This window comes from Bubalus bubalis, chromosome 2 (genome assembly GCF_019923935.1).
Source record: "Bubalus bubalis isolate 160015118507 breed Murrah chromosome 2, NDDB_SH_1, whole genome shotgun sequence".
In the NCBI taxonomy this organism is placed as follows: Eukaryota; Metazoa; Chordata; class Mammalia; order Artiodactyla; family Bovidae; genus Bubalus; species Bubalus bubalis.
In genome coordinates, this window is record NC_059158.1 from 152,991,540 (window position 1) to 153,063,628 (window position 72,089).

General features: G+C 38.5%; 1 long non-coding RNA gene across 1 annotated transcript; it reads left to right on the forward strand.

Moving 5' to 3' along the window:
* The first annotated feature begins 13,525 nt into the window (after positions 1-13,525).
* On the forward strand, positions 13,526-49,990 carry LOC123328572. The gene is made up of 2 exons (XR_006543490.1): positions 13,526-13,681; positions 49,757-49,990. It is a non-coding gene; the product is annotated as an uncharacterized LOC123328572 (long non-coding RNA).
* Positions 49,991-72,089: the final 22,099 nt, after the last annotated feature.

Below are 72,089 nucleotides of genomic sequence, written 5' to 3' on the forward strand. Positions count from 1 at the left end.
ATTTGTGAGCATGTCTATCAACAGAATACGTTGAAATCTTTATGATTTCCAAGACTGGGTCATAAGTATGCCATTCACGTTCACTTTGGCTTTTTGCTTGTTTTATTTGGATGTTTAACAATGTTCTTTCTTCAAAGCCTGCTGACCACACTGTGAGGAAATGCAATCTAACCCATGTGGAGATACCACACGTCGATGTCTCATTAAGATATTCTGGCCAATGGCCAGTTAAGATCCCCCCAAATAGTCAACATCGACTACCAGATATTTGAATAAAGACGCCTAGAGATGAACCTATCTTCCAGCTGTCAAATAATTTTTCTTTGAATTTTCCCAGTTAAGGCCCCAATCAGTTCACTTTCTGAACTCTTGATCAATAAAATGGTTATTGCTTTGCACCTAAGAACAGGGTGGTTTGTTTTACATCAATAAATATTAGAAACATATGTCTTTTTCAAGAAAGAGTCACTTGCTTCCCACTAAAAGAGAAGAAATGAGAAATTAATAAGGCATTCAAATCTTCAAATGCTTGAGAACAAATTAAACATTTCCAAATATCACTATGAGCTAATAAAAAATAAAACTGATATGCTTAAAAAAATCAAACCATCTTGCTTTAAATGCTTAGAATCAAAATTGAATTTTCAGAAAATACTTGAGTACTTTGTGAATAAAAAGAAAAGTAAGAAAAGTCAAAAGGTAAAAGAAAAGTCAACAAACTTCTAAATGTTGGCAACCTTGATTTCAGCCTCAGTGAACCATAACAAAGACTAACTATAAAAATGGGAGAAAAGAAAATGCTACATTTTCCCTTTGATTGAAAATATGTACAGTAGTACATATGAAAATGCTACAATGAAATAAAATGTAAGGGTTCTTCAGGATGAAATCTACTTTAAAAAATCTTTTAAATATAATCTTAAACTACATTCTGTAAGATACCAGAGTCACAAGATGAATAAAATGCAAAATTTTTAGTACTACCATAATGAGGAATTACTGTAGCTAATAATCCAGCATCCATCAGATTAATGTGGAGCAAGGGGTATTAATTGCCATGAGTGCATCATTTGACACTGTAATACAATCTGAGTATAATTTACTTGTTCCTTTGGGTTAGTGATTGTTGTCCCATCTGGACACATAAATGTCAAAAGAAGCAGATGAGGCTTATTAAATAGCTCTATGTTATAATAGAGTTGTAAGCTAAAAGGTCATTAAATCACTCATTCAAATAGTAAGATACATATTTAATAAGTAAGTTCAAGGTATTAAAAGACATCTAACAAAGTCTTAGGTTATAACTAGGACGGAAAGCTCCAGGTTGGTTTCTTAAAACAGGTGAAGTCTAAATAGACACCCGAACAGCAAATAAAGCTGCACTGAATAAAGAGACAAGTGGTAAAACATCCCAAGAAAAATTAGAGCATATATAATAAAAGTCCAAAGGAAAATAAAAAGTATGGTATATTGAAGAAACTCTAAGAAATTCAGTTTACCTGGAGCTTAAACTCTGAGAAGAAGAGTGGCAGTAGATGAGACTGAATAGGAATGTGGGGCTAGAATATGATATACCCTGCACATCATTCTGTATTTGGTTTTATGCTGTGACTTTGAAGTGTTTTAGGTACGGAAGTGACACAATCAGACTATTCTCTATTAAGAGCTCTCAGGATAGAAGCAAAAAGATCGATTAGAAGGTAGTTTGCATTGATCCAGGGAAAACCCAATAGTGGCTTCAAATAAAACAGGGACAGTGGAAATGCAGAGAAATGGCTGGACAAATTTCAATGATGTTAAGGTAGAACTATCAATGAGATTTGTTGTAGATTTATTGACTGTGGGACTGAGGAAGAGATTAGGTACTGAGATGGTATCACAGTTTCTGGCTTGAACTCCTGAGGAGATTGTGGTGACAACCTTTGAAACAAGAAACACAAATGGAATACTTGGGTGGTGTGGGGTTATGAAGAGGCGTTGATTTTTTGATGTGCTGACTTTGCGATGCCTATGGAACATCCAGGAAGAGATATTAAGGACTCTTGGATCTGGTGCTCAGGCGAATGGTTCACTCTAGAGCTAGTGAGTTGGAGACCAATGGTTTACAGATGATATTTGAAACATCATGAGAGGGGAATCATTTGAGAGAATATATCAGGCAAGAGATGTAGAAAATTAATCGAATTTATTAATAACATTAATTGAAAACAAATGTTATTTATAGAAAAAGGAGAACATTTAGAAGAAGAATAAAAGGAATAATTATACAGGTAAGAGAATATCCTAAAGAGAGTAGGGTCATAGAAGTAAAGAAAATAGAACTGATTATTAAAAAAGGATTTGTAAAGAGTTCAAATGCTATAATCAGCAAAATAAATTCTGGAAAACATTCACTGACTTCAGCCTTCCTTTTTGCTAGTCCCAAACATACAATATGGTTTGCCCAATCTATATCTGTAGTTTCTACTAATTTCAGAAGAAAAACTGTTTAATCATACAATCAGAGATATTTGAGATAAATGGAGTTCTTTTTTTACTATTGTGATATCATTCAAAATATACTGTATTGGGAAAAATTATATAACAAACTTTTTTCCCTAAATTCCCTTTGTAGTTATTTCCATAATAAATTTAATCTAATCATTATTAATTTGCTAAAAATGTCTACTTTGAAAATAGGTGAGCTGAGGCACAAAGACACTTGGTGATCTCCTGAGGTTTTCTTAAGTATAGGAAATGCTCTTTGGACAGAGACTCATATATTCTGATACAGAGTCCTATATACAAGACTCTAAAAAAAGTCAGGCAAAGCAAATAATCTTGTTAATTTCCTGTAGAACATTTTTTATAATATCCCATTATTCAGCCTTTATCATTTTCAAGTCGGCATAAACAACTTTAGAGCTTCATATAATTAAAAGTTTTACACATTGTGTGAGAGTCTTTAAAGCTTTCATCAGTTTGTCAATTAACAAACAAAGGGAAAAACCTCATTTATTCTAGTTATGCCTGGAAGCTGAAGTTCCTAATAAAAAGTCTTCTTCCATAAATAAAATAAAATGCCTTAAAGAACTGACTTTCCTTAACTTTCAGAATAATAAACCAATTATCGCTCTTCCTAAGTACATTCAAGACTTTCTAAGTGCAAAACAGGGAGGGAATTTGTTAATCCCTTTTGCACTATAATATCTCTGTGTTTAACCACACTGATCTATGTACTGTTTCAGCAAGTGGATAGCAATGGTAGACTTTCAAGCCAAATTGACTCTCACAACTGCTGCGGATACCTGCTACAAATTTATCAAAGTTCACTTACCACATCCAGAGGAAGATAAATCCAGGAACAAAATGCACCCATACACCATATTTAGGCCTGAGCAACTAGAAAAAACAGGTGATGAAAGGGAAGAGAATTTTCACTGCTTAAAAGTCCAGTATCTTTCATTCAAATGAAATACATACATAAAATAAATTTATCATCCAAATATTACTTTATGAGAGTAGTTGGCTATATCAAACAAGGTCATACTTAATGATAACTCTTGAAGTCAGCAGGCATGACAACAAAAATGCCAAGATAGAATGATTAAGGAATTATTAACTGTTTGCTATCTCTATGGACATTTACTGTGTTTCTAACCTTATTTAGAACCTTAGTGCTAAGCACCAAGGATAAATATGTACAGAAAGATCAAGATCGCATCCTTGATGGGTTTACAAGAATTCCAAGTGGAAGAATCGAATAACAAAAGGAGAAAACAGGAAGGGATTTTAGCATAATATAGCATGTCAGGAGATACTATTAGCCTATCCAACAGTCATGGCCTTTCCAACCTTTCCTTCCCTTCATTTCCCAGATATCCACCCTCCCATCTCCAGCCATGACTTCAAGGGAGATAAGCCTCAGATCCAGTTCAAAAGAGTGAATCATAATCAGTAAAGACAATCATTCTATACTGATTCCCCTGGCCAATGACTGGTTTCCGCATAAGCACATGATACATGTTTATTCAATGAGATAGTAAAACCCTGATGAGGTTTTCTGGAAAATGTTTCCTTAATAATAATGAGAATAAAGGAATTCCCTCACAGAAGAACTTCCCTTTCACAGAAGAACTATACAAAAAAGATCTCAATGATCCAGATAACCATGATGGTGTGAACAGTCACCTAGAGCCAGACATCCTGGAGTGGGAAATAAAGTGGGCCTTAGTAAGCATCTCTACAAACAAAGCTAGTGGAGGTGATGGAATTCCAGATGAGCTATTTCAAATCCTAAGAGATGATGCTGTGAAAGTGCTGCATGTAATATGCCAACAAATATGGAAAAATCAGCAGTGGCCACAGGACTGGAAAAGGTCAGTTTTCATTCCAATCCCAAAGAAAGGCAATGCCAAAGAATGTTCAAACTACTGCATAATTGTACTCATCTCACACACTGGCTAAGTAATGCTCAAAATTCTCCAAGCCAGGCTTCAACAGTACATGAACTAAGAAATTCCAGATGTTCAAGCTGGATTTAGAAAAGACAGAGGAACCAGAGATCAAATTGCCAATATCTGCTGGATCATCAAAAAAGCAAGAGAGTTTCAGAAAAACATCTGCTTAATTGACTATGCCAAACCCTTTGACTGTGTGGATCACAACAAACTGTGGAAAATCTTAAAAACATGGGAATAATGAGAGAGTCATTTCCTAGGCAGATTGATAAGAAGTCTAGGGGTCTCCAAGGAGAGAGGGGTCTGGAATTCTCAAGGAGGAAGAAAAGACAAACTTTATTTTTTTTTTTCCTCTATACTCCTTAGGATTATATAACAATAATGTACCCTGCCTGAGGACAATTTTAGGATTAAACCTTCTGGCTAATCCTGTTACCTTAAAATGTAAATTATGGGAGTAGGTCTGGTGAGGTCTTTACAAGGATTATAGAGCAATAATGTATTCTGCTATACAATCCTGCTAAGAGCAACCCCACATCCAAGGAGCAGTGGCTGCGCGGGCGCAGCAAGGCCAAGAGGAGCTACTCCACGTTCAAGGTCAGGATGGGCAGCTGTGAGGAGATAGCCCTCGTCCAAGGTAAGGAGCAGCAGCTGCACTCTGCTGGAGCAGCTGTGAAGAGATACCCCATGTCCAAGGTAAGAGAAAGTCAAGTAAGACAGTAGGTGTTGTGAGAGGCATCAGAGGGCAGACAAACAAACCATAATCACAGAAAACTAGTCAATCTAATCACACTAGGACCACAGCCTTGTCTAACTCAATGAAACTAAGCCACACCATGTGGGGCCACCCAAGATGGGTGGGTCATGGTGGAGAGGTCTGACAGAATGTGGCCCACTAGAGAAGGGAATGGCAAACCACTTCAGTATTCTTGCCTTGAGAACCCCATGAATGGTATGGAAAGGCCAAATGATAGGATACCGAAAGAGGAACTCCCCAGGTCAGTAGGTGCCCAATATGCTACTAGAGATCAGTGGAGAAATAATTCCAGAAAAATGAAGGGGTGGAGCCAAAGCAAAAACAATACCCAGTTGTGGATGTGACTGGTAATAGAAGCAAGGACTGATGCTGTAAAGAGCAATATTGCATAGGAACCTGGAATGTTAGGTCCATGAATCAAAGCAAATTGGAAGTAGTCAAACAGGAGATGGCAAGAGTGAACGTCAACATTCTAGGAATCAGCGAACTAAAATGGACTGGAATGAGTGAATTTAACTCAGATGACCATTATATCTACTACTGCAGGCAGGTATCCCTTAGAAGAAATGGAGTAGCCATCATGGTCAACAAGTGTTGGAAATGCAGTACTTGGATGCAATCTCAAAAACGACAGAATGATCTCTGTTCATTTCCAAGGCAAACCATTAAATATCACAGTAATCCAAGCCTATGCCCCAACCAGTAACTCTGAAGAAGCTGAAGTTGAACGGTTCTATGAAGACCTACAAGATCTTTTAGAACTAATACCCAAAAAAGATGTCCTTTTCATTATAGGGGACTGGAATACAAAAGTAGGAAGTCAAGAAACACCTGGGGTAACAGGCAAATTTGGCCTTGGAATATGGAATGAAGCAGGGGGAAGGCTAATAGAGTTTTGCCAAGAGAACGCACTGGTTATAGCATACACCCTCTTCCAACAACACAAGAGAAGACTCTATACATGGACATCATCAGATGGTCAACACTGAAATCAGATTGATTATATTCTTTGCAGCCAAAGATGCAGAAGCTCTATACAGTCAGCAAAAACAAGACCAGGAGCTGACTGTGGCTCAGACCATGAACTCCTTATTGCCAAATTCAGACTCAAATTGAAGAAAGTAGGGAAAACCACTAGACCATTCAGGTATGACCTAAATCAAATCCTTTATGATTATACAGTGGAAGTGAGAAATAGATTTAAGGGACTAGATCTGATAGACAGAGTGCCTGATGAACTATGGACAGAGGTTCGTGACATTGTATAGGAGACAGGGATCAGAACAACCCCATGGAAAAGAAATGCAAAAAAGCAAAATGGCTGTCTGGGGAGGCCTTACAAAGAGCTGTGAAAAGAAGAGAAGCGAAAAGCAAAGGAAAAAAGGAAAGATATAAGCATCTGAATGCAGAGTTCCAAAGAATAGCAAGAAGAAAGAAGAAAGCCTTCCTTAGCGATCAATGCAAAGAAATAGAGGAAAACAACAGAATGGGAAAGACTAGAGATCTCTTCAAGAAAATTAGAGATACCAAGGGAACATTTCATGCTAAGATGGGCTCGATAAAGGACAGAAATGGTATGGACCTAACAGAAGCAGAAGATATTAAGAAGAGATGGCAAGAATACACAGATGAACTGTACAAAAACGATCTTCATGACCAAGATAATCACGATGGTATTATCACTCACCTAGAGCCAGACATCCTAGAATGTGAAGTCAAGTGGGCCTTAGAAAGCGTCACTATGAACAAAGCTGGTAGAGGTGATGGAATTCCAGTTGAGCTATTTCAAATCCTGAAAGATGATGCTGTGAAAGTGCTGCACTCAATATGCCAGCAGATCTGGAAAACTCAGCAGTGGCCACAGGACTGGAAAAGGTCCGTTTTCATTCCAATCCCAAAGAAAGGCAATGCCAAAGAATGCTCAAACTACCGCACAATTGCACTCATCTCACATGCTAGTAAAGTAATGCTCAAAATTCTCCAAGCCAGGCTTCAGCAACACATGAACCGTGAACTTCCAGATGTTCAAGCTGGTTTTAGAAAAGGCAGAGGAACCAGAGATCAAATTGCCAACATCCGCTGGATCATCAAAAAAGCAAGAGAGTTCCAGAAAAACATCTATTTCTGCTTTATTGACTATGCCAAAGCATTTGACTGTGTGGATCACAATCAACTGTGGAAAATTCTGAAAGAGATGGGAATACCAGACCACCTGACCTGCCTCTTGAGAAACCTGTATGCAGGTCAGGAAGCAGCAGTTAGAACTGGACATGGAACAACAGACTGGTTCCAAATAGGAAAAGGAGTACGTCAAGGCTGTATATTGTCACCCTGGCTTATTTAACCTATATGCAGAGTACATCATGAGAAATGCTGGACTGGAAGAAGCACAAGCTGGAATCAAGATTGCCAGGAGAAATATCAACAACCTCAGATATGCAGATGATACCACCCTTATGGCAGAAAGTGAAGAGGAACTAAAGAGCCTCTTGATGAAAGTGAAAAAGGAGAATGAAAAAGTTGGCTTAAAGCTCAACATTCACAAAACTAAGATCATGGCATCTAGTCCCATCACTTCATGGGAAATAGATGGGGAAACAGTGGAAACAGTTTCAGACTTTATCTTTTTGGGCTCCACAATCACTGCAGATGGTGACTGCAGCCATGAAATTAAAAGACTCTTACTCCTTGGAAGGAAGGTTATGACCAACCTAGATAGCATATTCAAAAGCGGAGACATTACTTTGCCAACAAAGGTTTGTCTAGTGAAGGCTATTGTTTTTCCATTGGTCACATATGGATGTGAGAGTTGGACTGTGAAGAAGGCTGAGCACCGAAGAATTGATGGTTTTGAACTGTGGTGTTGGAGAAGACTCTTGAGAGTCCCTTGGACTGCAAGGAGATCCAACCAGTCCATTCTGAAGGAGATCAGCCCTGGGATTTCTTTGGAAGGAATGATGCTAAAGCTGAAACTCCAGTACTTTGGCCACCTCATGTGAAGAGTTTATTCATTGGAAAAGAGTCTGATGCTGGGAGGGATTGGTGGCAGGAGGAGAAGGGGACGACAGAGGATGAGATGGCTGGATGGCATCACTGACTCGATGAACATGAGTCTGGGTGAACTCCGGGAGTTCGTGATGGACAGGGAGGCCTGGCGTGCTGTGATTCATAGGGTCGCAAAGAGTCGGACATGACTGAGCGACTGAACTGAACTGAACTGAGATAGCATATTAAAAAGCAGAAACATTACTTTGCCAACAAAGGTCTGTCTCGTCAAAGCTATGGTTTTTCCAGTAGTCATGTATGAATGCGAGAATTGGACTATAAAGAAAGTTGAGTGCCAAAGAATTAATGCTTTTGAACTTTGGTTTGGAGAAAACTCTTGAGAGTCTCTTGGACTGCAAGGAAATCCAATCAGTCCATCCATCAGTTCTGAATATTCGTTGGAAGGACTGATGCTGAAGCTGAAACTTCAATACTTTGGCCATTGATTGGAAGAACTGAGTCAATGGAAAGGACCCTGATGCTGGGAAAGATTGAAGGCAGGAAGAGAAGGGTACGACAGAGGATGAGATGGTTGAATGACATCACCGACTCAATGGACATGAGTTTGAGAAAGCTCTGGGAGTTGGTGATGGACAGGGAAGCTTGGCATGCTGTGGTCTATGAGGTTGCAATGATCAGGCACAACTGAGCGACTGAACTGACTGAAAGGGGACTTCCCTGACGGTCCAATGGTTAAGGTGCTTCTCTGGTGGCTCTGTGGTAATGAATCTGCCTGCAATACAAAAGAAGCAAGTTTGATCCCTAGGTCTGGAAAATCCTCTAGAGTAGGAAATGGCAATCCACTCTAGTATTCTTGCCTGGGAAATCTTATGAACAGAGAAGCCTGGCAGGCTGCAGTCTATGGATTTGCAAAAGAGTTGCACACAACTAAACAACAACAACCACCAGCAGTTAAGACTCAGATCTTCCAGTGCAGGAGGCATGGTTTCGACCCCTGTTCAGGGAACTAAGATCCCACATGCCGTGTGGCATGGCCCCCCAATATAATAATAATAATGAGAATTACAGAGGAAGAAGAAGTCCCTCTTATTCCATTGGATGTTGTCTTGTCATGATTGAATACTTAGTTCTACTGTTGTCATTTTGTGGCCATGAAGGCTGCCAGTCCAAAGACTAGAAAACTTACTGAAAATAGTAGGGAAAGAAAAACAAACACACACACACATATATACACACAGCACATCCTAACGATGTCTCCAAACCATTAACTTTGTGTTATAGCAGATGATTAATTTTCAGTGTTGCTTAAACGATATGAATCATTTCTGTTTATTGCTGCCAAAAGCATTGTGAGCAATATGGTGGCAGTTTGGTCGCTAAGTCATGTCCAACTCTTGTGACCACATGGACTGTAGCCCGCCAGGCTCCTCTGCCCATGGGATTCTCCAGGCAAGAGTACTGGAGTGGGTTGCCATTTCCTTCTTCAGGGGATCTTCCCGACCCAGAAATCAAACCCAGGTCTCCTGCATTGTAGGCAGATTCTTTACCAAGTGACCTACAAGGGAAACCCAAACACTTAATTCACAAGACAAGGTTAACAGAGACCCCAAGAGTTAAAAAGATTTGCCAGTCATCAGGCAACTCATTATATCTAGTATTCTTAGTAGCCAATCTCCTTTTAACTCAATGCCCATCACATTTGATGGTACTCCACCACAGTTAACCTGACCATGCTAAATTAAGCAAATGTCCCTATTTCTGATCTATTACCTTGGTTTGTAAAGCACCATCCTATTTCATGACTGTCTATCATAAGACTTAAACCAGAAACAGGTATGCTCATTATGTACAAAATCCAAAATATAAGTTTGCATAAAATAAGTTCTGATTCATATTACATGTAACCATATATAGCTGTGTGGTGATTCTTACCATTTCTACTGGCAAATATAATACCTTGAACCTTTAATAATTTGCAAGTTTAAAAGCAAGTTTTATTGAAATTCCAATATATTATAAGGCTCATTCTAGAACCTGCTAATGTATTATCAGAATTTAAGAAGATCATGTTTTCATTTATTTCTGCTATGATGTGATATACATTAACTAATGCTGAAAGGAACATTGTCAAAATTCAGTAGGGTTTTCTCAGTGAATTTAATTTTCTAATAGGTGTAAATCCTAAAATAAAAGTTACTACCTGGATGGTTTGGCATTTGGTGTCAATGTTGGAGGTAATGCATCTTCAGAAATTATAGATCAAATATGGTGAGAAAAGCAAGCATGTGGGGGATGCGGCATCAGCGGCCATGGGAGACTTAATCATATATATAGGAAAATTGATCAAATAAGTAAATATACTAAGGATAATGGGAACATGTTTCTATCAAGAGGAAAAGAGAGTTACAAATATGAAGGGGAAAGAACTAGAATAAACTGCCAGTGGTGTTGGATTGGAATTGGAAATTACGGTTTAAAATGATGGTTTTCAGTATATGTACATAGAAATAAAAACAGATGGATATATAAATATATTTTTGCACATATATGGGTGTGTATATCACCGACACAGTGCACATGAACCTGAGCAAGCTTTGGGAGACAGTGGAGGACAGGGAAGCATGGCATGCTGCAGCGCATGGGTTTGCGAAGAGTCAGACAGGACTGAGTGACTGAACACCTAGTAAAGACTCTGAATTGGTTAGTTTGCATATGAAAGACATGCCCTCAGGGAGAACTGCTTGCTCTCTCTACCCTGGGAGCGGCAGTCTCCTCCCAGTCAGGTAGGTCCCAGTGCCAGAGCATCAAAAACATACAAAGGGAGCAAATATAGTTAATAAAGAGAGATAAACTCATATTGAGGGGCATTTTAAAAAATTGTAATCTTCTAAAGTGTCAAAATCATTAAAGTCAAAGGAAGACTTAAGAACTCTTCCAGAATTAAGAAAACTAGAGATCTGACCACTACATGCAACGTGTGAAGTGAATCCTTTTGCTATAAAGGACACCACCAGAACAAATTTGAACAGGGTGTGAGGATTATATTATCAGTTTCTGATTTTAATGATAATATTATGGTTAGATAGGAGAATGTTCTTGTTTTTAGGAAATCACATTGTTCAGCAGAAAGCTCTTAGCATTATATTTGCAACTTTTTTGCAATATATAAAATTTGTTATAATTAAATATATTTAAGAAAATATATAAGTATGACAATATGTATAAATATGAAAATATAATATGAAAGAGTAGAAAATATGAAATCAGTGTATTTTAAATTCAGAAAGTATTCTTAGAAATTATATCCTGAATCTTGAATTTTTCTTACAAACTACAACTGCCTCAAACGCATTATCACATTTGTTTCACAGCCTGACTGTAGGTACTTCAATTTCCAGTGTGGAACTATAGGAAAACCAGTTAAAGGAGTGTGGACAGGGTAGATCTCAGCCAAGTAAAATGCTAACCAAGGCTTAGGCTCCTTCATGTCAACACCTCAGGAGTTAGTAGCCTATTCTAGGATAAAGTATCTTGATCTCATCCAAAAATAGATACAAAGAAAGGGACAAAGAAGGAACAGCTGTGGACATCAAGAAGGTTTAGAAATAAAGGTAAGACCTTACCTTTGTTGATCCTTCCCTTCTTATGTGGACAGATCTAAACTCTCTTTGGTCATTCCAGCACCATATTTTTCTTTCAAGGTTGCTGATTGCCTGTGACTACATTCTGGCTATTTTATCTCAGTCTTCCCACTGCTTCTCCTCAGTTGGAACATAAAAGAACTGTTAGAAGAGTTGCCAGCAGGCTGATTTTTGCTGATCCCTAGGCATAACAGGCGGATGAGGCAATGGCACCCCACTCCACTACTCTTGCCTGGAAAATCCCATGGAGGGAGGAGCCTGGTAGGCTGCAGTCCAGGGAGGGGGTCGCTAAGAGTCAGACACGACTGAGCGACTTCACTTTCACTTTTCACTTTATGCATTGGAGAAGGAAATGGCAACCCACTCCAGTGTTGTTGCCTGGAGAATCCCAGGGACAGGGGAGCCTGGTGGGCTGCCGTCTATGAGGTCGCGCAGAGTCGGACACGACTGAAGCGACTTAGCAATAGCAGGCATAACAGGGGCTTCCCAGGTGGCGCTAGTGGTACAGAACCTGCACAAGAGACACAGGTTTGATCCCTAGGTGGTGAAGATCCCCTGGAGGGCTACCCATTCTAGTGTTCCTGTTTGGGAAATCCCATGGACAGAGGAGCCTGGCAGGTTACAGTCTATGGTGTCGCAGAGTCAGACATGACAGAGCAACTGAGCATGAGCAATGAGCAGGCATAACAGAAGACTTGGCTTCCCTCTGGGCTTTGATCTTTAATATCAGTCTATGTTGGCTTATTTTGCTCTTGGTTTTTATCTGAGCAAGGTTATGAGCCCCTGTATAACTCTTCCAGGTTGTGTTTCTCTATTAATAGATTACCATCCTTCCCTATACTTTGTATTCTCAGTTCAGTTCAGTTCAGTTCAGTTGCTCAGTCGTGTCTGACTCTGCAACTCCATGGACTGCAGCACACCAGGCCTCCCTGTCCATCACCAACTCCTGGAGTTTACTCAAACTCATGTCCATTGAGTTGTTATTTTGTATTTTGTACTCTGGAGGTCAGCAAAAACTTTAACTCCTTCCAGAGATATCACAGAGTAGGCCATATATTCTATTTCAAAAATTTGGGTGGAATTATCAGAGCAGATACAACTGATTAGGATAAAGGACTCTTCTGTATGTCAATTAATATTATGTATTATTAATAGCTGTGGCCTCTTCCTTCACTTGCATCTACTTCCTGCAATATAGCACATCAGCACATCCCACACCAAGACCAGAACAGAACATTCATTTATTCAGCAACAATTTCCTGAGCATCTACACTACAAGCCAGGCCCTGTAATAAGCATTTAGGGCATATCAGTGAGCAAAACAGAAACAATCACTGCTCATTTGGGGTTTATGTCTAGCAGAAAAGAAAATGAATAAGCAGTGAGCACAATTAACAATTAAATTATAGCATATGCTAGAAGGTGATAAATGCCATAGCAAAAAGAAAAAATGTAGAGAAGGGTAATGACAATTGAAATTACTGTGTTTGGGACATGCAAACTGCAATTTAAAAAACCAAACTAATAACAGATGAGCATTTGGTTTTTGGTCAGGAAAAAAATTGAGACAGATTTTTTAAAATTATAAAAATACTTGAGACAGCAATAAGAAGTAGTTAATGTTAACGATAGAAAGGATTGTTTGTATTGTCAATGTTCTGTCCTGAAGTCTCTATACCCAGGTTTGGGGAGGGGAAGATGGAAGGAACCAAGCCAGAGGAAAAGCAGAAGTATCAACAGAACTTTGATTCTATTGAGGGCAGAGACTGAGGAGATTGAAGAAGAGGAACAGATGGAGAAGAAGACCCTGGAGGAAGAATTTCATTATGCCATCCAAGGTGAATTCCGAATTCCCTAATGTGTGGTAAGTGGAGGGAGAAAGCACAGACATCTTTTGCACATTTCCCTAGATTCTACCAGTCTTCTTGATTGGCTATTAGACAGATTTTTCTGGAAAAGAACCATGTCTTCTTTTCCTACCTAACTTATCACGGCAACTAATGACTTCCATGTTACCATAGTTAATGGAATATTTTCAGTCTTTATCTTTACTTCTCAGCTGACTCCTCCCTCTCACTAAATACCTTCTAATTTCTTAGCTTCTGAGTCTCTACACTCTTGCCCTTCATTCAGATTCTCTGTTCTCAGTCTCCTTTATTGATTCCATCATACATTCTAAACTTCTAAATAATAGAGTGACCCAGTCTTTGGTATATATGACTCACCTGTAAAGAAACCATACCTATGCTCATGGTGTTAAACATCATCTCAGTGACAAATCCATACCTCAATCCAAGAATCTGGCCTGCTATTGAATATTTCCACTTGGATGTCCAATGGCCATGTCAAATTTAACATATCCCAAAGTAAACTCTTGATTTTCCCCATATACCAGCTCTCCTTTAGACTTTCCCATCTTAGTAGGCAACTTCATTCACCTGGTTGCACAGTATGAAAAACTTGGGCATCTGTTTACTATGAACATTCACTTCTCAGAGACTTGGCATCTGTTGATCCCTGTACTCAGAATTCCCTTCCCTCTTTATCTTCAAAACTCACTCCCTCATTTCCTTCAGGTCTCAAACGCTGTCTCCTCAGAACTCTTTTATGATAACCGTTCTAAAAGTAGGATCCTCTGCAACTCTTTAGCCCCTTGCTTTATCTTTCTTCACAAAACTTTCACTACTTGGTGTATGTTTATTTTTTGCCTATATCTCTTTTTAGAAAAAGGTCCATGACAACAGGGATTTGAAATTTGTGTATCTCTATGATCAAGAATAGTGCCTGTTGTATAGTAGATAGGCAATAAAAATTTTGGAATGAATAGGCAAGAGAAATAGGCTACATAATGTAGATATAAGATGTATTATGCAATGTTAGGCTAAGTTTTTAACAGAAATCTACATGGTCCCTGTATGTAGCTATCCAAAAGCAAATCCACCTAGAACTTGTGGGTGATTGCAACAAAAGCCATAAATAAAGCTTAATATTCATTAAGCCCATTATCCTTGAAAGTTTCTAATTGGAGATCTTTGCTGTCCAATATGGTAGCCTTTTAGCTGCATGTGTCTACTTAGATTTAAGTTGATTAAAATAAAATAAAATTTAAAATTCAGTTTCTCAGCTGCACTCACAGCATTTTAAGTGTTCAATAATCACAGGGAACTAGTGACTACCATATGGACATGTTTTATCACTTGGCAAGTTCTATTAAATAGCACTGCTATAGAGTAGCTCATGCTTTCACCACACCTAAAGTTTGCAATTACCTAGCTCCTTTCTTCCCTCATAGTTTGCAAAATGTCAAAAGTCTACTGTTTAGGTATTTCAGTATTTTATTTCTGGAGCTATCACAACCTCTCAGGGGATTCACTTCCATGACAGCATGCATAAGTATACACAGGAATACACACACACACACACACACGCACACACAGTGTACACAGAGGATTGTTTTCTGAGAGAAAAAAATTTTGGTCACTTTGGTCTTTTGTCACTATATGGTTTATACAGTGTTACTGTACTGAACCTATATATATATATATATATATTTTTTTTAATGTCGCATATATTAAGAACACTATATTTGTCCCTCAATGGGTAAAGAGTATGCAAGTAACAATTAAATGCACAAGACGGCTTGGAGAAGGAGAAAACAAATGGAGATGTTGAAGCTTGTTATACTATATCCATGACCTGAACTAAAATGGCAGCTCTGGCAGAGACTCAAAGAACATTGACAGAAATTAAAGACAGCGTAAAGGAAAAGTCAACAAGACTTAAGGACTAATTGGACGTGATTGAGTTGTGTGGTTCTTACTAGGTGTACGATGCTGGCATTAGAAGCAGCCCAAGCTTAGGAAATTAAACTTCTACTGGTAAAATCAGGCAAATTGAGTGTGGAAAAAAAGGTTTTTAGGGGATCGAATACGATTTCAAAACAACAATAGTAAGATATTCAGCTGAAAATATTCCATCAGCAGGTGCACTGGAGGGCGAAAGTTTTGGAAAACACCCTAAAAATCTGCAGGAGTGAATGAAAATGCCAAAGACAAGATGGAAAAGATAAAATGTGAATCTTGTTTCCTCTTAGTGGGCAACAGCGCCTTCAAATATTTTCAGTCTATAATTATGTCCTCCTCACACTACCCCCCCCAACCCCCTCTGAGTCAATGTTTGCCAGTTTTCACTAGGTCTCTCTTCCAAGCTTTCATCGTAAATCAAACTTTCTATTCATAGCATTATGGTATTGTACTCCAGTGAATTCTCATAATTTGTCTACTTCTTTGTACAATCTCCTAATTACCCTGAAGAACAGAAAAGTATTTTTATACTGTGGATCTGTACATGCAAAGTTTGTATATTTTGGAACATAGCCCAGTTAAACTGTACTAACATAACCCATTAATATATAGTTGTTTACATGCATCTCAGGCAATTAAGGATGTCCTTCAGGTTTAACGAGTACCACAAAAGCAACTGAAAGTTTGTAGTATAAACTCTGTGGACTGATGGCTGCTTTTGATGTTGAACCTGAGAAACATTGCAACTTAAAAAAGAAGTAAGGGGGGGTAAAAAGCTCTACTTTGCTAGAGATAAATGATGTCTACATATTTTTACGAGGTTGTGACAGAGCAATTTGAATTACTATATCCCTTTTTATGTTTAATGTGTATTTATACACACATTTTTACATTTAATACAACTTCATTTTAAGTTCAATAGGACTATCAGTGAACTAGGATTTGAGTGGCCATGGTCTATTTCAAAAGAAGCAAAACAAAACAGTATAAAAACCAATAAAAATTCAGATAATTTAGATGCTATTTAAGAAGGCCGTGTGATTAAAATCACTCAGTGTTAAATAAATGAGTTATTTTTATAGTAAAAGTACTGGGTGGCAAGGCATTGCACAAAATGGAAGCTTAGCCTTGTCTAGGGCATCAGGGAAGCTCCCTGCTACTGCAGAGTCATGTCCGACTCTGTGCGACCCCATAGACAGCAGCCCATCAGGCTCCACCGTCCCTGGGATTTTCCAGGCAAGAACACTGGAGCGGGTTGCCATTTACTTCTCCAATGCATGAAAGTGAAAAGTGAAAGTGAAGTCGCTCAGTCGTGTCTGACTCTTAGCGACCCTCTGGACTGCAGCCTACCAGGCTCCTCCATCCATGGGATTTTCCAGGCACTTAGAAAGTCACTTTTCAGCCCCATCCTGAAGGGTAAATTGTAGCAATCTGAAAGAAGAGGAAGAAAGAAGGAAGCAGGTTCTAGGAGCAGGAAACAGACCCTATTCTTACAACCCTTTGTCCTTAAGAAAAAAAAAAATTAATACAACTGTATTGAGTTTTCAGAACTTTGTGAGCTGTCTGAAAAGTAAAATCACAAGTGTGGAAATACATGGTTGTGTTAAACAAAATAATACAAAATTTAAAATCTTCAATGATCTTAATGTGTGATATACAAAGATACAGTAACCACTCTAAAATCGGGGGGGGGAAATATTTTAAAAAGAAATAAAACACTTTTGTCTGTCCCTAGAAATGGCACTGATCACCTGGAGTTTGTTTACTTCACTTTGTCACATTTCTCACTCCAAGACTAAAAATCATTCCTAAGGAATGGGAGAAAAAAAGTGATAAAACTACCATCCTCTCCTAAGGAAAAATGTTTCCAGTGACTTCTAATATTGTCAATGTCCAGCTTGAAAAACCATATTATTAAACTCTGGAAAACACTGATACACAATTGCACTCATCTCACACACTAGCAAAGTAATGCTCAAAATTCTCCAAGCCAGGCTTCAACAGTACATGAACCATGAACTTCCAGATGTTCCAGTTGGACTCAGAAAAGGCAGAGGAGCCAGAATTCAAATTGACAGCATCTGTTGGATCATTATAAAAGCAAGACAGTTCCAGAAAAATATCTACTTCTGCTTTACTGACTACGCTTAGGCCTTTGACTGTGTGGATCACAACAAACTGTGGGAAATTCTGAAAGAGATGGGAATACCAGACCACCTGACCTGCCTCTTGAGAAATCTGTATGCAGGTCAAGAAGCAACAGTTAGAACTGGACATGGAACAACAGACTGTTTCCAAACTGGGAAAGGAGTACATCAAGGCTGAATACTGTCACCCTGCTTATTTAACTTATATGCAGTGTTGGGGATTTTTTCCCCAGGACTTGGAAACGACGAACCTGAAAGAACAACACTCGGACAGTCTCTCGCAAGGACTGACAAGTTTATTTTTGCAGTTGAGCCTTTTTTATTGAAGCAGGAACAAAGAGCTTAGAGTATACAGCCAGCAGAGCACGTACGGGGTTAAGACATAATCAGTAAAAGATATTTCAAGGACAGCACGTTCTAAATGACCCATGTGTTTATCCCAATGACCCTTTTTCTCAAGCAACATCTTTAATGTTTAGTTATTAAATCTTGGCGCCGAGCACAGTTAAAGGCAGGAGATGTTTTTCAGCTTCAGTATGCAAAGTCTGGGTATTTTTGGCCTTCTGCCATTTTCCCAAAGACCTTCTCCTTCAAGGCTATTTTGCGCTGCACTTCCCAACATGCAGAGTACATCATGAGAAATGCCAGGCTGGATGAAGCACAACCTGGAATCAAGATTGTTGGGAGAAATATCAATAACTTCAGATATGCAGATGACACCACCTTTATGGCAGCAAGCAAAGAAGAACTAAAGAGCCTCTTGATGAAAGTGAAAGAGTAGAGTGGAAAAAGTTGGCTTAAAGCTCAACATTCAGAACACTAAGATTATGGCATCTGGTCCCATCACTTCATGGCAAATAGATGGGGAAACAGTGGAAACAGTGAGAGACTTTATTTTGGGAGATTCAAAATCACTGCAGATGGTGATTGTAGCCATGAAATTAAAAGAGGCTTGCTCCTTGGAAGAAAAGCTATGACCAACCTAAACAGCATATTGAAAGAGACACGTGTACCCCAATGTTGATCGCAGCACTATTTATAATAGCAAGGACATGGAAGCAACCTAGATGTCCATCAGCAGATGAATGGATAAGAAAGCTATGGTACATATACACAATGGAGTATTACTCATCCATTAAAAAGAATACATTTGAATCAGTTCTAATGAGGTGGATGAAACTGGAGCCTATTATACAGAGTGAAGTAAGCCAGAAAGAAAAACACCAATACAGTATACTAACACATAAATATGGAATTTAGAAAGACAGTAATGATAACCCTGTATGCAAGAGAAAAAAAGAGACATAGATGTATAAAACAGTCTTTTGGACTCTGTGGGAGAGGGAGAGGGTGGGATGATTTGGGAGAATGGCATTGAAACATGTATAATATGATATAAGAAACGAATCACCAGTCCAGGTTCGATGCATGATACAGGAAGCCTGGGGCTGGTGCACTGGGTTGACCCAGAGGTATGGTACAGGGAGGGAGTTAGGAAGGGGGTTCAGGATGGGGAACATGTGTTCACCCATGGTGGATTCATGTTGATGTATGGCAAAACCAATACAATATTGTAAAGTAAAAAAAAAAAAAAAAAAAGAAACCTTAATAAAAGCTCTTTTCTCATGGCTGCCTTAAAAAAAAATAGAATAAATAAAAATTAAAAAAAAAAAAAAGGCAGATTCATTATTTTGACAACAAAAGTCTTTCTAGTCAAAGCTATGGTTTTTCCAGTAGTCATGTATGGCTGTGAGAGTTAGACCATAAATAAAGCTGAGCACCGAAGAATTGATGCTTTTGAACTGTGGTGTTGGAGAAGACTCTTGAGAGTCCCTTGGACTACAAGGAGATCCAACCAGTCCATCCTAAAGGAGATCAGTCCTGGGTGTTCAGTAGAAGGACTGATGCTGAAGCTGAAACTCCCAATACTTTGGCCACTTGATGCAAAGAGCTGACTCATTAGAAAAGACCCTGATGCTGGGAAAGATTGAGGGCAGGAGGAGAAGGGGATAACAGAGGATGAGATTGTTGGATGGCATCACCAACTCAATGGACATGGGTTTGGGTAGACTCTGGGAGTTGGTGATGGACAGGTAGGCCTGGCCTGCTGAGGTTCATGGGGTCGCAAAGAGTCAGACATGACTAAGCAACCGAACTGAACTGAACTGAAATTCCATTAATGATAGTAAAATCCTCTACTAATATAGGGAAATCAATATGTTTGTAAGAACCACATTATAAACACACTTAATCCCTCCATAATTGAATTAATACTGATTATTGATTTTAAAAATCTTTCGTAAAATACTACCCTACAATGAAGGTTGTACAAATTAGCATTCACTTGTCAGGATACAGCTGATGAACTGAAAGCATACTTAAGGTTTTTGTGAGCATTTCAATTTTGTTCTATTTTTATTTTTCAATGCAGCATATGAAGAATTATGATTTCTAAGGTCAAATTTTAGGATGAAAGGAACAGAGTCATTATATTTTCTTCAAATATTTTCAATAGTTCCAGTTTTAAAACATATTTACATTTATATACAAAGAAACCCCTTTATATACCCATAAGTTTGATTGGGCTCAGAAACTTAAAAATGACACTTTGCAAGTAATTGCTATTGCCTTCTATTGGTGGCTATTGCTGGTCTTAAGAGTTTCTTGAGGCTACAGCTTCACTGATAGCCACCAAAGTTAATCAGTTGAAAATCTGTAGAAGGTGTGCTATATATGTGATATATACTACCAAAGGATATTAAGATAACCAACTCAGAAAGTCTTTGAAAAGATTTGTGACTTTGTTGGAGGTCACATATTTCTGATTTCTTTTTCAAAGCAATTTATACAATCATTCAGATCCAACTTAGATCTCGGGTATCTATAGGGTGATTGTAATCTATGAGGAAATCCATAAGATAATTGATATTTACAAACTATAATTTTATACAAGACAAGATTTTAAAGAGTAAATCAAAATGACATAAGAAGGATAATAATTTCTAAGAAAGTAGTCCTTTTTTAAAAAATGACATATAATTGACATATTTGCCGTTGTCAGTTGCTCAGTGTGTCTGACTCTTTGCGACCCCATGGAGTACAGGACACCAGGCTTCCCCCTCTTTCATTATCTCCAGCAGGTTGCTCAAACTCATGTCCATTGAGTCAGTGATGCCATCCAACCATCTCATCCTCTGTCACCCTCTTCTCCTCTTGTCTTCAGTCTTTCCCAGCATCAGGGTCTTTTACAATGAGTCAGCTCTTTTCCAACGAGTCAGCTCTTCCCATCAGGTGGCCAAAGTATTGGAGTTTCAGCTTCAGCATCAGTCCTTCCAATGAATATTCAAGGTTGATTTCCTTTAGGATGACTAGTTTGATCTCCATGCTGTCCAAAGGACTCTCAAGAGTCTTCTCCAACAATGCATTTGAAAGCATCAATTCTTAGGCATTAAGACGTCCCTTGTAGCTCAGTAGGTCTATGGTATAATTCTCACATCTGTACATGACTGCTGGAAAAAAAATAGCTTTGACTATATGGATCTTTGATGGCAAAGTGATGAATCTTCTTTTTAATTCACCGTCTAGGATTGTCATAGCTTTCATTGCAAGGAGTAAGCATCTTTTAATTTCATGACTGCAGTCACCATCCACAGTGATTTTAGAGCCCAAGAAAAGAAAATCTGTCACTCTTTCCATTTTTTTACCATCTATTTGACATGAAGTGATGGGACCAGATGCCAAGATCTTAGTTTTTTGAATGTTGAGCTTTAAGCCAACTTTTTCACTCTCCTCTTTCACTTTCATCAAGAGGCTCTTTAGTTCTCCTTCGCTTTCTGCCATAGGGGTGGTGTTATCTGCATATCTGAGGTTATTGATATTTCTCTCAGCATTCTTGATTCCAGCTTGTGCTTCATCCAGTTCTCATGATGTACTCTGCATATAAGTTAAATAAGCAGGGTGACAGTATACAGCCTTGACATACTCCTTTCCCTTATTTTTATGTTCAGTTCTAACTGTTTCTTCCTGACCTGCATACAGATTTCTCAAGAGGTAGGTCAGATGGTCTGGTCTTCTCATCTCTTGAAGAAATTTCCACAGTTTGTTGTGATCCACACAGTCAAAGGCCTAAGCGTAGTCAGTAAAGCAGAAGTAGATATTTTTCTGGAACTGTCTTGCTTTTATAATGATCCAACAGATGCTGTCAATTTGAAATCTGGCTCCTCTGCCTTTTATAAAACCAGCTTGAACATCTGGAAGTTCATGATTTACATGTTGTTGAAGCCTGGCTTGGATAATTTTGAGCATTACTTTGCTAGCATGTGAGATGAGTGCAATTGTGTGGTAGTTTGAACATTCTTTGGCATTGTCTTTCTTTGGGATTGGAATGAAAACTGCCCTTTTCCAGTCCTGTGGCCACTGCTGAGTTTTCCACATTTGCTGGCATATTGAGTGCAGCACTTTCACAACATCATCTTTTAGGATTTGAAATAGCTCAACTGGAATTCCATCACCTTCAGTAACTTTGTTCATAGTTGCTTCCTAAGGCCCACTTGACTTTGCATTCTAGGATGTCTGGCTCTAGGTGAGTGATCACACCATCATGATCATCTGTGTCATGAAGATCTTTTTTTGTGTAGTTCTTCTGTGTATTCTTGCCACCTCTTCTTAATATCTTCTGCTTCTGTTAGGTCCATACCATTTCTGTCCTTTATTGTGCCCATTTTTGTATGAAATATTTCTGTGGTACCTCTAATTTTCTTGAAGAAATCTCTAATCTTTCCCATTCTGTTGTTTTACTCTATTTCTTTGCAATGATCACTGAGGAAGGCTTTCTTATCACTCCTTGCTATTCTTTGGAACTCTGCATTCAAATGGATATATCTTTCCTTTTCTCCTTTGCCTTTCCCTTCTTTTTTTTTTCCTCAGCTATTTGTAAGGCCTCCCCAGACAACTATTTTGCCTTTTTGCATTTCTTTTTCTTGGGGATAGTCTTGATCACTGCCTCCTGCACAGTGTCACAAACCTCTGTTCATAGTTCTTCATGCACTCTGTCTCTCCGATATAATCCCCTGAATCTATTTGTCATTTCCACTATATAATTGTAAGGGATTTGATTGAGGTCATACCTGAATGGTCTGGTGGTTTTCCATACTTCAATTTAAGTCTGAATTTGGCAATAAGGAGTTTATGATCTGAGCCACAGTCAGCCCCTGGTCTTGTTTTTGCTGACTGTATAGAGCTTCTCCATATTTGTGAAGAATATAATCAATCTCATTTCAGTATTGACCATCTGGTGATAGTCATGTGTAGAGTCTTCTCTTGTGTTGTTGGAAGAGGGTGTTTGCCTTGACCAGTGCATTCTCTTGGAAAACTCTGTGAGCCTTTGACCTGCTTTATTTTGTACTTCAAGGCCAAATTTGCCTGTTACTTCAGGTATTTCTTGACTTCCTACTTTTGCATTCCAGTCCCATAGGGGACATCTTTTCTGGTGTCCTTCTAGAAGGTCTTGTAGGTCTTCATAGAACCGTTCAACTTCAGATTCTTCAGCATTACTAGTCAGGACATAGACTTGGATTACTGTGATATTGATATGCCTTAGAAACAAACAGAGATCATTCTGTCGTTTTTGAGATTGCATCCAAGTAGTGCATTTCAGACTGTTTTGTTGACTATGAGGGCTACTCTTTTCTTCTAAGGTATTCTAGCCCAGAGTTGTAGACATTATGGTCATCTTAATTTATTCACCCATTCCCATTCATTTTAGTTCATGATTCCTAAAATGTCAGCATTCACTCTTGCCATCTCATGCTTGATCACATCCAATTTAGCTTGATTCATGAACCTAACATTCCAGGTTCCGATGCAATATTGTTCTTTACAGCATTGGACTTTACTTTCACCAGCAGACACATCCAGTGTTGAGTGTCATTTCCGTTTTGGCCCAGTCTCTTCATTCTTTCTGGAGCTATTTCTCCCATCTCTTCCCCAGTAGCAGTGGACATGTACTGACTTGGGGCTCATCTTCAAGTATCATATATTTTTGCCTTTTTATATTGTTCATGGAGCTCTTAGGTCAAGAATACTGCAGTGGTTTGCCTTCCCCTTCTATAATGCTATACTAGTTTCAGGTGTGCAAAATAATGATTCAAGATACATACATATGTGTTCATATAATACATAGTTTCCCTCACGGCTTGTAGTAAAGAGTCCACCTGCCAACACAGAAGCTGCAAGCTCAATCCTGGGTCAGGAAGGTGCCCAATGAACCATGCCAGTACTCTTGCCCAGAAAATCCCACAGACAAAGGAACCTGAAGTCTACAGTCCATGTGGTCACAAGAGTTGGACATAACTTAACAACTGAGTATGCACGAGCATGATCATGGTAGTAATTCTAGTTAACATTCATTACCATACATTGTTATAAATTTTTTCTAGTAATATAACTTCAATGATATACTCTCCTTATCATCATCAACAAGCAAAATTAGATAAAAGTTCAGTCAGTTCAGTTCAGTCACTCAGTCATGTCTGACTCTTTGCAACCCCATGAATTGCAGCACGCCAGGCCTCCCTATCCATCACCAACTCCCAGAGTTCACTCAAACTCATGTCCATCAAGTCGGTGTTGCTATCCAGCCATCTCATCCTCTGTTGTCCCCTTCTCCTCCTACCCCCAATCGCTCCCAGCATCAGAGTCTTTTCCAATGAGTCAACTCTTCGCATCAGGTGGCCAAAGTATTGGAGTTTCAGCTTTAGCATCAGTCCTTCCAAAGAACACCCAGGACTGATCTCCTTCAGAATGGACTGGTTGGATCTCCTTGCAGTCCAAGGGACTCTCAAGAGTCTTCTCCAACACCACAGTTCAAAAGCATCAATTCTTTGCCACTCAGCTGTCTTCACAGTCCAACTCTCACATCCATACATGACTACTGGAAAAACCATAGCCCTGAGTAGACGGGCCTTTATTGGCAAAGCAATGTCTCTGCTTTTTAATATGCTGTCTAGGTTGGTCATACTCCTTTCCTTCCAAGGAGTAAGCATCTTTTAATTTCATGGCTACAGTCACCATCTGCAGTGATTTTGGAGCCCAGAAAAATAAAGTCTGACACTGTTTCCACTGTTTCCCCATCTATTTCCCATGAAGTGATGGAACCAGATGCCATGATCTTAGTTTTCTGAATGTTGAGCTTTAAGCCAACTTTTTCACTCTCCTCTTTCACTTTCATCAAGAGGCTTTTTAGTTCCTCTTCACTTTCTGCCATAAGGGTGGTGTCATCTGCATATCTGAGGTTATTGATATTTCTCTCAGCAATCTTGATTCCAGCTTGTGCTTCTTCCAGCCCAGTGTTTCTCATGATGTACTCTGCATATAAGTCAAATAAGCAGGGTGACAATATACAGCCTGACGTACCCCTTTTCCTATTTGGAACCAGTCTGCTGTTCCATGTCCAGTTCTAACTCTTGCTTCCTGACCTGCATATAGGTTTCTCAAGGGGCAGGTCAGGTGCTCTGGTATTCCAGAAAATTCTTTCAGAATTTTCCACAGTTTATTGTGATCCACACAGTCAAAGGCTTTGGCATAGTCAATAAAGAAGAAATAGAAGTTTTTCTGGAACTCTCTTGCTTTTTTGATGATCCAGCAGATAATTTGATCTCTGGTTCCCCTGCCTTTTCTAAAACCAGCTTGAACATCTGGAAGTTCACGGTTCATGTATTGCTGAAGCCTGGCTTGGAGAATTTTGAGCATTACTTTACTAGCATGTGAGATGAGTGCAATTGTGCGGTAGTTTGAGCATTCTTTGGCATTGCCTTTCTTTGGGATTGGAATGAAAACGGACCTTTTCCAGTCCTGTGGCCACTGCTGAGTTTTCCAAATTTGCTGGCATATTGAGTGCAGCACTTTCACAGCATCATCTTTCAGGACTTGAAATAGCTCAACTGGAATTTCATGACCTCCACTTGCTTTGTTCATAGTGATGCTTTCTAAGGCCCACTTGACTTCACATTCTAGGATGTCTGGCTCTAGGTGAGTGATAATACCATCATGATTATCTGAGTCATGAAGATCTTTTTTGTACAGTTCTTCTGCGTATTCTTGACACCTCTTCTTAGTATCTTCTGCTTCTGTTAGGTCCATACCATTTCTGTCCTTTATCGAGCCCATCTTAGCATGAAATGTTCCCTTGGTATCTCTAATTTTCTTGAGGAGATTTCTAATCTTACCCATTGTGTTGTTTTCCTCTATTTCTTTGCATTGATCACTGAGGAAGGCTTTCTTATCTCTTCTTGCTATTCTTTGGAACTCTGCATTCAGATGTTTATATCTTTCCTTTTCTCCTTTGCTTTTCGCTTCTCTTCTTTTCACAGCTATTTGTAAGGCCTCTCCAGACAGCCATTTTGCTTTTTTGCATTTCTTTTCCATGGGGATGGTCTTGATCCCTGTCTCCTGTACAATGTCACAAACCATCATCCATAGTTCATCAGGCACTCTATCTATCAGATCTAGTCCCTTAAATCTATTTCTCACTTCCACTGTATAATCATAAGGGATTTGATTTAGGTCATACCTGAATGGTCTAGTGGTTTTCCCTACTTTCTTCAATTTGAGTCTGAATTTGGCAATAAGGAGTTCATGATCTGAGTCACAGTCAGCTCCCGGTCTTGTTTTTGCTGACTGTATAGAGCTTCTGCATCTTTGGCTGCAAAGAATATAATCAATCTGATTTCGGTGTTGACCATCTGGTGATGTCCATGTATAGAGTCTTCTCTTGTGTTGTTGGAAGAGGGTATTTGCTATGACCAGTGCGTTCTCTTGGCAAAACTCTATTAGCCTTCCCCCTGCTTCATTCTGTATTCCAAGGTCAAATTTGCCTGTTACTCCAGGTGTTTCTTGACTTCCTACTTTTGCATTCCAGTTCCCTATAATGAAAAGGACATCTTTTTTGGGGTGTTAGTTCTAAAAGGTCTTGTAGGTCTTCATAGAACCATTCAACTTCAACTTCTTCAGAGTTACTGGTTGGGGCATAGGCTTGGATTACTCTGATATGGAATGGTTTGCCTTGGAAATGAACAGAGATCATTCTGTCATTTCTGAGATTGCATCCAAATACTGTATTTCGGACTCTTTTGTTGACCATGATGGCTACTCCATTTCTTCTAAGGGATTCCCGCCTGCAGTAGTAGATATAATGGTCTTCTGAGTTAAATTCACCCATTCCAGTCCATTTTAGTTCGCTGACTCCTAGCATGTTGATGTTCACTCTTGCCATCTCCTGTTTGACCACTTCCAATTTGCCTTGATTCATGGACCTGACATTCCAGGTTCCTATGCAATATGCTCTTTACAGCATTGGGCCTTGCTTCTATCACATCCACAACTTGGTATTGTTTTTGCTTTGGCTCCATTCCTTCATTCTTTCTGGAGTTATTTCTCCACTGATCTCCAGTAGCATATTGGGCACCTACCGGCCTGGGGAGTTCCTCTTTCAGTATCCTATCATTTTGCCTTTTCATACTGTTCATGGGGTTCTCAAGGCAAGAATACTGAAGTGGTTTGCCATTCCCTTCTCCAGTGGACCACATTCGGTCGGACCTCTCCACCATTAGAGATCATTATATTTGGCTATAGACCATATGATCTATTGAATCCCAATGGTTGTCATTTGTTACATCACTTCCATAATGTTATGGAAATTGTTTGAAATATGTTTTACTATTTAGTTTGTACAATAAAGTTATATGGTGTAATGGTTATCCTTAATTTATAAATAAACTGAAGCTCAAGGTGTTTAAGAAATTTGCTCAAGATCACACAGTAACTGAAGAAATCATCTAAATTCAGACTTTTCTAATAAAAAAACCCAAGCTCTTTAAGATCAAGAGCAAAATAATAATTATTCAGTGTTTTGGTAAATAAGATTACCAAGATTATAGACACAAAATCAAAACCAGCTAAGAATTAAATATATTTGTTATATTATAAGATGACTCTATGTTGTAGTGAAATTCGAAGTAGACTTTGAGTCCAGAAACTTGTCTAATGCAAAACATTTTAGGTAATATAATTATTATATTTATTAGTAAATGTATGAATTTCAACAAGGCAATTGACTTAAGAAAACTTACTAGTGGTAATCTAGTTCTGTCTATCGAAGTACTAAAATTTTACTTCATACAAGTAATTTCCTAGATATTTTTGCAGAAATTTTAAAATTTTCTGTAAACATTATACAAACTATATATCCTAATAGATAAAAATAAATAATAAAGAAGGTCTAAAATTAAAACTAAGACTTCTCTCTGGATAACTAGTTTTAGTTATCAATAAAATAGTTTCTTTCATATGTATCCAAAAAAGCTCCATTTTCTATTGTATGCTTAGAAAGTTTTTATTAATTATAACATATTTAGAGAAAAGTACACAATCCACTAAGGGGTAACTGATGAGTTACGATTAAAGTGAACATACCTATATCATCATCACTCAGATTCAGAACTGGAATACTACAACTACCCCAAAATCTGATCCTTTCCTGCCATCTCCCAAATATTACTTTTTCCTTCCACCCAAGAGATAATTCCTACCATGAATCCTAACTTTATAAGTTAGTTTGCCTGGACAAATGGGGTTGTATGAGCTGTGTTCTTATGTATCAGGCTGTTTACATTCAACATTATGTGTTTATAAAATTCATGCATGGTGCTGCATGAAGCAGAGGTTGATTAACTTACTTTATTAATATGAAACTTCTAATAGAAACATAGTAGTGAGATATGTGTAGAATGTGGTAAATTATAATATGTAATCATATTATCATTTATATACTACTATTAAGGGACAGTTAGGCTATCACGTATAGTGCTAATATAAACACTTTTTTCAGGTCTTTTGATGTATGCTGAATTACTTGGATATTTATGTAGCGGTAAAAGCCTTTGACTGTGTGGATCAAAATAAACCGTGGAAAATTCTGAAAGAGATGGGAATACCAGACCACTTGACCACAGGTTTCTTGAGAAACCTGTATGAAGGTCAGGAAGCAACAGTTAGAACTGGACATGGAACAACAGACTGGTTCCAAATAAGAAAAGGAATACATTAAGGCTATATATTGTCACCCTGCTTATATAACTTAATGCAGAGTACATCATGAGAAATGCTGGGCTGGAAGAAGCACAAGCAGGAATCAAGATTGCTGGGAGAAATATCAATAACTTCAGATATGCAGATGACACCACCCCTAATGCAGAAAGTGAAGAGGAACTAAAAAGCCTCTTGATGAAAGTGAAAGAGGAGAGTGAAAAAGTTGGCTTAAAGCTCAACATTCAGAAAACTAAGATCATGGCATCTGATCCCATCACTTCATGGCAAATAGATGGGGAAACAGTGGAAACAGTGGCTGACTTTATTTTTCTGGGCTCCAAAATCACTGCAGATGGTGATGGTAGCCATGAAATTAAAAGATGCTTACTCCTTGGAAGGAAAGTTATGACCAACCTAGACAGCATATTAAAAAGCAGAGACATTACTCTGTCAACAAAGGTCTGTCTAGTCAAGGCTATGGTTTTTCTAGTGGTCATGTATGGGTGTAAGAGTTGGACTATAAAGAAAGTTGAGTGCCAAAAAATTGATGCTTTTGAATTGTGGTGTTGGAGAAGACTCTTGAGAGTCCCTTGGACTACAAGGAGTCCATCCTAAAGGAGATCAGCCCTGGGTGTTCATTGGAAGGACTGATGTTGAAGCTGAAACTCCAATACTTTGGCCACTTGATGCGAAGAGCTGACTCATTGGAAAAGACTCTGATGCTGGGAAAGATTGAGGGCAGGAGGAGAAGGGGATGACAGAGGATGAGATGGTTGGATGGCATCACAGACTCAATGGATATGGGTTTGGGTGGACTCCAGGAGTTGGTGATGGATGGAGAGGCCTGGAGTGCTGTGGTTCATGGGGTCGCAAAGAGTAGGACACGACTGAACAACTGAACTGAACTGAAGGAGACATGATTAGAATATAAAAAGATTTTATTTAACATCAAAAAGGATTCTGGGTCTAGATGAATTCCACTAAGTTCTCCTTTCTTTCAGGAAACAGATGATTTTGAAAGTATTCTACAACATGGAAACATTTTAAAACATCTCTACACCTAAGTGAGATCTCTACACCTAAGTCTACACAACTGAGTGACTGAACTGAACTGATAACTGCTGGGTTGTAACATTTACTTATGTTCAACTTCAGAAGACAGAGGCAATTTTTTTAAAGTTTTACAAACTTTGGCTCCCAAACCTGACTCCCACCAGCTGTGAATACGTATCCAGTTTATTCTATATCTTTCCTAGTATTAATCTGAAAATATGTGATAAACTTTAGCCCATTTTGGTGGCTGTATAGTGGTATCTCACTGTATCTTGTGATTTTAATGTTCCTTTCCCTAAAGACTGATTTTTATATGTTTTTTGGCCTTTTGTATATCCTCTGGGGAAACATCTGTTCATTTTTTGACCATTTAGAAATTATTTTGCCTCTCCTTTTGCTATCATTTTTCAGGATCTTGTGTATATTTGCATTATTACATATTATTACATTTGTGTTATTACATGTAAGTACTAGGTGGCTTTTATTATCATTTTAAACATCATTTAATGATCCTAAATCTCTCCATATATTAGTAGAGTGGCTAGTCAGAGTACATTAAAACAACACCACTGATAATTTCACCAAAAACATAAACTACCTGGGAATAAATCTAACTAAGCTATACAAGATCTATTCACCAGATAACAATAAACCAGTAGTGAGAGAAATTTTAAAACATCTAAATAAACAAAACCATATGCCACAGTCACAGTATACAGGAATGCAATGTTCTTAAGGTGTCAATATTAATATTATATTATATTCATTGGAAGAACTGATGCTGAAGCTGAAGCTTCAGTACTTTGGCCACCTGATGGGAAGAACTGACTCATTGGAAAAGACCCTGGTGATGGGAAAGATTCAAGGCAGGAGGAGAAGGGGACGACAGAGGATGAGATGGTTGGATGGCATTACTGACTCGATGAACATGAGTTTCAGCAAGCTCTGGGAGCTGGTGATGGTCAGGGAAGCCTGGCATGCTACAGCCTATGGGATCACAAAGAGTTGACAAGACTGAGTGACTGAACTGAACTGAGCTGAAGGTGCCATATCCCCTCAATTGATGCATAGATTCAGTGCAATCAACATTTGAAATGAATAAGTTTTTTCACATGTATGAGGTTGTAATCAATTGATTATAAAGTTTTTATGGAAACATAAAGAGCTAAGGATATCAAAGGTAATCTGAAAGATACAAATAGAAGTTAATACTGTCTGTGCATGCTAAGTTGCTTCAGTCATGTCCGACTCTTTGTAACACAATGAACTGTAGCCCCCCAAGCCCCTCTGTCCGTGGAATTTTCTAGGCAAGATACTGGAGTGGGTTGCAGTACCCTTCTCTAGGGGATCTTCCAGACCAGGGATTGAACTTGCATCTGTGTCTCCTGCATTGGCAGGTAGGTTCTTTATCATTAGTGCCACCTGGGAAGCCCTAATATTAAGTCTGCTGCTGCTGCTGTTGCTAAGTCGCTTCAGTCATGTCCGACTCTGTGCGACCCCATAGACGGCAGCCCACTAGGCTCCTCTGTCCCTGGGATTCTCCAGGCAAGAACACTGGAGTGGGTTGCCATTTCCTTCTCCAATGCATGAAAGTGAAAAGTGAAAGTGAAGTCGCTCAGTAGTGCCCGACTCTTAGCGACCCCATGGACTGCAGCCCACCAGGCTCCTCCGTCCATGGGATTTTCCAGGCAAGAGTACTGGAGAGGGGTGCCATTGCCTTCTCTGAATATTAAGAATATTAAGTCTACCAAGACTTAATATATAGTCAGAGTATTTAAGACAATGTATTATTGGCATAAGGATAGACAGGTAGACTAATGGAACAGAACAGTGAGTCCAGAAACAGCTACATATATAATTCACCCTTGACTGATGACAAAACTGGCGCTACAGTGCAGCTGGGAAAAGAATGTCCTTTCAATAAATGGAACTGCTTATCTAAATGAGTGCATGCTTTTTTGAACTTTCTTTCTACTTGGCAATGTACGTTAGCAGTCTTTCTATATCAACACTTCCAAATCTAACTCATTTTGAATGACTGCATAATAGTTCATTATATAAATATATATAAATCTTAACTAGTTCACCCATTCCCATGACTGACATTTAGCTTGTTTCCAATTTTTTTTTTTTTTTTGGTGGACACTCCTGTAAATATAACTATAGATAACAAACATTCTAGAAATAGAATGCTAAAGCAAAGTGTGTGTGAATTTAAAGTTACTGACATATCTCCCTCCAAAGAGGCCACAGCTACATAACTCTTATCAAGAGTTTATGAAAGTACCCAGATTGTAACATAAATGATAGATGTTCCATATTTGTTCCACTTTTACTCTTCATGACTCATAAAGGACTTTGTGAACAAATTTAATCACATTAACCACTGATAGCTTAGAATGAAAGTAATGCTGCCTCTGTAGAGATTAAAGGAAGGGCTGACAGAGCAAAAGGGGTGAACTGCTCTGTGAATGCATGTAAAATGGTCTTGGCGCATGGGCAGTAAAAGCACAGAAACACTGCTTCTGAAAGAAGGGCACAGGAGTAGTTGGCAGTCTTGGGCTCAGTAGAGAAAGCTAACTCCTCAAGAGACAAGATACTGCCTGCAAGGAAAGTGTCCTCAGTTTCTACAGTGTTTGTATTGTAGCCAAATGCAAGAAACTGAGTAAGCTGTCATGTCATCATGGAATTCTGTAGTTTTGAATATTGTGGGGTATTTAAATAAATGAGTCAACTGCTGGGGTATGGACATCTCATTAAAGACTTTCATTGGAATGGTATCTTTTTAAACTGAGTTGAACTTTTACTACACCCAACAATTCAGCTAGTGCTGTCTTTCTTGAAAAAATAGATTTCTTTTCCTCAAATTTTACAAATTTTCCTCCCATCTTTTGGAGTTCATTTCAAGCCCTATTTTCTCCTGGAATACTCCCTTGAAACTCCATTCCATCCTGCAGAAGTTTCTTACAATTCTTGCATAGCATTCTTTCATTATTTTATACCTAATTACATCATGCATCCACACTGAGTTTCCCAAAATTTACTGTGTGAGAAGGATGAGATGGGAACTTTCCTTGCACTTTTACTGGCCATAGTTACTCTCTAATTAATAATTAAATTAAAATTAAAAATTCATTAATTTTAAATTAATTAAAATGCATTAATATCTCCATTTTCTCACACTGGAGGACAGAGTTCCAGTGATATTATATGCCTTGCTTGGTCACTCACTTACTAGAGTGGCACTCTCGGATTCAGACTCAAGCAAATTTTATTTAGAAGTTGCTCTCACAATATCTTCCCAAAGACTTCTTTTTATGTTATCTGGTGTGGTAGAAACTGTACCTCATTCCTGCCGATACTTGAGTCTGTGATGTCAGTACTACCAAGACCACCAAAGTGGAAAGGGGCTTCAGGGATTGAAAATTTAGAGTTCCAATTCTAACTGTGCTACTTTGAACACCAGTCTCTTCTTCATTTGAGAAAAGCATACAAAATCTATGCAGCTTCCAAAAGGTGCAGTCTGTATGTAGTCCATACAGAAGTAGTATAACAGTGCTCAAGTTGAGTTTTAGAGAAAAAAAGTCTGCGTTTCAATTCAGGAACTGCCACTTCTGAGCCATGCTAATTTCAGCAAGTTATTTAATTTCTCTAAGTCATACATCTTCATTGGCAAAATGGGCTTAACAATTACCATCTCATTAGATCATTAGATGGATTAAATGAGATTATATATGTAAATTTTAGGATATTGCTGGCCCATTGTAAGTTCTATACAAAACTATCACTTATACTCACTGGATGAATAGCAAATAAGGATCCATGTGACAACACCACTAATAATTCTGCATAAACATAGAAACTGCTGCTGCTGCTGCTAAATCACTTCAGTCGTGTCCGACTCTGTGCGACCCCATAGACGGCAGCCCACCAGGCTCCCCTGTCCCTGGGATTCTCCAGGCAAGAACACTGAAGTGGGTTGCCATTTCTTCTCCAATGCATGAAAGTGAAAAATGAAAGTGAAGTCGCTCAGTTGTGACCGACTCAGCAACCCCATGGACTGCAGCCTACCAGGCTCCTCCATCCATGGGATTTTCCAGGCAAGAGTACTGGAGTGGGTTGCCATTGCCTTTAAGTCAAAGCAAAAAAGTTTGGAAAAGAGAACAATATTATTTTAATTTCCTTTAGTCTTAGTGTCCAATACTTAGTAGGTCCAGGGTCAGAGTACTAACTAGACTGTGATTATAAGTCATGGCTATGCACAGAAAAATATTATTGAAAATTTATAAGGAAAAATTATCTTTATCTGGATTGACTATAATTTTATCATATAATGTTATCTCATTAGCAATTACCATCTCACTGGATCATTAGATGGATTAGATGAGATTATATTTTAATGTTACTTGCTTTAGTTTTATCCTAAGTAGTAAGTAATTATAAATTATAAGTAGTAAGAAATATTCAGACAAATCATAGAGTTAAAGAAATTCTCTGAGCCATAAAGGCAGATTTTAAGAATTCTGTGTGTTTGCTGAGATAATAAAAACATGAAAAAAAAACCTTATTTCTCACTATTGTCTACATTTAAGCAATGAAAATAAAGCTATCCTGATCTACAACCAGTAGAACTGACTCAAGTAACAATGAGGAACATAGACTTTACTTCTCTGGATGAGAATTTTTTGTTTTTGTTTAAATTTATTTGGCTGTACCAGGTCTTAATTGCAGCATGTGAAGTCTTTGTTACAGTGTATGGGATCCAGTTCCCTGACTAGGGGTTGAACCCAGGACATCCTTGCATTGGGAGTTCAGTCTTAGCTCCTAGACCACCAGAGAAGTTCCTTGGGGAGAATGTTTAAAACAGTTTTCAAGAAAATATATTATTTTAAAATGAGATCTTGTATCAACATGTGTTCTAACATTATTTGCAACTGAAGTTAGCAGAGACTTTGCACATGACATGATACTGTGGATGTGGATTTACAGGGAGGAAATATGCTAATATTTTCTAAGTTCTCCTAAACATTGGAAATATCTAAAGGATGCAGAATCAACTGAGGCAAACTTCATCCCAAAAGCTTACATACTTGTTTGCAAGAACCTCATTTGAATGCTGGCTTATCAAGTCAAGCACAGTTATTTTAGAAAGAAAAACAAAAAACAAACAAAAAAAAGGACAGCAGGAGTTAAATTTGATGTTCATTAACATGAAGGGAAATTTCTTGCCCCATTTAACTAATATCTTAGTTGGTACAGTGTGACAAACAAATTTTAGTTGTTAAAATCTATTATACCTGCTTTAAATTGCATTTCCTGATAGCCAGAGGATCCATAGTTGGTTAAATTCAATTTAGGTTGCCAGGGGCTCTTAATGGGTAGGTTTTTCTATTTATTCTCTTAATTGTTCTCTATCTGAATTATCAGCTGATGATGAAATCTTATTTGTACCACATTCCCACATAATCAGAAGGTCTAAATAATTTTTCCTCTTCAGGATAATGATATGGAACTAAAAGCCCATAAAAATCTTTAGGGATAGCTTTTGTAGTTGTTGTTTTTATAGGGGCTTCCCTGGTGGCTATAAGGTACCACATTCATTTTCAAAATAAATGATTCTATTTGGGCTTCAACAGCATTAAAACAATATGGAAATAATAAACAAACTGAAAGTCATACTTGCTAAAGCACATCATAGCTCACGCTTAGTCGCTCAGTCATGTCCGATTCTTTGTAACCCCATGGACTCTAGCCTGCCAGGTTCCTCTGTCTATGGGATTCTCCAGGCAAAAATCCTGGAGTGGGTTGCCATGCCCTCCTCCAGGGGATCTTCCCAACCCAGGGATTGAACCCAAGTCTCCTGCATTGCAGGAGGATTCTTTACCACTAAGCCACTGGGGAAGTCTAATAAATACATAAATGTGTGTTGATTGACTATCAGAGTGTACTTCTAGCATCAGGGTGCCTTTTGAAACTCTTACAATGCAAATTGTCCTTTCCTGAGTATGGTTTTATAGCTAATGTGTCATATGTATGACATGACATTGATACTCCGTTCTTTAGTTACTGTGTTTATGATATATTGGCCACAGTAAAACACAACGAATTGGAAAGGAAAATCTATACCTATCATTTCCAGCAGAGGTCTCTAGAGAGCAACTAAAATTATGGAAATGGATATATGCTCAGAAATTTAAATAGAAAATTTAACTCTTCAGCTTTATGTGATTCCTTTCTTTTCATACACGCCCCCTTCTCTTTTGATGTCTGTACTCCTTCATCAGATAAAAGGCTGTCTAAAAAACTGATCAGAAGTAGACACAAGAGAACAGGTTAATCCCAAGTGCACCGGTGTAATGTGTCACAAAACAGACAATGTAATTATCTCAGCAGCCTGTTTAACCAGCTAATTCAGCAGCTTTGCATACCAGCGGTGAGCTCATCTGTTCACTATATTACCAGTCAGGATGTTTTCTACCAAGATCACTACACTTTTATAAAAGCTTGTAAATGTCGGAGGATTGAGTGTTTTCTTAAATGTGGTATAACAGCTTTTTGCAGTCTTTTATTTATAGGGAGATAACAGACTAACAAAGAAAAGAAAATGCAGATTAGTGCCACACAATACATTAAAAAAAAAAAATGAAGTAAATGATATAAATCTCCATACATGTTCATTTAACATGAAATACCCTCTCTTTACTTGGAATCTCTGGAGAAATGCTAAACAACTTAAGAGAAATGTGATTTTGATGGCAAAGATTTATAAGCCTGGTTTTGTTTTTTTTAGAAGGAAATGTATTTGCTCTAGATCCAGTCTGCATTTTGCTAATACTAGCGCTCTTTGGGGGAGCTGGTGTGGGCTTTAGAGTCAAACTGACTTGGACCTGAATTCTGGTTCTTCAACTTTTTCATCTCCTGATCTCAGGCAAGTTAGACCCATAGTTTCCTGATCTTCAAAATGTGAATAATACTTACATTTTACATGGTTATCAAGGGGCTTAAATCACACATCAGGGAAATGCTAGGCACAAAGAGATAACTAAAATGGTAACTATAACATGCTGCACACATGCATATATACATATATATATATATATATATATATATATACACACACATACACACACACACATACATAGCACACAAATCAGAGAAGGCGATGGCACCCCACTCCAGCACTCTTGCCTGGAAAATCCCATGGACGGAGGAGCCTGGTGGGCTGCTGTCTATGGGGTCGCACAGAGTCGGACACGACTGAAGCGACTTAGCAGCAGCAGCAGCAGCACACAAATAGGTATGTGTGTATATATGTATAAAGCTTAGCAAAAAAATTTCATTAACCAAAACCTCAGTAAGCATTCATGTGTTATCCCAAGTCTTTTCCTTAAAATGACTAGTTATTGTCCACAATGCTAACACCACATAATATGCAGGCTCAGCAATCAGCACAGTACCTCATGTGCTCAACAATATTTGTTGAATAAAATGAACATAACAAACTAAGAGAAGAAAGACACTGAAGAATATACAAAAATATTCAACAATATTGACAATATTTTAAAGTGATCTACTTCTGGGAATCCCTGGTGGTTCAGTTGTTAGGATTCAGAGCTTTCACTGCTGAGGGCCCAGGTTCAATTCCTGGTTGGGGGAACCAAGAATCCACAAGCCACGCACTCAGTCCTTCAGTCGTGTCCGATTCTTGTGCCCCCATGGACTGTATCCTGCCAGGCTCCGTGGGATTTCCCAGGCAAAAGTACTGGAGTGGGTTGCCATTTCTTCCTCCAAAGGATCTTCCCAAGCCAGGGATTGAACCCAAGTCTCCTGAATTGGCAGGCAGATTCTTTACCACTGCTCGTCCCAGAGAAGCCAAACAAGCCATGCCGTGTGTTTAGAAACAATCTATTTTGCTGTTCCATATTTTCAGCTAATTAAAATTTTACACCAAAGAACAGCAAGTTTTGTGTCTAACAGCTTAGATGTAGGTTATAGGTTATACCTTAATGTTATATGTCTTATCATCTAGGGTTTCCCTAGTGGCTCAATGGTAAAGAATCTGGCTGCAATGCAAGCGACCTGGGTTCAATCTCTGGGTCAGAAAGATCTCCTGGAGGAGGGCATGGCAACCCACTCCAGTGATCTTGCCTAGAGAATCCCATGGACAGAGAAGCCTGGTCAGTTGCAATGCGCAGTGTCTCACAGAGTCAGACATGACTGAAGCAACTGAGCAGCAGCAGGAATCTTATCATCTAACACAGTTAAATGACAACTGCTGCAGGAGAGTCAAAGTCTTAAATCATAATTAAAATAGTCTTGAAGGTGAGGCAGAGATAAAGGAAGGTTTTGATTTATACTAAAGACTATGGAAGTGTTTATTACACTAAAAAAAAAAAAAAAAAACTAGAAAACATCAATGAATTACTACTGAGGTGCAAAAGGCCCACAGAGAAGGCATGGAAAAGCTACATGGTCAGGGAGGTCACCAGGAAATAGACTTAATGAGCTAGCCAACCACTACCTTCCAAAGTCTCACAGCATGGAAGCCTCAGGTCTTCAACTATAAAGTCAGAGGACACAAGAACCACAAAGTCTCCCTGCCTTTGGTTTCTGTTTGACTCCCTCAGAGACTGTTCTTCACACATCAGCTAAAATAAAAATTGAGTTTTGTAGCTGTCCCCCTTTAAGTTCTCCTGCAAATCCTGCTATGATTGACTCCATCTACCTCTCTCAATTTATTTCGAAATATCTTATTTCAAATCTCTCGACTGAGACCATATTGGCACCATTTTCATTTTCTTTTCTTTTCTTTTTTTTTTTTTTTTCACAAAAGCCTGGGGCATTTTTATCCACCATTAACTGTCTGTAGGGCTCTTCTCCTCAGGCTGTTGCAAGGCTTACTTCCTCACTCCATTTCCCCAAGCCTTGGTTCAAATGTTAACTCCTTACAAAGGCCTTACAGACCACCCTTCCTAAAAGAGCAATTCCTATCATCCTCTGTCTTTTAATGATGCTCTGTTGTACTTCATAGCACTCATCTGGACCTCATTTTATGTTATTTATTTGGTTATGTGTTTACCATCTCTCAGCCCCATTAGAATATTAGTTCAGTAAGTCCAGAAATTTATTTCATTCACCGATCTATCCCCAGAGCCTAGAACGATCACCAGTACACAGCAGTTACATGGTACATATGTTTGTCAAATAAATGCTGGGAAAGGAGTCAGTAACTGAAAGTCTGTGTTTCCACAACCTTTTGTTCATTCTAGTTTCATATTGTGGACTTCCCTTGTGGCTCAGATGGTAAAGAATCTGCTTGCAATGCTGGAGACCTGGGTTTGATCCCTGGATCAGGAAGATCCTCTGGAGAAAGAAATGGCCACTCACTTCAGTATTCTTGCCTGGAAAATCCCATGGACAGAGGAGCCTGGTGGGCTACAGTCCATGGGGTCTCAAAGAGTCAGACACAACTGAACAACTAACATGTCCATTTTCTTTCAGTTTCATATTGTACAATAATTGTGAATTTCCGCATTCCAGTGCCACTGTTATTCCGGTTGTTCCTTAAGTTGGATAAAACCTACATTTTAGTTCCACTTTGACCATACTGTCTGGAACATGTGGCACCTGAGAAATTAGCTAATAAATAGAAATTTTTAAAAATTATCAAAAAAGACTATTAAAACTATTGAAATATTTTTAAAATTGATGACCATACTTCCAAAAGAAATTAAATACATCAAGATAATACTTCTTGGTGATAATTTTGAAATATATGCAAATATCAGATCATTATATTGTATACCTGAAACTGATGGCATATGTCAATTTTACCCCAATTAAAAAGAAAATAAAATAGGGATAAAAATAATTCTGTGATATCAAATGTGGTCCAATCATAAATATCCCTCTATCTCAGTCATTAATAAAAAGTGCCAAACTTTGTGATTTTACTCTGTGGAATTCTCCTGGCTGGGTTTCATTATACCACTCCTAGCTTATTGAGGCAAAGAATTGTTAAGCATCCTCCCCAGAGTCACACAGCTAGTAAGTGCCTAGTCACTTGAATTCTGGTTATAAAATAGCTTTCTCTCAAAGGCTTTTAATATCTACTCCTCAGACAGATCTTCTGATATTTAAAATATTTTATCCATTTCCTTTTATCATTAATACCTATTTCCTACTTCTCTGTTCTAACAATCAAGTTAATAATCACTCAATTAAGAGCTTAAATGATGCAAAGCTTCAGTAAGGTTTGGATGCACACTCTTAAAATATACTAAACAATAAATGTGTATTTCTCCCAAAAAGCAGGGCAAGGGGTTAATGAAGGTTAATGCTGTGCTTGGGTGGTAGAATTTAAATTTCTAAGAGGTTCCTAAGCTTATCTAACTGAAGAAAAAATGTTGCCATTTTTTTCATAAAACCTGCCTTTGAAGCACTTCTATGAGTTATGAATTTCTCTTCTATGGAGAATGAGTGATATAGCTGGAATCTAATTTGTTCCAACTCACATATGTATTTTGTAACTCCATATCACCCTTTGAAATCAATAGGCAGTTAACACTGAGAAGATGTATTTAGGTTTGAAAGAAGATAAAAATTGGATTGTGAGGCTATTCCTTGTATGGGATCCTGTTACTATATTTTCATATGGTACCAGATCTAACAACTTAACTTGTTTTTTAGACTCATTGCCCAATATTAAGCTCCTATATAATCTACTCTTACTCTGTAGGCAATATTAACTTGCATGTGTTAAAAAGAGCTATTAGTTTCTTACTGAGTATTTTAATGCCTTTGGCAAAGACAAAGAATCAGTAGTGACTGTGTATGCTCAAATTAATAGTCCCTCAGAACCTTTAATTTTTAAAGTTTTCTTGATATTTCTTTTGTTATCAGATAATTTATATAGTTCTATTCAGAAAGCTCATTAGTTTGAGGCACTTTTACTTACATATTTATTCATTTACTCAAAAATATTTATTGACAGTCTAATAGGTTCTGTGATTAGTCGTGAAGTCTTGTCTAACTCTTTGTGACCCCATGGACTGACTGTAGCCCGCCAGGCTCCTCTGTCCATGGGGTTTCCCAGGCAACCCCATGGAGTGGGTTGTCGTTTCCTTCTCCAGAGGGTCTCACTGACCCGGGGATTAAACTTGTGTCTCCTGCACTGGCAGGCAGGTTCTTTACCCACTGAGTCACCTGGGAAATCCCCATTTATTCATTTACTCAAAAATATTTATTGACCACCTAATAGGTTCTGTGATTACATTAGGAGTACAGTGGTGGGAAAAATATACACAGAATGAAAGATAATGTGTAAAGGCATCTTTGAATATCATTAGAATTATAAAAGTAAATGAATAGTCACTACTTGTTGGTGTGTGTGACACACAGGGCAGGTCCTGTCATTGAAGAAGACGATACAATGCTTTGAAGGTTACATTAAATCTCTCCTTAAACCAGTGTGTCATTTAAATACATATATAATACATGTGTATATATATACAAAATATAAACTAGCTATTCTAATATTTGAACATGCAAATTATAAATATATAGGTTGCTCAACATTTTACTAGTTTACTGACACGTATTTATTTCTCTGTGTTTGTGTTCAGTCTCTCAGTCATGTCCAACACTTTGCAACCCCGTGGACCATAGCCTGCCAGGCTCTTCTGTTCATGGAAATTTTCCAGGCAAGAATACTGGAATGGATTGCCATTTCTTACTCCAGGGGATCTTTTCAACCCAGGAATCGAACCCACTTCTTGTGCATCTCCTAAATTGGCAGGTGGCTTTTTATCACTAGCGCCACCTGGGATTTCTATGGAGTCTTCAAAAAACCAAATTGTTCTTATCATTTGTTCATGGTTTAGATGTCTTTGGGATGCAAGATAGAGAACTGGGTTAATTTTTAAATGCAAAGTCCTGGTATTCCATGCAGAGAGAACAATATGAGATGAGGCAGGGGGTCTGTGTGCCCAGGACAGCAGTTAATCCCTTTCAGTTAGGGCATAATGTAGTGCAGAATAACAATAATGCTGAAAAGGCAGTTTGGCAGGAGTGTTGAAAGCTGCACTTGGCAAGTCAAGAATTTGACAGTTCTTAGGTAGGGGAGTAACATGATCAGAACTGGGCTCTTAAAAGATTAATCCGACAATGTGGTAGAGAATATATTGGGAGAGTGGGGCAGATGAGAAGAAGAGAGGCAGAAGGAGGACATATATGTCAACCCCAGTGAAGACTACAGGAGTTAAAGTAAAAATGCAGAGGTGAGAAAAGGTACTGCAGAAAGAGAATCAACAGCCAGCATGGGGCAATATTGGGTTTGGGCTTAGAGAATTCTGCTCATGAAAAAAGGCAACTTGTTCAGAATTCATCTCACTAAAGTTTCTGGTAAAAATGCTTCAATACAAGGGCTTTTAAAGTTTCCTCCTCTAAGACAGTTTCTAGATAAATAGAATTGCCTCTGTAGAATATGTTACTATTTATTAATAATAAAGTATAATAATTGTATGTTCAATTTTATATTTATTAAAGTCATTTTAATAATAAATTGATATTTATTGAGCACTTACCAAATAGTATGGTAAAGATATTACCTCTTACATTCATTATCTATTAATAGCTAAGACCACAACGTATCTACAGCTATTATCCTGTTTTTTCAAGTGAAAAAATTGAAAATCAGAGAAATTAAGCAACTTACTGTTAATTTGCTTAATTTGAGCCAGAATTTGAACTCAGCTCTGCCAGTCTCTGGAACATGAGCACTGAGCCACAGTTACATGTGAAAGAAGAATAATCACTTCATGCTGAAGATCAAAGAAGTTATAGAATTTCTCCTACCTCCTTGTAAAAATGAAATATTCTATATGATGAATGTTTGAGCATCCACCACGTGCCAAACTCTCTTTTAGATGCTTTGACTCAACTCTTAGAAACCGAATTCTTACATGTCAGGAATAAAGGGAAAAAAAAGAATTTTTCATTCTCACTACTTGGGTACTCAAACTCTTTGTGCTGATTAGGGGAAGGGGAAAAGAACTGGATAGAGCTGAAAGGCCCATTGAACAAGGAAAAAAGGCTCTGGGGGGTGGGATGGAAAAGTGAGTGAGGACTAAGAATTGAGTTTGTAGGGAAAAAGCTTAAGGCTTTGCAGGAAAAGAGGAGAGATGAAGCCATTTATGGTGCTGGAGAAGAGGAATTCTGGGAAAGAGGAGATGCTGTGCTACGTAATCCCATCTTTAATGTTCTCAAGAAATACTTAGAAAATATATTCCCCACAAGACACCAAGAATTAGAATGTTTACAGTAGCATTATTTTATAAGAACAGAAATGAGAAATTCAAATGTCTATTGACTGGTGAATGAACAAACAAGTTGTTGTATTTCTGCACAATAAAGAGGAATGGGAATCTGACACATACAATAAAGGGGATGAACCTCAGAAATATGTTGAGCAGACAATCCAGACACACAAAAAAATACATACATATGATTCCACTTTCACAGAGCATAAAATCAGGCAATAAAATGGATTCTCCTAGATATCATGTAAAGCAATAGAGGCAAAACACAGAAGCATGTACACCCATGATTCCTTAGAAATTGGGATAATGGTTACCTTTTAGGAAATGATGATTATTAGAAAGGAGCACAAAGGTGGCTTTTGGGGTGTTAACTGAGGTTCTATTTCTTGATCAGATGAAAATATATGGGATATGTGTATATTAATATATATTATATATGCCATTGAAATATGAAGAAAAAAATGCTCACATTAAATTTCAAGACTTTGGGGGATTGGTTTTTGTTAACTATGGATGCCTTACCATGCTAACCAGGATACACTTAGACAAATCAACTTGCTCAGTTCACTTGCTAAATCATGTCCAACTCTGCAACCCCATGGACTGCAGCACATCAGGTTTCCCTGTCCATCACCAACTCCCTGAGCTTGCTCAAACTCATGTTCATCGAGTTGGACTTGAAAAATATGTCCAACTTGCTACATACCTGCTAAACTTGTTACATATCTGCTAAAGTATGTATCATGACCATTCTGAGATATGGTCCTATTTAATTTACTTCTAATAATCGTTAAAGAACCAAAGTTTAAGAATAAATAAATTCCTTTTTCTTTGTAGATCAGAGTCAAAAATATTCCTATAATAATATTATCACTTATTCAATTTCTGAAATCTTTTTTCAAAGAGGGTGGCAATGAGGTAGAGGCATACCTAGCAGAGAGGAGGTTAAATTTAATCTGCATGGAATATGCAACAACAGTTAGAATCATCTACCATAATGGAAATTCAAAGATTAAAATAATCTACCTAGGAGAAAAAGGAATGGGGTGGAAGTGAGAAATCAGGGATTAAGAATGAAAAATTTAGAAAAAGCTTCGGCTCAGAGGTAACCTCCACCCACCTCTCTGTGTCTAAATTCTGTAATTACCTACAGTCAACTCCCCCACTCTCCAAACTCTAGTATTAAGTGTTTCCATATTTAGAAGGTACATGAGAAACATTAGCTTCATAGCTCACTAGTGAAAAATCAAAATTTCTTCTGATCTTCCTTCATATTTCAGGAACTATTTTTTTTAATTTTTTTGTTTTGTATCCGATTTTCCCTGAAACCAACAATTTCCACTATGCTCACATTCTCCCATATCTACCGTAATCAATGGATTCCTAAACTGGGATCTATAACAACGTTTTGAAAAAAGGAATGTAAGAGAAAAACTCTGACAGATTATGACATCTTTATTATTAAACATCATATCCTGCTTGAGTTTTTCCTCTGAATTGAATGCCAAGTGTCAGACCCATTTTTAGACTTGGATTCCTGTATAATTCCTTGGATAATGTATCCTAACATTACTCTCATTTTTGGATACTGTCTTGACCTCCAATATACTCAGTTTTGTTCACACAGCTGTTGGTCAGTTACAACTTCCTTCTTTAAGACTCCAGAACACCTCTGAGCCTACTCTGTTTTTAATAATTCATTTCCCAAACCAATGTCAGATTCAACTCTCCTGCTGAGAGTTCACTTCACTGCTGAGTCACCAGGAAAACGAGAAAGGCCAGGCTAGAATGTGAGGACCAGACTACTGGGATGTGAGGGCAAGTGTGGAATACAAGAGATCATGTCGTTCATACAGACAGAGGCCATGGGTACTATGAATTCATTCAAGAAAAAACTGAGTTGGTATCTAAGGTCTTAGATCCATTCAAAAAAGTTACATATAAAGCAAGGGTAGACTATGAAATGAGATGCAAGTTAATCATGATGAAACAAGCTAAGGGTGGTCAGAGATCCCAATTAAAATAGTGATGGGCAGGATAAGCTACTGAATAGATTCTGGGTCAAGAAACCTAAAAATCATTTTAGAATGGTATAAACAAAGAGACTAAACAAGAATAAGTAGAATATGTGAATGATCCTAGAGCAAGAATAGGGTACCCCCTATTCTGGTTATAAATGTACTTCTTGATTTAAGAAAACTTGGTTCCTTTTTTCCAATAATTTTAACAGGTAGAAAGCTGCAGACTTTTATGTAATACTCATCATTAACTTTCATAAACATATTGTACCCAAATATACAATATATTTGGGCTTCCCAGGTGGTGTGGTGATAAAGAATCTGCCTGCCAATGTAGGAGACCCAAGAGATATGGGTTAGATCCCTGGGTCAGGAAGGTCCCTTGGAGTAGGAAATGGCAATCTGCTCTAGTATTCTTGCTTGGAAAATTCCATGGACAAAGAAACTTGGAGGCCTATGTTTCAAGGGATCTCAAAGAGCAGGACACAACCGAGCGCAGAACACATAAAATGTATTTGCCTTATTGCCTTATTGATACCTTTTTTCCCTAAAGTATGTGAACTTCTGTGTATATATTGTTTGCTCATTCAGAAATTATACATAATTCAATGTGAACTGAATAATAATTATTCTATAACAAAGAACTTTGTCTAGCTAAATTTTATACATAATTTCTCATACAAGATGTTAAACACCATCTGCCAAATTATATATATATATACACACACATAAAATATATATATGCACACATAAAATATATATTTTATATATATTTTTATATATATGTGTGTGCATATATATGTGTATATATATATTTTATGTGTGTGTATATATATATATATATATATATGTATATATATATAAAATAACATATTGGTGGGCCCAGGAATGAGTAGATAAGGTGGTTAAGGGAAGGGAAATCATTGACTCTAGTTCTGTACCACAGTTATAATGAAGGAAGCAGATTTTTTTTCCCATGTTGGCCAGCCCTGCTTCTACTGAGTATAGTAGACTACCTTGTTTCCTCACTCTACCCTTAATCTCAACTCTTTGTGTACTACCTACTCATATAAGGGCTAATTGTGAAATTGTAGGTAAGACTACATGAGCTCCTCTAAAAAATGTACATACCTAAGCACATTATAAATAATATAATCTCTACAGCCTTGAAATCCTGAAAAGGCCCCAGGCTTGGTTTGGTTTGGCGCCAGGATATATCAAGCTGACAGCCAATGGTCATTGCTTATTTCATTTTTTTTTAACAAAGAGAAGCCTCTGGCACAGGAGGCCTGCGAGTTCCGTCACCACACTACCATAGCAGTTTGCTGCATTCCCACTGATTTAAGCCAGCACTCAAAACGGTAGATACTGGCCACACACATGAGGGCAAATGGCCATTTTCGTCTTGGGAAAAAAAAGGATAGCTTCTCTTCCTTCAAAAAATTTAGTGCTCTCTCTTCATCTGATTTCTATTAACTTAAAATACTCAAAAACTGTTTACCATGATCTAAAATTACAAATACATTCCAATAAGGCACAGAAATGGTCAGTATATGAGAAGTTGTTCAACATCACTAATATCATAGAAATGCAAATCAAAACCACAATGAGATATCACTTTACACCTGTTAGAATGGCTATTATCAAAAAGACAGGAGATATCAAATCTTGTCAAGGGTGTGGAAAAAAGGGAACCCTTGTACACTGATGGTGAGAATGTAAATTTGTATGGGTATTTTGGGGTTTCCCAGGTGTCACTAGTGGTAAAGAATCCACCTGCCAATGCAGGAGGCACAGGTTTAATCCCTGGGTGGGGACTATCCCCTGGAGTAGGAAATGGCAACCCACTCTAGCACTCTTACCTAGAGAATCCCATGGCCCCAGGAGCCTGGCGGGCTGCAGTCCATGGGGGGTGCAAAGAGTTGGACACAACCTTGCACAGCACACAACACAGCATATGGACATTAGGGAAAGAGTGTGGACGCTCTTCAAAATATTAAAAATAGATCCACTATATGATTCAGCAATCTGGCATCTGGTTATCCATCCAAAGAAAGTGAAATCAATTTCTCAGGGAGATATCTGCATTCCCATGTTTACTGCTTCATAATTCACAAAACTAAGATTTGGAAACAATATAAGTGTCTTTGTATAGATTAATGGATAAAGAAAATGGGACATGCACAGAGTGGAATATTATTTAGCCATAAAAAGAAAGGAAATTCCTACAGAAAAACAACATGGATGAGTGTGGAGGACATCTGTTGTTATTTCAATTATCTGCCAGACAGAGAAAGACACATACTGTATGATCTCACTTAAACAGACAGGAGAAATATATATTTATTTTGAATCTAAAAAAAGTCTAACTCATGGAACCAAAGATTAGAATGATGGTTGCCCGGGATGGGGAAAATGGAGAAATGTTGGTCAAAGGGCACAGACTTTCAACATAAGATGAATAAATTATGAATATCTAATGTGCAGCACGGAAACTATAGTTAATAATACTATATGTTGTCCTTGACATTTGCTGAGAGAGTAAATCATAACTGTATTCATCAAACATACAAAAAAAGGAAAATATGTGAGGTAATGGATGTCTTAATTAACTTGAATATGGTAATCATTTCACAATGTAAACATGTTAAATCATTACACTGTAAACCCTGAGCAAATTACAAATGCATATTAATAGTTCATTTTCTCTATCAATATTAAGTAAAAGACATATTTTTTAAAAAGTGCATTTAGTTGCCAAGATATGGAAGCAACCCGAATATCTATCATGTCTGACTTTTGCGACTCCATGGAGTATAGCCCACCAGGCTTCTATGTTCATGGAATTCTCCAGGCAAAAATACTGGAGTGGGTAGCTTACCCCTTCTCCATGGGATCTTCCTGACCCAGGAATCAAACCAGCATATCCTGCATTGCAGGTGGATTCTTTACCAGTTGAGCTACCAGGGAAGTCCATTTTCTCTATCAATATTAAGTAAAAAATATATTTTTCAAAAAGTCCATTTAGTTGCCAAGATATGGAAGCAACCTAAATGTCCATCAACAGACAGAGGTATAAAGAAGATGCAGTATATATTACAATAGAATGCTACTCAGCCACAAAAAAGAATAAAGTGTTGCCATCTGCAATGACATGGGTGGACTTGGAGGACATTATGCTAAATGAAATAAGTCATTCAGAGAAAGATAAATACTGTATTATATCACTTATATGTGGAAGTTAAAATATACAACAAACTAGTGAATATAACAAAAAGAGAAGCAGGCTCACAGACACAGAGAACAAATTAGTGGTTACCAGGGGAAAGGGAAGGGAAGAAGGGGCAATACAGGAGTAGGGAAGTGGGGGTTACAATCTACTGGGTAGAAGACAGGCTTGAGGATGTACTATACAACAGAGCTAACATTTTGTAATAACTATAAATGGAAAATCACCATGAAAATTATATAAAAATTTTAAGTGGATGAGAATTAGAAACCCCAGAAACACTAAATACTATGGGACAAGCTAAGGAAGAGGAACCCAGAAAGCTCAAAAAGCACAGAGAAAGAATGATCACAGAATATTTTTTTCCCCAAGAAGAGTATATTAATTCTAGCAGAGGGAACTTGCTCAATAAAGAAATTGAATATAAAAAGGCCCCAAAGTGACTGTTGGCACTGACAATTAGGACGATGTTAATTTTCTTCATAAAGCAGCTTTGGAAGAGTGGAGAAAGGCAGTTAAGTTACGTTGTACTGATGTACAAATAGAGAGGATCTAGATTCCAGACTGAAATGGGAGTGAAGGCTGTCAGGAAAGTGACAGGGGGCAGCCAAAGAGAAGAATTCTAGGAAAATCTGGTCAAGAAAGGCTTTTTTTTTTTTTTTTTTTAATTTGGAGAAAGAAGTACGTTCATTGCCTAAACAAAAGGAGCCAGTAGAAGAAAATGGATTAGAGACATAATTGAGAGAGATGAGTGCTAGGTCCATTTTGCATCCTACCTATGTGTTCAGCTATCACCTAGATTCTGGTATTAACTCTTTGTCCAAGTAAGTCTTGCTGATTTTTGCTATTTTCTGGTACAGACCCTAGTTCCTGGGCTCTGGTTTTATACCTTGTGATCAAGCCCTTAACTTTAGCCCAAATTCATACAAATTATTCTCCGATCTTAAGTTCCCACCTGGATTAATTTCCAAGAAGCCCTGTTCTATCTAGAAATCAGATTTTTCACTTTATGCTCCACTTTCTTCTCAGGTAGGGTACATATGCTTATAACTGCCCATCTCACAGCCATTTCCCTATCCCCTTCTTCTTAGTTAATACAGCCCCAATTCTACTCATGTGATTGTTAAGGGATATGATAACATATGTGCTAAGGGAGGCTGAGCCCCTTGCCACCCCAGGAAGAGGATTTTTACTTAGCAAAGTTATGTTTTTTTTCAAAGGGGATATGTCAAAATTCTCATCTGTGGCTGCTCTTCTAGGAAAGGAGAAGCACTGGAAGAGATTTCAGCTTTCTCTGCTTGAAATGGCTATGTCTACACAGAATACCTGGCATGTGGACACATCCAGTGATGATGAAAAAGCAAGAGAGGACTGCTAAGCTAAAGAGGGAGAAAACCTGGGTCAGTGGAATACTGCTGAGCCTCTGAATTCACTACACCCAGAATTGCTTGTCTTTACTCTTCCTGTTATATGAGATAATTTGCTTTCTTGGATCCATTTTAGTGGAGTTTCTGTTTCTTTAAACCAGAAGTATTCTAAGTGGCATGTTGCAGAAGTAAAGAAAAAACTGATTTCATTGAGGACATACCACATATCAAATATTTTATATGCATTATTTAATTTTTATAACAACTGTGTGAGGTTCATATTTGCTTCCCATATAAAGATGTGTGTGTGTTGTGTGTGTGTGTGTGTGTGTGTATGCTCAGTCGTGTCTGACTCTTTGCAACCCTCATGGACTGTAGCCCACCAGGCTTCTCTGTCCATGGAATTTTCCAGGTCAGAATACTGGAATAGGTTGCCATTTCCTACTCCAGGGGATCTTTCCAATCCAAGGATCAAACCTGCGCCTCTTGTGTCTCCCGCATTGAACATGAATTCTATATCACTAGCACCACCATCACAGATGGGTCTGACTCAAAAGGCTGCATTTCCCCAGTAAATTGGAAGTCCTGACACAAAAGTCTAGTATGTATCATTAAGTGTTGCTTCTCAACTTCCCTGATACCTGTTTCCTGATTCAAACTTTTCTCCTGTAAATATCAAGCTCTGCAGTGGTGTATGGGGCTATGAACATAGAGAAATAAAACTGTTTGTTCAATCCTTGGCACATTTATTAGCTGGGTAAATTAAGACAGATTACTCAATTCCTAGATTCTGTATTATTGTCGGTAGAAGACAATAACAGTACCTACCACCAAAAGGTTGCTGTAAGTATTAAACTAGATAATATCTATATAACATTTAGTAAATACGGCTGTATATTGTCACCCTGCTTATTTAACTTATATGTAGAGTACATCATGAGAAACGCTGGACTGGAAGAAACACAAGCTGGAATTAAGATTGCCAGGAGAAATATCAATAACCTCAGATATGCAGATGACACCACCCTTATGGCAGAAAGTGAAGAGGAACTAAAAAGCCTCTTGATGAAAGTGAAAGTGGAGAGTGAAAAAGTTGGCTTAAAGCTCAACATTCAGAAAACGAAGATCATGGCATCCGGTCCCATCACTTCATGGGAAATAGATGGGGAAACGGTGGAAACAGTTTCAGACTTTATTTTTCTGGGCTCCAAAATCACTGCAGATGGTGATTGTAGCCATGAAATTAAAAGACGCTTACTCCTTGGAAGGAAAGTTATGACCAACCTAGATAGCATATTCAAAAGCAGAGACATTACTTTGCCAACAAAGGTCCGTCTAGTCAAGGCTATGGTTTTTCCTGTGGTCATGTATGGATGTGAGAGTTGGACTGTGAAGAAGGCTGAGCGCCGAAGAATTGATGCTTTTGAAGTGTGGTGTTGGAGAAGACTCTTGAGAGTCCCTTGGACTGCAAGGAGATCCAACCAGTCCATTCTGAAGGAGATCAGCCCTGGGATTTCTTTGGAAGGAATGATGCTAAAGCTGAAACTCCAGTACTTTGGCCACCTCATGCGAAGAGTTGACTCATTGGAAAAGACTCTGATGCTGGGAGGGATTGGAGGCAAGAGGAGAAGGGGACGACAGAGGATGAGATGGCTGGATGGCATCACTGACTCGATGGACGTGAGTCTCAGTGAACTCTGGGAGTTAGTGATGGACAGGGAGGCCTGGCGTGCTGTGATTCATGGGGTCGCAAAGAGTCGGAAACGACTGAGCAACTGATCTGATCTGAATACCCATTTAGTCATGTATCAATTGTGTCTTTATTTGTATTAACACTGCTACTGCAAAATACACAATTTTTAAAAGCCACATAATAGAATTTTAGAACTTTAAAAGACTGCAGAGATGAAATTCTGTGATATCTCTGCCATTGAGAGGTTATATTAACTTAATTTAAAAACTAGCTCAGGGTAAAATATACAAATGATTTTTATGAGTTAAATATTGCAACATAGCTACTTGGAGGACGTAAGAACCCATCTAGTTAAAATTTAACAACATGATGATCTTCACTTCATTTTACCGTATCTCGTTGACAACTTTGTAGTGTTGTATAGTTGAAGGAGCACTGAGCTTGGAATCAAACTAAGAAGCTGGGTTCAAGCTCCTTCTCTATTATTTATGAGGTCTGTAACTTTGTGCAAGTCATTTACCGTCTCTAAATCTCAGTGTCTTTATCTTCAAAATGGGGGTGATGATTTAACCCTTTGCTTGTCTCCCAAGATGATTCTGAGAATCAAAGAGTCTGCAGGAGACTTTTATACATTGACATGTGCAGTATATATGTAAGGGAAATACAAATTTCAGGGAGCACAAATGGTGAGAACTTCAGATGCTGCATTCTGTAATATGTTGTTTAAGTTTTTACCCTTGGGATATTTGTTCATTACTTATTCTGAAGCGTCAGCAGACTTTCTGAAACCACACAGAACTAACACAGCACAGGACCACAGACGACTGTAGGTTCAACCAGACCTATGGAGGAGGATGATCTTTGAAGATTTTCCATCTATACAGCTGCTCTCACTTTGCTTGCTGTAGCTGATAGAATCAAGCTACAGGCATAGCATGTGATACTTGGTTTACGAGTCAAGGTTGGCAATCACTCAGTCAAGAAACCACTCAATCACTCTGTCTAGAAAACAAATGGATTAGAAAGGAAAAACCAAGATGACTCAGACTCAATTCTGAAAGTGTTTTTAATGCGGCATTGATTCAGCCCCTACTGAATATTACTAAAAAATTAATAATAATAATATTGGCAATATGCTTTGAGGAGTCTCTTCCAGACAACTGTGACATTTGAGGAACACTTGGAACACTGCATACAAAATTCTATAAATAATTGCATCATCCTTGTCTGTGATTATTTTTCTCATTCCAAGGACCTTGAATAAATGAGCTATTTTCCAGGAATGTCAGAAAGTTCTAGAAATCAGTAAACTGGGAACTACTACTCACAATCTATTATTGCTATTTTCAGTTAGTATAAAAGTCAGGAATCCCTCTTTCTCATGGAAACTATGCTTTAAATCCTGGTTAGATTCTTAGACTGTTCCAAAACTTAACAGCAAACTCAGTGTGAGGCAAAAAATGGGAAGGGACTGCTCAGAAAGCTAAGGAAATCATTGGCAGCACTGACAATGGAAACTATTGTTATTCAGTCGCTAAGTAGTGCCTGACTCTTTGTAACCCCATGGACTGCGGCATGCCAGGCTTCCGTGTCCCTCACCAACTCCTGGAGTTTGCTTAGATTCATGCCCATTGAGTGTATATAAGAGCTAGAACAAACCAGGGGCAAGAGGTTCATGTACCACTCCTGGAGGCCATATTTGAGGAGGAATATGTCCCCAAAGACCAGTGAGTCATGTGGAAACCACAAGTTATCTCTCTTTTCCTTTATAACCAAGCATTCAAAAGGAATAATCTATGTTGACTGACTGTGCCCTATTTATTGAAAAATGTATTGTATTAATATTTGATGATACCAAAAGAGATAACCAGTTTGGAGATATTATAAATGATGGATTGGTCAAACAGTTTGGTTGGGTCTTGCAAAAGGAAAAAAATGAACATTCTGGCCAATCGAGCAAAATATACACCTAGGACTGCAATTACTCGGTTTTAGTGAGAGCAAATACCCACCTTTTCAAGGAAATATCACACTGTTTTCTGAAATTAATATACCAATTTATCATCCCACAAGTAGCATATAAATTTTCAGTTTTCTATCCTTTCCAATACTTGATGTAGTCAGATTTCTTGATTTTTGTCAATCTAATGGATATCAAATTATATCTGATTCTATTCTTAACTTGCATTTTCCTGATAATTGCTATCTGTTTTTCTATTTATTCCTTGTTCATGTGATTTGTCTATTTTTTTCTATTAGGCTGCTTATATTTCTTATTGATTTATGAAGATTTATAAATACAGGAAATTAATCTTGTGTTAAGTATGTTGCAAATTGTGTCTCCAGTTTACCACTTGTCTTTTTGATTTACGTACCTTTGGATGAATAGAAACTCTTAAATCCAATGTAGTTAAATTTATCAGTCTTTTCTCCTATGTTAGCACGTTTTATTTCTTATGATGCCTGACCTTCCCCAGAAGGCATGAAATACTCTCCTATATATTTTTTTAAAGTTTCAAATATTTCACATTTAAGCCCTTAATCCACCTGGAATTGATTTCTGAGCATGCTGTGGTCCTCTAATAACTTTTCAATTCATGCATCTTTAATGGTGCTATAGTCCTTCCTCTAAATTTCTCTAGTTCAAGTCACAACTAGCTCTCGTGTTTTCAAATCCAATGTGCTATTTCACATCTCTCTCTCTCTCACTCTTTTTTTTTTTTTTTCCCAGCATTTTAGATTCTCCAGAACCGTTTCCTTCTTAAAACTGTCTTTCATTTCATCTGTGACGTTACTCTTCTCTGACTTTCCTCCCACCTCTTGATCTTACCTTTTTTGGCCTTCATAGATTTCTTCATTTGCATCTTAAGTGATGATGTAACTGAGGGCTGCATCTTAACCACTCTTTTTCTCATTAGTCTTTCCCAGTGTCTTCCCATGGTGGTGGTTTAGTTGCTCAGTGGTGTCTGAGTCTTGTGACCCCATGGGCTGTAGCCTGCCAGGCTCCTCTGTTCATAGGATTCTCCAGGCAAGAATACTGGAGTGGGTTGCCATTTCCTTCTCTAGGGGATCTTCCTGACTAAAGAATCGAACTCAGATCTCCTGCATTAGAGGCGGATTCTTTACCAACTGAGCTACAAGGGAAGCCCATACCTGTTGTTTAAATAGGCACATATATTCTTCTAATGACTCAAACATGCATTAAATTTAGCTCAGGTCTTTATCCATAATGCTTAAGCCAAATGCCTACTGGACACTGCTGTTGGAATATCCCAAAGGCATTTCAAAATAAACATTTTTTAAAGAGAACTTTTCTTCCATCCTTTCACCTTCCAAAATCTGCTCCTCTTGCTTCATTAACTAACAGTGAAATTGACATCATCCTCTACTTGGTCTACAAATCAGAACTAGGAAGCCATCTTGTACTTTTGCCTTGCCATCATTCTCCTTCATCTTTTTCACCTAACATGAAATTGCTCAGTCATGTCCGACTCTTTGCGACCCCATGGACTGTAGCCTGCCAGGCTCCTTCATCCATGGAATTTTCCAGGCAAGGATACTGGAGTGGGTTGTATTTCCTTCTCCAGGGAATCTTCCCGACCCAGGGATCGAACCTGTGTCTCCCACATTGCAGGCATCCTCTTTACCATCTAAGAAACCAGAGAGGCCCTATTCAGTCACCTAGACCTATGGATTCTTTTACCTAAATATCTCCCACATGTGCAGACTCCTCCCTATTCTCTTATGCTTCCTTAGCCCAAGGACCCATCACTTGGGTTTTTGCAGTAGCTTCCTATATGGGCTTCCTGGAGCAAGCCTGTCCTCCAAGATCCATCACCTGTGACTGTCTGAATGATCTTTATAAAATGAAAGTCTGAGCATGAGGCAGGATGGAAAAGTCTTCTCACCATATATATAATATTCATATGCCCCTCAGCCCTCGAACTTCTGCAGCCCACCCTTCCAGGCACAACACTGTACACAGAAATGGCCATCAATCCTCCTGCAGTTACTCTCCTAGAAATCTGCTGAGCTGCTGTCCCTGGATTAGGAAGAATGCTTTGCTAATAGTCCTTACTTCTTCTGTGCATCCCTGGCCCACTCACCTGCTACCACAATATGGATTCTCACCTCAGCTGCTTCTCCCTCTGCCTCAATTAGCACTCTTAGCTCTGAATTTCGCTTTCTACGACTAAAATATTCTGTAAATTCTAAATTCTTCACCAAATGTTCTCCTGAGCTGAGATAAAGTCTGACCTTCACCTGAAGGTATCATCAACCATCTCAGGTCTTAACCAAAACTTCTATAAAGTCTACATAAAGTCACTGTCACCCTTGCTCCTCACTACTACCTTTAGGCTATGATTGCTCCATGAGGTTATTCATCTGTAAGTTGCACTCTTTTCAATCTCCATTACAAAAGGAAGATCAAGAGAGTTTGCTTTCACCTGGAGTGGACAACAATACATATTGCAGTCTTGTCTAAAGCCTAAATTAATGTCCTTGATCTCTTTCACAAGCTTTGATCATCTTGACATTTTCACAAGCATTACACTGACTTATTATACTGATGAATCTGAAGAGTAGGAAATGACATATACATGTGCCACTGGTTAAGATACATGCGCAACAGAGGGTGACAGATAAAGCTTAAAATGGTTTAAGATCCTGTCATATTGGTGCACTTTTTAGAGGTTCATTGTCTGTCGGTATTCTTGGATATCTTCTCAAAGTTAATGGACAGGCTCACACATATTGCCCCTTCTACTACTAAGAAACAAGTATAACACTTCAAAGTCCTCCTTATGTTTTAGACAGACCATAGACTATACATGGGTTTCCCTCATAGCTCAATTGGTAAAGAATCCGCCTGCAATGCAGGAGACCCCGGTTCAATTCCTGGGTTGGGAAGATCCACTGAAGAAGAGATAGGCTACCCTCTACAGTATTCTTAGGCTTCCTTTGTGACTCATCTGGTAAAGAATCTGCGTGCAATATGAGAGACCTGGGTTTGATCTCTGGGTTGGGAAAATCCCCTGAAGAAGGAAAAGGCTATCCACTCCTTTGGCTTGGAGAATTCCATGGACTGTATAGTCCATGGGATTGCAAAGAATCAAACACGACTGAGTGACTTTCACAGACTATATCTGGAACTACTGCTCCTCTATATTTTAGGGTAATACATTTATAAGATAAAATTTCCTAAAGAAAATCAATCCTGAATATTCATTGGAAGGACTGATGCTGAAGCTGAAGCTCCAATACTTTGGCCACCTGATGAGAAGAACTGACTCATTGGAAAAGACCCTGATGCTGGGAAAGACTGAAGGCAGGAGGAGAAGGGGATGACGGAGGGTGAGATGGTTGGATGGGATCATCGACTCAATGGACATGAGTTTGAGCAAGCTCCGGGAGATAGTAAAGGGCGGGGAACCCTGGCATGCCACAGTCCATGGGGTTGCAAAGAGTTAAACACAACTGAGCGACTGAACAACAATAGACATAGCTTCCGAATTTGATTAGGGACCAGAGAAAGAGAGGGTTCTGCAGTAGAGTAAGGCTGCAGTATAAGTAGATCTGCTTGGCCTTCTGACACATAAGCTCCTATTTTTCTAGAAATATCTCAGATAAGAATACTATGTGCAATCTTAAGTTTTTTGAGCGAGATCATCTGATCTACAGGTGGTGCTAGTGGTAAAAAACCTGCCTGAAAATGCAGGAGACATAAGAGACACAGGTTTGATCCCTGGGTCAGGAAGATCCCCTAGAGGGCATGGCAATCCACTCCAGTATTCTTGCCTGGAGAATTCCATGGACAGAGGAGCCTGGTAGGCTACAGTCCATAGGGTTGCAAAGAGGGAGCCAAAACTGAAGCAACTTTGTACACATGCACATCTGATCTACAGCAGTAGTAGCTGAGTGAAAAATATAGGTTTTGGCATACTATTAGTTAAGACAAAGTGCATGGATCCAGTAGAAGTTAAATGGAAGACCATGGGAAATCAGGTGACAATGCAACTGATAATGACCATTATAATTGTTTATTTTCTTTCTTTTTGAAAATACTTATTTTTATTTATTTATTTGGCTGTGCCAGGTCTTAGTTAAAGCATATAGGATCTAGTCAAACCTTGGCCCTCTGCTTTGGGAGCACAGAGTCACTGGACCACCAAGGAAATCCCATAATTGGTTATTTTCAGACCCCTTAGCCATAAACATAGTACAAATCCACAGAAGAGTAGAAATGGGAGTTGGATCCTAAAAGGCCCAAATGGTGTAAGTTAACATGAAAAAGTGGCTCAGACCTATTGTTTTCCTTCCTTTCACACATACATCCCATGAGGCATTCCCTATAACCTGATATTACAGCTTATATGGAGAGTACATCATGAGAAATGCTGGGCTGGATAAAGCACAAGCTGGAATCAAGATTGCCAGGAGAAATATCAATAACCTCAGACATGCAGATGACACCACCCTTGTGGCAGAAAGTGAAGAACTAAAGAGCCTCTTGATGAAAGTGAAAGAGGAGAGTGAAAAAATTGGCTTAAAGCTAAACATTCGAAAAACAAGTATCATGACATCTGGTCCCATCACTTCATGGCAAACAGATGGGGAAACAGTGGCTGGCTTTATTTTTTTGGGCTCCAAAATCACTGCAGATGGTGATTGCAGCCATGAAATTAAAAGACACTTTCTCCTTGGAAGGAAAGTTATGACCAACCTAGACAACATATTAAAAAGCAGAGACACTACTTTGCCAATAAAGGCCCATCTCGTCAAGGCTATGGTTTTTCCAGTGGTCATGTATGGATGTGAGAGTTGGACTATAAAGAAAGCTGGGTGCCGAAGAGTTGATGCTTTTGAACTGTGGTATTGGGGAAGACTCTTGAGAGTCCCTTAGACTGCAAGGAGATCCAACCAGTCCATCCTAAAGAGATCAGTCCTTAGTGTTCATTGGAAGAACTGATGTTGAAGCTGAAACTCCAATACTTTGTCCACCTGATGTGAATAGCTGACTAATTGGAAAAGACCCTGACGCTAGGAAAGATTAAAGGCAGGAGGGGAAGGGGACAATAGAGGATGAGATAGTTGGATGGCATCACCGACTCAATGGAGATGAGTTTGAGTAGATTCTGGGAGCTGGTGATAGACAAGGAGGCCTGGCATGCTATGGTCCATGGGGTCACGAAGAGTCTGACACAACTGAGTGACTGAACTGAACTGAACTGATATTACAGCTCCACTTGTTGAGATAAGCCAGAAATTTATTGCTGATGCCTTATAACCCAAGTCAGAGATGACCTTGAAAGACAGTGGTGAAGACAAATCGAACAGTATACCTGGTCATCAGCTTCACATGATGGGAGACTCAAGAGCTCCGACTGCTCAGGGATGAAGGAAAGAAGTTCTGGGTAATCTCACCAGACAGGCAATTTAGGACAGCAGAACAGGATGCAGGAATCTAGAATAACTGGTAGAGGACACAAATGATGCATTTCCTATTTGGCCTTTTGACCAACTAGGGCAGCAGGGACTATGCCTTGTCCAACAGTCTCTTCCGCTGCAAGCCTTTCTTTTTCTAAATTGTTACCAACAACTTGAAGATCCATTGGCAGAACAGAAGGGACTCAGTATGGGACACTACAGTGAGCACATTCTACTGAAAGCACCCATGACTGCATGAGAGTTTTCCTTGGAACTTGTTCGACCTACTGGCCAATCTGAAAATGTTGGGGAGCAGACTTCAATCACTTTCGGATGGAATTTGATGGATAAATAACTTGGCTCCCTTACCCCTCAGATATCACCATTATAAGGCATGCTCTACACAGTCTTCTGAGATTCCACAAAGAAACTAAGCCCCGGTTGTTCAAAAAGATAACTTGGTCATTAAAACACTCTGAACTTAAGCTTCTTACCTTCTCAATCTTTCTTCTCCACTCTCCTCTGATCATGTCCTAAGTAAACCACTTTTACTCAAATCTTTGCCTCAGGATATACTTCTGAGGCATCCAGCTGAAGACAACATGAGCTTTATTTCAGATCCTCAGATATTCTTGGCTCTGTTTCCTCTTCTGGTATCAACCTCCACCTTTTGGTTCTCCTAGATAAGTTGTGTTTGCCTTTTTAGTCTTAGCATAAAGACTACTCCCTTAAGAAGTATGACTCTAATCTCAGGATATTTGGATTCCAGAAATACATGCTATCCTAGCTTTCCATATGTCCCTTATCATATAGTACCAGACTTATTGTTATTGCCAGTTTTTATTTTCCTATTGACTGTAAGTATTCAGAAGACAGGGATGATGTCTGTTTACAACAAATCCCAAATGTCTAGCATAGGCCCATACATAACAAGCACTTAATAAATGTTTGTTGAATAAAGTCACTTACAAAATATACTTAACAGGTTGGCCAAAAAGTTTTTACACATTATGAAAAAACTGAATGGATTTATTGGCCAACACAATATAATGGCTCCTCTCTATCACAGTTTAGGACAAAAAGTCTTATTGTCCTATCCAATCTCTCCTCCAGCCAGCTATCCCCCTATATTTCTTCATTCCAAGAAATTAAACTACTTGCAATTCCTTACCCTTAATATACCAAGTTCATTGGAAGGACTGATGCTGAAGCTGAAACTCCAATACTTTGGCCACCTGATGTGAAGAACTGACTCATTGGGGAAAAAAATCCCTAATGCTGGGAAAGACTGAAGTCAGGAGGAGAAGGGGGCAACAGAGGATGAGATAGTTGGATGGCATTACTGACTTGATGGACATGAGTTTGAGTAAGCTCCGAGAGTTGGTGATGGATAGGGAAGCCTTGGCATGCTGTAGTCCATGGGGTCACAAAGAGTGGGACATGACTGAGCGACTGAACTGAACTGATTATACCAAGTCAAGGGTTTGCCCATAAATTTCTCCTGCTATTATAGTATCTCCATCCTTTCTATCTACCTTCTTTCTACCATCCTTCAAATCTCAGCTAAAGTATAATATAACCATCTCTGGAAATCTTTATCTAATGTCCCATTAATACTCAGAAGTCTCTCTATTCCCAAAGAACCCTGAGCATAAATCTATCATAATTATTTCTTACACTATAACCATTTAAAACTAATTTATATCCCCCAAGCCCATAAGCTGCCCAACAAATTAATCTTTGAGTGTTTTATTTTTACCAAGTGCCTGCTATTGTTCCTGGAGGAAAAATTATTTGCTCAAAAATATTTTCTGGCTGAAGATGGATATGAAATATTATTAAAGAATTAGAAATGTTTGGTCTTGAAAGGAAAAGTCTTAAGGAAATCAGGACATCTATTCTCAAGTGTGCAAGTGCCAGCGAAAGAAAAAGTAAGCATCACTACTAAGGTGCTCTTCTCAGTGGATTAAAGTTAATTGCTTTCTGACTTTGCAGATGCTGGGAATGTTTTTAAAAAAAGAAGAAAAGAAAAGGAAAAAAAAAAAGCATGTTTGTTGCCATACCTGTTGATGAGTGTAGTTCCCCATACCAATTACTAAATAACTGCTATTGGCAGTTGTTAACAGTTTGATGCGTATCTATACTTATTAACAGCAAATGTCTTGTGACTTTAGCTGCCTGGATTCAAATACCAAGTCTGTCTCTTATCAGCTGTATGATCTTAGGCAATGTAATCATTCAACGTCTCAGTTTCCACATCTGTAAAATGGGGTGGATCAAAGTACCTGACTGTCAGGTTTGTTGTGAAGTATAAATGAAGTAACACATGTGAAACACTTAAAACAATATGTATTACAGAGATGTTTGCTGTAACAAAGCTATTATTTTTATTAACCGACTATGTAAAAGCAGGCCCAGTAAGTGTATTAGAAAGCATATTTTGATTCAATTGAACAAAATGACTTTCTGATGATTTAGGCTCTTCAACAGTGGTATTAGCTGTCTTGCCATGGTAAATATTACACCACTAGAAACTAAACCATCCAACCAAGCAGTGGCTGCCTATTCTGGAGAAGAATAGAGATTTTTTTTTCTTAAATTCTAAAATATTTTGATTCCATCACTTCCACAGTACCACTTTGTGATAGCAAGTGACAATTTGTATATAACATATTTATTAGGAATCTCAAGTCCTATAGATTTTTAAGCTTTTGTCTCCCTTTCAGAGAGAGAAAACTAAATATTAATCCAAGTCTGTGAAGGAGAACACTTACCTTTAACTTTTCCTTTAGTGTCTCTGAACTAGATAAAAACAATAGAGGACACAGCTGGCTAGAGCCATAACAGAAGGCAGGCACCAGCTTTCTACCTGCCAATATTAATTCCTTGGCTGAGACCCTTTCTGGGTTTCATGGTCTGTGTGTGTATGTGAGAGTCACTCAGTCATGTCTGACTCTGTGTGACCCCCTGGACTGTAGTAGCCCACCAGGCTCCTTCCTCTGTCCATCGGGATTCTCCAGGCAACAATACTGCAGTGTTGTCATTTCTTCCAGGGATTCTTCCCAACCCAGGGATTGAACCCAGGTCTCTCGCATTGTGGGCAGATTCTTTATCCTCTGAACCACTGGGAAAGCACATACCAAAGGGTCATAACATTGATACTTAGTCTTAATCTACCGTGTTTATAGGTAGGAGGAACCAGGAGAAAAGAAAGTTTGAAAAACATGATGATGTATAAGGAAGTTCTAAATTCTCATTTACTTTGCAAGAGCCTGTAGGTCCCATAAAGGAAAGTTAAACAACAATTTACTAAGAGCCATTTCTGAGGTTTGGTCTGGAAACAAGCACTGTTTCTTTCCCAATGTTCCATGTTATCCAGTATCTCCTGGCCCACCAACACTTTCCTCCCCTGGTAAGTTTCCAACAGTGGACACACAGGAACCCTATGTAGAAACAGGGCTCTATTTTTCTCCTGACAAAACCATTATATTATATTGTATTCTTTGTTCACCACCATTTTTATATTTTCCAGCAGCATTCTGGGTTGCATAAATCCAAGATTTAGAAAAAGAAATTGATACAGAGATTGAATTGAATTGGGCAAGCAGAAGAATCACTATGAAAGTTCTTTGACGACATTAGTGCAAGAATTGGAATTCAGCAATTAAGTTTCCAAAAAATTTATAAGTCTCATTGTATTTTTCTTGACTCTTCTTTAAATTCAAACCTCAAAGGAAACTAACGCTTCCATTAGCACAAAATTCTTCTCCCCCCAAAACATGGAGACAAGAACTTTGTTAACCCTAAAACAAGAACTTTGTTAATTGTACATATACATATTTTAAGGTGTCACCATATTCCCCTCTGTTCTGTTGTATACTAAGTAAAATTTCTTCTTACAAAACACTATTTGGAGTTTCCGTTCGGAACTCTTAAGTTGTATTATTTATAAGATGGCTTTCCCCAGACAAAATCCATATAATAGCTTATTTCTGGTTTTACAGTCTCTATTGTGGCATTCTTGTCATCTGCATGTATATTAAAGGCAAGGAGTATTAGGGACTTGCCTTCTAAAAGGTAAACCAACTGGTTTAACTTCCCAGAGTAATTACATGTGAAAACTCTAAAACTTTCTTCACCAGGCAGACTTTTCAATTACTTTCTCTCTTCCTTTTCTATGAAAGAAAAAAGAAAACTCTTTGGAGGCTAGTTAACAAGGGACAGACTAATTATGGTTGACAGAAACATCCCCCATATTAATTTATTATATATATAAAATAAAATCTTTTAATGAGCATTTGTTCAGTGAGTCCTCGTTTATTTTATAATGCTGAGTAAGTTCCACTCTTTTAAGTTTATTTTATAATGTTGAGTAAGTCTTTCAGCCTCAACTCTTTCTCAAATCCTTCCTATACCCTATAAAAGTTAAAAGGCAATGAAAGTCTTAGTTCATAGATTGTTTCTAAATTCCTAAATTAAAGCCACTAGTAGACAAGTTCTCAAGCTGCAGGTTTTGTACCAAGATTGTTTGTCCTGGGAGCCACACCACCTGGGGCCTATGTGTTAGCTTCTTGCCAGGTCATTGCCTTAATCGACCCTTACCTCTTACATTATCGAATATTTCAGAGAAACAGGTATTGAAAATATGGTCGGACTGGCTTGTCTCAGAAGGCAATCCATCCATGGTTTGTTTTGTCTTTAAACAGAGAATGTGGTATCTGCTAGAAATTTTGATATCTAAGCAAAAATTTGAAGAACCCTGAAAGTTTGGGGGCAGTATTTAAACTTTTTGTTATTGTTGCTCAATCGCTAAACTGTGTCTGATTCTTTGGGAACCCATGGACTGCAGCATGCTAGGCTCTTCTGTTCTCCACTATCTCCCAGAGTTTGCACAAATTCAAGTCCATTGTATGAGGACCAAATTTACACTAGTTCTACCTCTCTCCAAGACCGATCAAGAGCTCACCCTATTTGCGTGTCATCTGATGTATCTATTATACTGAGCTAAACTGTGATTCCATAATCTCTGCCTTGTTAGAAAATAACACAGTGCAAAACTCTTTCCTTCATCTCCTCATTTCCCTTGTACATCTCACCTGGTAGATGGTTACTAGCCTCAAATTCTCCCTATTTCCAGAAAGCAAGCATCTTTATAACACATCTTTGCTGCTTTGCTCATCTAGAGATGTCTATTTTTCTACTGCTTTGAATATGAGCTGGCCTGTGACTTAGAGAGAATGTGGCAGAAGTGATGAGTGAGTTCAGGTATCTAAACCCCAAGAGGCCCTATGACCTCTTCCTTTTCCCTGTTGGAGGACATCCCTGAGACACTCAGGTAAGGAATCCAATCGAGTCTACTGAAGAAAAGAAGTCATGTGAAGACCTGAAGTGACCCAGCTGACAGCCAGCACCATTTGCCATCTTGGACCTTCTACCTGACCCTCAAGCAGAAGGCAGCCACCAGGACGATGCAAGTCAAGGTAGCAGAAGAACCACCTGGCCAACCCACAGAATCATGAGAAATAATAAATCAGGTGGTTTTTTTTTTAATAAAAAACAAAGCAACTAAAGTTTGGAGGGGTATGTATGTAGCAATAGGTACATTTCACTGGTACATTGTATGTGAAAATTCCATTTCTTCCAGTTCATTGTGGCTTTCTGTATATCTGGAATAGCAGCTTATCCTTCTCACCTCTCCAGCTCTGAAGAAAGTGAGAATACAAAAGTCTGAATCTTTGTATTCTGATTGATTCATATTTTTAAGCTTCTCCTGGCTTACCTTATTGCTTCTAAGATCTGTAGCTGAGGTTTAGAGTTTTGGATCTCGAATGTGAATCATTTTTGGTCATCAGAAAAGGCCTAATTTGGTTATTTAGGAATAAACTTCTGTCTTCCAGTTGTATTTACCTGTAATTTTGTTGAAGATGTGGAACAATGAATACCCATGTGTTACTAACAAACTATCTGATGCGGGAGGCAGGTTCAGGATTTTTGGAGGATGAGTCCCAGTCTATTGTTTTCGTCTAATGATAGCCTTGTGGTCTATTCTCATCTTTTTTGGCCCTTGTCTGCGAAGAAGGAGCCATTCTGGCAAAATGCCTTTACGGCTTTTTGGAAGTGATACAATCTGAATATGGCCATAAGTGCAACCAATGAAATATTAGGATCTCAAAACTATTCCAAGTCTTCTTGCCACTCTCCAATGGTCATGGGTGTGCTTACACCATGGTGTGCTAAATGCCACCATGGCTAGTATTTAGCAACACTTTTGTGATCTGTTTGTTTTATCTACCTAGAAACCGCCTTAGAACAAAACAGGCAAGGATTTTATACACATGTAAGTACTGTTTTGTTATAGTCGATTCGAAAAAGAAAGATAACGATGTGGTCTAGTGGTTTCCACATGTATTTGAGTGTCAGCAACTCTGAGTTGTAATCTCATCCAACTGTCTTTCTGGCTGACTCAGATTACTTAAGAAAAATTACCTAACTTATCTTTGTTTCATTTTTCTTATAAAATGGAAGAAATTGCCCTTATTGCACAGAGAAAAAAAAATTTAACTTAACTGATATTTATCAACACCCTGGAAAACATACCATGATTATCCTAAATACACACGGTGACAGACAAGCATGGGTACATTTTTTTTGACCTCCAAATTTCTTCTCCTTCCCTCAAAATCTTAGGGAAATATTAAGATGAGAGCAGGCAGATTTATGCTTTTTCTTTTCCCATTTTAAGGCATCTCACTCCTAGTTCAGCAGCATGGAAAGAGATTTGTTCTGAGCTCCTGTGCTGGGCAGTGATTCAAATTCCCGAGGTTAGTGGCAGTGTCTCAGAGAGATGCTCAGAGATTTTCAAAGCTCCATTTTCTTTTAATTAGCTCCCCCTCTGCCTCAGGCAACACGTTCAGGGAATCAATAGGTTAGACTGAGTGCAGACTTTGTAAAGGTATCAGGAGTTATGGTATGTTGGGACTTGTCAGACCCTGGATTCAGGTTTCAGGAGGAAAGCATCACCGGTCCAAGAATGTTTAGAGAGGAGATTTCAAACAGAAGCAGCTCACCAACTCCTGGAGACTGCCTGACCCTGATTCCCAGGCAGGAGCTGCCATTACTTTCAGCTACTCAATGGCCCTACACAAGTCACTGAACCTCCAGGGCCTGCCCAGGAGACCTGCAGACGGAGCCAGACACTGGTTAAGAGTTAAATCACACTTGAGAGAAACTGCAAGCATGAATTCAGCTGAGGTGCTAAAATACTCACAGAGAGGTTCTCAACTCTACACACTATCCGTTTCCCCCTTCTTATTATTTCTCCTGCCATAATAAGATTTTCTCTGTGCCCAGAAGATATTTTGAGTAACACCCAACATGCTTATTTTGTGAGGCATAAATTTCATTTGTGGCATTATTATTTTTTATTTATTATAAACATGAGCTGCGCAGAGGCTGACAACAACTTTGCTCAGAGAGATATGGTGCATTTGTTTCTAGAGTTCAAACCTCGAGTGAATAGTTCCTGCTGCTTTAGGTGTTACAATAATTGCTCTGGCACAAACTATACAGAGTCAAGGGCAGAACATTTGGGATTCTTTGCAAGCATTCATTATTTATGCTGGGAATGGAACTGCAAAATTCCTTTTTAAAAAAATCATATTAAGTGACATGGAAAAAATAAAAAAGACAAAGCCTTAGTAATCAGTCAGTCAGTAGCCAGTATTAAGTGACAGTAAATACTATCAGGCCCTGTTCTGTTTGAAGCCTCAAGCAGTATAACTGAGTGTTTATCTAAAGGAGTCAAAAGAAATCTGAAAAGCTGGAAAACATTTTAAACTTGTATGTTACATAAAAAAAAAATAGGCTCAAAGTATTTCTGAATGTAATACCTCTAAATTTCAAGCAACAGGTTTAATTTTTAATCTGAAAAAATATAATGAGCATACACTGGATTACCTAAAATATCTGGAAACACAGAAAAATTAAGTGTTCATTGATTTGTAGTTTGGGGGAGAGGTTATTTTCTTCTTTCAGATTAGTGCTTGGACCCATTGCTTTAAAATTTCAAAATACTTCATCTGAAAAGGTATTTGGAGGTTGAAGAAAAATATACACTGAACGCATTTTATGAAAATATGTTTAATGATGATTCCAAACTGTTTTGTATAATGTATAATGATAAAAGATCCAACACTGGGATTTCCCTGGTCATGCCTGCTTTCCAGATATTTCAAGTCTGGAAAAGGGGATACTTCGGTTTCAATTTAGGCTGGAGGTGCAAAAAGGCTTTATATCTCTCAGGCCTTGTCCTGGTTTCAATGTTCCTTCCTAATATGCATGAAAGCAAATAAGCACAGTGGGATACCTGGGATCTTAAAGCAGAGCCCCAGTAACCATGGTGCATAGCCCAAAATATTACACATGGAATTCTTCCTCTACCTTTTCTTCTTCTCTTCAATCTCCAACATTAGGTGTTTTTTAAACTTTGGGGATAGGAGAAAGTGAAAGGGCAAGTATCCAAACTTAGTCTCTGGTGCAAGAGAAGTTACCTACACCAAGTCAGATGCTTCACACTTCCTAGTTGCCCAGTGGTTACTGCTGAGCCCTTAACAGCTTTTTGATAGTTAGCATGGAAAACTCATGTCAGGTCTGTCCCTAGTATTTGTATAACAGTGGAGGGATTCCAGCCAGGAAAACCTCACTTATCTGATTGACAGGGGTCTGTACCCTACACTTCTCAATTGTTGCTGTTGCTATTCAGTCGCTAAGCTGTGTCCAGCTCTTTGTGACTCTATGGACTACAGCAAGCCAGGCTTCCCTGCCCTTCACCATCTCCCAGAACTTGCTCAAACTCATGTCTATTGAGTCAGTGAGGCCATTTCATCCTCTGTTGTCCTCTTCTTCTCCTGCTTTCAATCTTTCCCAGCATCAGGGTCTTTTCAAACGAGCCAGCTCTTCCCATCAGTCGGTCAAAGTACTGGAGAGTCAGCTTCAGCATCAGTCCTTCCATTGAATAGTCAGGACTGATTTCCTTTACAATTGACTGACTTGATCTCCTTGCAGTTCAAGGATTCTCAAGAGTCTTCCCCAACACCACAGTTCAAAAGCATCAATTCTTTGGTGCTCAGATTTCTTTATGGTCCTACTCTCACATCCATACATGACTACTAGAAAAACCATAGCTTTGACTATACATACCTTTGTTGGCAAAATAATATCTCTGCTTTAATACACCGTCTAGGATTGTCATAACTTTTCTTTCAAGGAGCAAGCGTCTTTCAATTCCATAGGTGCAATCACCATCTGCAGGGATTTTGGAGCCCCCCCGCTCCCTCACAAAATAAAGTCTCTCACTGTTTCCATTATTTCCCCATCTATTTGCCATGATGTGATTGGGACTGGATGCCATGATCTTAGTTTTTTGAATGCTGAGTTTTAAGCCAGCTGTTTCACTCTCTTTCACTTTCATCAAGAGGCTCTTTAGTTCCTCTTTGCTTTCTGCCTTAAGGGTGGTGTCATCTGCATATCTGAGGTTATTGATATTTTTCCCGGCAATCTAGATTCCAGCTTGTGATTCATCCAGCCTGGCATTTCACATAATATACTCTGCATATAAGTTAAATAAACAAGGAGTATAGTATACAGCCTTGACCTACTTCTTTCCCAATTGTGAACCAGCCCATTGTTCCATGTCCAGTTCTGTTGCTTCTTGACCTATATATGGATTTCTCAGGAGGCAGGTAAGACGGCCTGGTATTCCCATCTCTTTAAGAATTTTCCACAGTTTGTTGTGATCCACATAGTCAAAGGCTTTAGTGTAGTCAATGTGGACTTCCCTGGTGGCTCAGCTGATAAAGCATCTGCCTACAATGTGAGAGACCTGGGTTCGATCCCTGGGTTGGGAAGATTCCCTGGAGAAGGAGCCATACTTAGAAATCCTCTGACCCTTTAATTTTGAGCTATTATTACTTTTATTCACATTTATCCAACAAATATCTCCACGTTTATTAATTTCCCCCCAATACATGCACAAATACTCAAAGTAATGGGGTATACTTGTTCAGAAGATGAGCACTTGCTAAGATCATTTTATCCTATAATATGTGGATAGCAATCAATGTCAGTCTATCAATGTAAGTGACCAATTAATCAAGATTCATTATAATTTACACGAGACAGCATTCTCTTGTGGATTTGGTTAGCAGCATCACTCTGCAGCACCCTCAACGTGTACCAACAAAATAGAGTTTCTGGATCTGAAAAACTGATAGATTCTACAATCTGATAAATCCACATATAGGTATGCTCCTTTTATTCTTTTCTATCTGAAATTCTGGTTTTGATTTCCCAGAGTTTATCTTTACAATGTTATATATCTATGAACATTTTTAGAATAATAGTTGGACCAAACCCTGTAAAAGATAAAAGCATCACTCAAGTTCCATGTTTTTTTCCAAAGAAATAAAAAAAAAAACTTAAAAATTTTAAGTGAACAAGTGCAATTTAAGAGAGCTCTTGCTTTAATATCTGAGATCTATTTTTTCTGATCATATTTCAATCTTATTTATTTCATTTTCCTTTAAATTAGTAGGTGAATTTGACAGTCCTAGAAAGAGAGGCCATAATAGCAGTGCCAGGGGCCAAGAATTGAACAAGCTTTCCTACACCATCCCTGTGTCTCAACAAGGGCTGTACCAAATACCTAATTTTAGTATTTGGCTCAACACCAAACACCTGGAAATGGCATCCACCCAGGAACGAACACAAAGCTAAGCAGTGGGTGAGCAAGCGCATCTGTCTCCTCTTGTTTTCTGCTTCTTAGCTATTAGGTAAATAAGGTAGTCATTAGGTAAATAAGGTAGTTATTAAATGATGACTTACACAAAGACTGCAATTTCAGCATTCACATTTCATCTCTCCAACATTTATCAGGCTCCTCAGCAAGCAACAATTTGATAATATTTGTTAGGAAATTTGTGATATGAATATAAAATTTGTGATGAAAACCAGTTTGACCTCCTACTCAATGCTATCTTTGAGGATAGACTTCAAACTCTTTTCTCCTTAGACCAGAATGTACACATGAAGCATGCAGGCATCAGATGTGTTAACATGGAACATTCAAAACTGATTAACTTTCAGTTGCTGGTTTCTGCCTGACCATGTTCTGAGTCAACACCTTCTTCACCCCCTCAACACACACACATGTACATGTCAGAGCACTCAGGACTCCTGACTCCATTTCTTCACCCACAGAAACCACATTTCCTCTCACTCCTTCTCACTTCACCAATCCACAAACCCTTTAACTACCCCTGAAATATGGAGCGATTTCCCGACATCTCCACAAATATAACAGAAAGCTTTCGTGGTCTCATGTAACCAAACTTATAACCATATGCACGCCTCATGTAACCAAGAAAATCACTCATCTCTCTACTGTGTCCAATTCAGGATATTTTGTAATAGACCATGGTACACCAAATTTGAAGACTATATTTTGGTGCTATGCATTTCAGGCACACATATAAAAACATGGAAAGCAATGCCAGATTTTTTTTAAGGCTTTGTCTTTCCAAGTACTAAGCTTATTGACTCTTTTTTAAAGAATCTAAATTTTGCTTGCTTTCTGAAATAAACATGGCTATTTCCCTCTGGTCTTAGAAGGGTTCTGCAGAAACATGCTTTAAAACAAAATTTATTCATGTAATATGACTTTATATATATATATATATATATATATGTATATATGTACTGATTTCTTTTAGGATTGACTGGTTTGATCAAACCAGTCAATCCTAAAGGAAATCAGTCCTGAATATTCATTGGAAGGACTGATGCTAAAGCTGACGTTCCATTTCTTTGGCCACATGATGTGAAGAACTGACTCACTGGAAAAGACCCTGATGCTGGGAAAGATTGAAGGCAGGAGAAGGGGACGACATAGGATGAGATGGTAGGATAGCATCATCGACTCAATGGACATGAGTTCAAGCAAGCACTGAGAGTTGGTGATGGACAGGGAAGCCTGGCATGTTGCAGTCCATGGGTCGCAAAGAGTCAGATATGACTGAGTGACTGAACTGAATGAATCCTACAGAAACCCATGAAGTAGCAATAAGTAGTTTTATCCTTGATTATTTTTATAAAAACTTTGGAACTGTAACATGTTGTACATCCCTTGGGTTCCCTGTGTCTCACCTATCTGATTCCAGACACCAAAGTGACCCCCTGGCCTGTGAGGGCTCTGATCAGCCTTACACAAGTGCAGTTAGAGAGCACTTTACCCTGGGATATGAATCTACCCATCTCTAGCTTCCCACTTGGCCTTTTCTGTCATCACCTCAATTTGGGGGCAGATGGGGAACCCATTCTCCACTCACACATGTGCAACTTGGAGTTGTGGGGGAATTAACACCTGTGTGAGCTTCCCGGGGGTTCCATAACAAAATGCCATAGAATGTGTGGCTTAAACAAACAAACAAAAAAACCTTACTTTCTCACAATCCTGGAGGCTACAAGTCCAAGATCAAGGTGTCAACAGATACAGTTTCTTCCAAAGCCTCTCTCCTTGGTTGCTTTCTTACTATGGCCTTACATGTGCTTTCCTCTGTGCACACTCACCTCCAGTGTCTATCTCTCTGTCCATCCAAATTCCCTCTTCTTATAAGGACACCAGTCAGACTGGATTAGGGACCACCATAAGGGCCTCATTTTAATGTAATCACCTATCTCCAAATACAGTCATGTTCCGAGGAACTGAGAGTTAGGGTGTGAACCTACGAATTTGGGGGAACACAATTCAGCCTATAACATGCCCCATGGGGACTAATGGGCGAAGGAAATGGATGAATAAATTTTTCTTTCATCCTTCTTCTGAATGGACAGTACTGATTCACATTGTATGTTAGGGCTCTCAGATAGCATGAGGTGATCAAGCAAGTAGCACTTACAGCAATGGACCACTAGCAACTCATCTACTCATCTTAGTGTTCACTCTCCTTTCTTGCCTGGTTTCCTCTCCGTCACTACTTTTGGCTCCCAGAATCACAACTGCTAACAAACAATATGCACTCAGGTTCTGCTTCCTGGAGAACCCAGGCT